Genomic DNA, 72,089 nt, shown 5'->3' with positions numbered 1-72,089 from the left:
AAATGACACATTGTTTGGACACACGCTTTCATCCCTGAGTCTGGCAGCAGCTCAGCCTAGCACCATGAGACTGTACACAATACCTCACATATTTTCTGTACTCCAGGACTTTCAGACCAGTACGGGTCAATAGTTCATCCTAGTAGGTATAAACACATGCTGACACTACTTCCAGAGGTGTAGTGCAGCAGCCACTGCACATGACTTCACAGCATAAGACACACAATTTGGGCTCACGCTTTAATACCCGACTCCCGCACCAGCTCACCTTAGCAGCATCAGACTCTAGGCAATACCTCACTTAATTTGCGTAGCCCAGCACTTTCACACCGCTATGGGAGAATACTTCGCTTCACACCCCGTCTATAGCACACCCTAAACACCCCACAGAGGTACAGTGCTCCTACCCTCCTCTTTCTCACTTTTTTCACCCTTTTTTCCCCTTACTCGCTTCGACTGAATCACAAAATGGTGGCCAACACTTCCTAGTTGCAACCGCTCGCAGTACTCACAACCAATAAGCAGCAAGCTCGTGCTCGTAATGCCTCAGCCAATCAGATGGCAGAATTCCCAAATTTCAATATCTGTAAATTTCGATATTTTTCAAAAACTACTGAACAGATTTACACCAAATAAACAAAAGTGTGCTTTCTAGACCAAGACCATTCTCCCTGCCAAATTTGGGGTAATTCCTTCGACCCGTTCGACCTGTAGCCTTGTCTCAAATTTCCTATGGAAATTAACATGGAGAAAACACGTTTTGGGACCCCATTTTTTCTTGCCCCCCCCTTGATGAATCACCCCTAAACTTCCCACATAGGAGCTGATAAGAACAAAGAACTAGTTTGGAAAATTTAATGAAGATTCATCAAACAAGGCTAAAGTTATAAGCAAAACAAAAAGTGCTCTTCCTATCGAAGAAATGCCCGCTGAACGCCGCACGCCTGCACAGAATTCCAGTGCCTGCCGTGGTAGCGGTAACCACAATTAATCTAAAAACAGTTCAATCCCACAGGAATGAGGCGGCACACCGTCCTGGTGTTATGGGTGTTTTTTAATCGCTCACCAACAACAACTAGGCCTGGGCCAAAAATCCGTTCCGTTCGCGGAAATTGCGATATTTTGGCATTTTCGCGTTCCGCGGAAAGCGCGAAAATGTCAAAATTTCAGCATTCCGCAGCTTAGCGATAATTTTTTTCTTGCTCGCGCTGTAAAACAATACATTCTCGCGTGCGCGCGATCGCCTTACCTGAATCCCTGCGTTCTCCGACAAGTTTTCTTGACCCGGTCGCGTTCTCCACGAGATGTTGAATTTTGGTAGCCATTTTGCGCTGTCTCGCGAGAGTTCGCGGCCGCATTCAAGTCATTTTTCACGCGATCACGTCATTTGTCGCGCGATCACGTCTTTCTTCTCGCGATCATGCTCCGCGCGAGTATGAGAAGATTGAGACCTCGAACATGTCATTCTACATCGCGAGCCAGAGAATGAGGACGCGGGCACATGAAATCGAACGCGAACAGGAGAAAGAGACCACGAACACGTCATATCCAACGCGACAGGGACAAAGAAGAGAACGCGATCATATCGTTTTTGACACGCCGGCGGAAGTAATGTGAAGCTGGAGAACTCAACAACGTAAAATTTACAATTTGGAGAGGAATATCGGCTCTAGCAGCATGAAACCATCTGCAAATACTGATTTTGGATGAAAAGAACTCCTTACATTCACATTTGGCTTTCCTTTTTTGTGCAAGGAGTCATTTTTTTTTTACAAGGTGGAGAGAGGGAGGAAGTGACACAGATTCTCCAACTTCCTGTTCCTGTCCAGCAGGCTCCTCCCAGTGCTTTGTCCATCTCCTGCTCATTCTGCCTTTGGATTTGGAGCTGGAAAGATCACTCTTTTTGTCTGCTGCATCATTGCAATTGGATTTCAGGATTTTTGGAATAGGATATTTTACAAGTAAGTGGTTGTTGTGTTTGATTGTGGGCATTGCAGTTGTTGTGTAACTACAATTTATTTTTGATAATTAATTATCATCATTCCTTTTTTTTTTTTAATTTTTTTTTAATTTTGTGGGTTGTAGTAGTAGGCCCGAGCTAGCCATGGGCATGGCCTCATGGGTGTGTGTGTGCATGACGAAGCAACTGTTCCTTTTGTTTTTTGAATATATTTCATTTTCAATCACATTTAGGGCATGGATGGCATTGGATTGAGTTGGGGAAGTGTGTTTTTTGGGGTGGCCTTGCTGATGTTGTTGGGCCTGGACATGTGGCTGGTGGCCATTTTGAGGCCTAGGCCTGCAAGCTTGCCTGGCCTTGTCTGCCAACAGGCCTGCTTTCATCCACTGCTACCAGAGCAGGTAGCCACAGCTTTAGTAATCTACTGTTTTCTGTTTGCTCTGTTGAATTTAGACATCATTTAGGGCATGGATGGCATTGGATTGAGTTGGGGAAGTGTGTTTTTTGGGGTGGCCTTGCTGATGTTGTTGGGCCTGGACATGTGGCTGGTGGCCATTTTGAGGCCTAGGCCTGCAAGCTTGCCTGGCCTTGTCTGCCAACAGGCCTGCTTTCATCCACTGCTACCAGAGCAGGTAGCCACAGCTTTAGTAATCTACTGTTTTCTGTGTGCTCTGTTGAATTTAGGCATCATTTTGGGCATGGATGGCATTGGATTGAGTTGGGGAAGTGTGTTTTTTGGGGTGGCCTTGCTGATGTTGTTGGGCCTGGCCATGTGGCTGGTGGCCATTTTGAGGCCTAGGCCTGCAAGCTTGCCTGGCCTTGTCTGCCAACAGGCCTGCTTTCATCCACTGCTACCAGAGCAGGTAGCCACAGCTTTAGTAATCTACTGTTTTCTGTTTGCTCTGTTGAATTTAGACATCATTTAGGGCATGGATGGCATTGGATTGAGTTGGGGAAGTGTGTTTTTTGGGGTGGCCTTGCTGATGTTGTTGGGGCTCGCCATGTGGCTGGTGGCCATTTTGAGGCCTAGGCCTGCAAGCTTGCCTGGCCTTGTCTGCCAACAGGCCTGCTTTCATCCACTGCTACCAGAGCAGGTAGCCACAGCTTTAGTAATCTACTGTTTTCTGTGTGCTCTGTTGAATTTAGGCATCATTTTGGGCATGGATGGCATTGGATTGAGTTGGGGAAGTGTGTTTTTTGGGGTGGCCTTGCTGATGTTGTTGGGCCTGGCCATGTGGCTGGTGGCCATTTTGAGGCCTAGGCCTGCAAGCTTGCCTGGCCTTGTCTGCCAACAGGCCTGCTTTCATCCACTGCTACCAGAGCAGGTAGCCACAGCTTTAGTAATCTACTGTTTTCTGTTTGCTCTGTTGAATTTAGACATCATTTAGGGCATGGATGGCATTGGATTGAGTTGGGGAAGTGTGTTTTTTGGGGTGGCCTTGCTGATGTTGTTGGGCCTGGCCATGTGGCTGGTGGCCATTTTGAGGCCTAGGCCTGCAAGCTTGCCTGGCCTTGTCTGCCAACAGGCCTGCTTTCATCCACTGCTACCAGAGCAGGTAGCCACAGCTTTAGTAATCTACTGTTTTCTGTTTGCTCTGTTGAATTTAGACATCATTTAGGGCATGGATGGCATTGGATTGAGTTGGGGAAGTGTGTTTTTTGGGGTGGCCTTGCTGATGTTGTTGGGCCTGGACATGTGGCTGGTGGCCATTTTGAGGCCTAGGCCTGCAAGCTTGCCTGGCCTTGTCTGCCAACAGGCCTGCTTTCATCCACTGCTACCAGAGCAGGTAGCCACAGCTTTAGTAATCTACTGTTTTCTGTTTGCTCTGTTGAATTTAGACATCATTTAGGGCATGGATGGCATTGGATTGAGTTGGGGAAGTGTGTTTTTTGGGGTGGCCTTGCTGATGTTGTTGGGCCTGGCCATGTGGCTGGTGGCCATTTTGAGGCCTAGGCCTGCAAGCTTGCCTGGCCTTGTCTGCCAACAGGCCTGCTTTCATCCACTGCTACCAGAGCAGGTAGCCACAGCTTTAGTAATCTACTGTTTTCTGTTTGCTCTGTTGAATTTAGACATCATTTAGGGCATGGATGGCATTGGATTGAGTTGGGGAAGTGTGTTTTTTGGGGTGGCCTTGCTGATGTTGTTGGGCCTGGACATGTGGCTGGTGGCCATTTTGAGGCCTAGGCCTGCAAGCTTGCCTGGCCTTGTCTGCCAACAAGCCTGCTTTCATCCACTGCTACCAGAGCAGGTAGCCACAGCTTTAGTAATCTACTGTTTTCTGTTTGCTCTGTTGAATTTAGACATCATTTAGGGCATGGATGGCATTGGATTGAGTTGGGGAAGTGTGTTTTTTGGGGTGGCCTTGCTGATGTTGTTGGGCCTGGCCATGTGGCTGGTGGCCATTTTGAGGCCTAGGCCTGCAAGCTTGCCTGGCCTTGTCTGCCAACAGGCCTGCTTTCATCCACTGCTACCAGAGCAGGTAGCCACAGCTTTAGTAATCTACTGTTTTCTGTGTGCTCTGTTGAATTTAGGCATCATTTTGGGCATGGATGGCATTGGATTGAGTTGGGGAAGTGTGTTTTTTGGGGTGGCCTTGCTGATGTTGTTGGGCCTGGCCATGTGGCTGGTGGCCATTTTGAGGCCTAGGCCTGCAAGCTTGCCTGGCCTTGTCTGCCAGCAGGCCTGCTTTCATCCACTGCTACCAGAGCAGGTAGCCACAGCTTTAGTAATCTACTGTTTTCTGTGTGCTCTGTTGAATTTAGGCATCATTTTGGGCATGGATGGCATTGGATTGAGTTGGGGAAGTGTGTTTTTTGGGGTGGCCTTGCTGATGTTGTTGGGCCTGGCCATGTGGCTGGTGGCCATTTTGAGGCCTAGGCCTGCAAGCTTGCCTGGCCTTGTCTGCCAGCAGGCCTGCTTTCATCCACTGCTACCAGAGCAGGTAGCCACAGCTTTATTGATCAAGTGTTTTCTATGTGATCTGTTGAATTTTTACACATCACCTTCCTGAGAGTGTAGTGTGTCTGTCCACAGTACTAGTAGCATAACATAGCTCTAGTTAAAAAAAAATCATAAATGGCTAGACTATCTTTTGTTTGCACTAGTACAGTACTAAGTAACTGAACCACAAAAACAAATGCAACATTTCACTGATGTTCTTCTCCTGTCTTCTTTGCTTTTAGGTGCACAAAAGACAGAGTAGGAGGTGTCATCGGCATCACCTGGCTACCCGTTGTACTGCCAGCCAGACAGAAGTCCTGCTGCGCATCACGCCCACGTGTGACCAGAACTTGTTGTGCATCTGCCTCCTGCCTGACGTCTGAATAAGATGGCCCCAAAGAAAGGTACCAGGTCCAGTACCAAGAAAGTTGCTGGTGAGAAGAAGGAACAGAAAAAGGAAGTGCCATTAACCACGACTGGTGGTGTGCCGGCCAAGGTTTTTTTTGGCACCAAAGCGTTGTCCGGGAACCAAGCTGGGAGCAGCACAGCGGTCCAGCAACCCCACCAACCTAGGCCCAAGGGCTTTACTGTCGCAGAGGTAGCCAGTCTACTAACGGGCAGCGATGTTGAAGAAATGTCATTACCGCAAAGTAATACACAATCAAGTTCAACGCAGGCGCAAACTCAGCAGATCAGTGTGCAGCCGCCGCAACAAGAACAGCAGCAGCAGCCGCCGCAACAAGAACAGCAGCAGCAGCCCCCACAACAAGAACAGCAGCAGCAGCCGCCGCAACAAGAACAGCAGCAGCAGCCGCCGCAACAAGAACAGCAGCAGCAGCCGCCGCAACCAGAACAGCAGCAGCAGCCGCCGCAACCAGAACAGCAGCAGCAGCCGCCGCAACCAGAACAGCAGCAGCCGCCGCAACCAGAACAGCAGCAGCCGCCGCAACCAGAACAGAAGCAGCCGCCACAACAGCCCACCATAGTAGTTGTTGCTCCTGATGTAGGGGCATTTCAGGAAATCGAGCTTCCTGCAGACAAAGCGGAGCGAAGTCAAACCACTGTTTCAGAACATCTATTGTCTTCCAGACCACCAGCAAGGAAAAGGAGGCTTAGTCCATCATCTTCTTCTTCAAGCCCCGCTTCTGATGATCGTGATGACACTTGGGTCCCACCAGCTCGGTCTGAGAGTGAAGTACGCCACAAGACATTGCTTCTGAAAAGGAAGGTCCCAGAAAAACTTAGAGTTATGGAGGTAGATGTAGAAGAGGGGGGTGATGATGTTGATGAAGACGAGCCAGTCATCACGCACATTACTCCCGCCCCAAAGGGATTGGAGACCGACATTCTAACCCTATCCAGAAAGGCTGCTACTGAGCGGGATGTAGCACGGATCTCACCAACACAGGTTACACCACCACTACCTCCAGCTGACATATTTTCCAAGGCCCGGCAGGGACCTACATCCAGCTCAACCACCTCAGTAGGAAGTGGTAGTAAAAGTCACAGTGTAGGTGGACAGGGTCACATATTTTCAAGCACCCCCTCAAGTTCATCTGGTGTTGAAAGTGGCACATCCAGCAGTGCCAGAAAGTTCTCCTCCCCAGTTTGGGACTTCTTTTCTGTTAGCGCCAAGGAGGAGAACGTTGCTATATGCGCAATTTGTCGGCAAGGTGTTCGGCGTGGTAAGCTTGATACAAACTATGGTACCGGAGGACAAGCAAGTCATCTCAGAATACACCACACTATTGTGTGGGAGGATCACCTACTTAAGATAAAAGAAAGTAGGAAAACTAAACCCTTTGAAGTTGGTCAGGAATCAGGGAGCGATATTATTGTGGTGGCAGGTGAAGAACAGGGAGGCATTTCTAGCCCTGTCTCCAGTAGTGCAGTCACTGCAGTGGTAACGCCCACATCCTCCTCAGTAACATCAGAGTGGCACCGCAGTAAGAGCCATACTCAGAGTGTGGGTGAGACACCAAGGCGACCGGCGAGTACCTCAATGAGACAATCTGTGTCGTTGAGCCTTAGTGGGTTAATGGCACCACTAAGGAAAGTAAGCCAGCCTACCATTGACAGCATGTTTAGGTTGGAGGGGCAGTTCCAACGCAACCACCCAACGGCACGATTGTACAATGCGAAGCTGGCTAAAATGTTAGCGCTGGACCTTCTTCCTTTTTCATTTGTGGAAGGGGTGGGTTTCCTTGAATTTGTGTCTGCCATCTGCCCGAAATGGAAAGTTCCAAGCCGGTCCTATTTCGCAAGAATTGCTGTTCCGGCACTACATCATGATGTGCTGGAATTGGTTGGACAAGCTTTGCAGAAGAGTGCTGTGCACAATATCCACCTGACAACAGACATGTGGACCAGTTGCCAAGCCACAGATTACATGTGTATCACTGCACACTGGATCTCTTTTGTGGGGGTTAAAGATCAACTATCTGCACGAGGTGTTGTTGACACAGCTGCGATTTTTGAAGGTACTCGGAAACATGCAACTGTAGCCATGTTCGCCATGGAGAAATCTCATACGGCTGAAAACATTTTAGAAGAGTTTCGCACCAAGGTTTTGGAATGGCTGCAGCCCAGAGGGCTTGGTATTGGTTTTGTTGCCACAGACAATGGCAGTAATGTACTTAAGGCCATGGAACTTGGTTCCTATTTCAGGGTTCCGTGTTTGGCACACTGCATAAACATTATAGTGCAAGACTTTCTGAAAAAAGAACCCATAGTAAGCAATTTACTGTCCATCTGCCGAAGAATATGCACTCATTTCAGCCATTCTTTTAAAGCTCGGAAGCAGCTGAGGATCCTCCAACGTGAGCGTAGGGTGCCAGTCAAGGCACTCATCCAGGAGGTGGCAACACGTTGGAACTCAACGTATTACATGCTTGATCGTCTGTACGAACAGCACAGGTCACTCAATGATTATGTCTGGTACAGAAGCAGTGATGCTAGTGTTAAAGGCATGACCCTTCAGAGGGAGCAATGGACCCTAATTCAATGCCTGACTGAGATGCTGTCTCCTTTTGAGGTCTTCACACGTGAAGTCAGCAAGGAGGACTGTACAATGGGCCAAGCTATCCCATTGTTGCAAATGCTAGAGCATGAGCTGAATAATGTGTCTGAATCCTACAAAGGTGTAGAGGACAGAAGGCAAGCCCATGACTTGGTGGAGAGCTTATCCAGGCGCTTATCAGAAAATGTAAGGATACAAAATAAAATTTTGTCACAAGAACATTACATTTGTGCCACAATTCTGGATCCACTTGCAAAATTAGGACTATTCCGTTCTTTTTCCGACACTGATGTTGCCCGCTACAAAAGTTGTATAGCTGAAGCAGCCATCAAGTTTGAAAACGAAGGGCTGCTAATTAAAAGCCCGCCACATCAACCCACAACAAATACTGATAATGAAGCAGGCCATGCAGAATCAAGTGCAACTTCGTCGGCTGAGGGCAGTGCGGTTGGCTCACAATCGCATAACTCACCATCACCATTGACTACAAAAACAATAACTGGATCATTCGGACGAGTACAATCATTATCAGATTGGTATGTAAAGATGGGCCTTAAGCACAGTGCTGATGCACAGAAAAAACAGCACAAAAGCTTACCAGCAGCAACCCTGAACATTGAGCGGATGGTCCAGGCCTATCTGGACGACCCAACAGAGGTGTACGTTGATCAAAACCCAGTGCAGTATTGGCATAGGAAAAGGTCTGAATGGCCACAGCTCAGCAGGCTGGCGATAAGCTATCTGGCTTGCCCTGTCGCAAGTGTCTCTTCTGAACGTGTTTTCAGTGCTGCAGGTTCCATTGTAACCTTGAGAAGGACCAGTCTATCTCCCAAAAACGTGGAGAGGTTAACAATGATCAAAATGAATCAGCACTTCATACCACCGAATTACACAATGCATGAATCAACAGAGGAAGATGAGGACAGCGGCTCAGGTGACGGAAGTATTGTGTCAGATGATTACCTACTACTGGAAGATCCCCCAGAGTTTGAGGACGAGCTATACTTCCCTGACAATTAGGCTCGCACTTACTGTCTTCCTCCCTTTTTTCCCCCTTTGTTTGTGTCTGTTGTTCCGGTTATAAACTTGTGAATCGCAACCAATGCATTATCACCGTCTTCTAATCTTCTAATTTAAGATACAAGTTTCAGGTGTCTGCCATTTGACACTACAGTCCTCAGAATCCAGCTCCTCCGCTCAATCATACTGCATCTCCTGGTCAATTCCATTTCCCTCATGAATGATGATTGGATGATGGTAACAACAAATTCAAACTTTCCTCGTCCTTCCAAAACAAGTGGACCATGAATCTGATGACTTCTATAGCTATCCTCCTTCAGAGCCGAGAGAGACTGGCCATTAACTGAAAATAAGATGCAACAGGTAATGATTGATGCCATGCATTGTCCGCAGAAAAGCAGACTGAGTGATGTAGATTGTGTTGTGTGTGTTGCGCATGAATGAATTGATGTAATTGTGCACTGCCACTAATCAACATTCTACAGAACACACTAATTTTCCTCTTCTGGCAAACAAGAAATGTGTACTTCTCCTGCATCTTGGTGATACATTGCTTTTAATTCAATACAGGAAGGGGACTCACTCAATCTGCGCAATGCAAATGACTGTGACTTAACAGCACCGTCCATCATGATGATGGCGAAAGAGACGGCCTGCAGCGTTAACGAGATGAGATGCAACAGGTAATGATTGATGCCATGCATTGGCCGCAGAATAGCAGACTGAATGATGTAGATTTTGTGGTGTGTTGCGCATGAATTGATGTAATTGTGCACTGCCACTAATCAACTTTCTACAGAACACACTAGTAATTACTAATTTTCCCCTTCTGGCAAACAAGAAATGTGTACTTCTCTCCTGCATCTTGGTGATACATTGCTTTTAATTCAATACAGGGAGGGGACTCACTCAATCTGCGCAATGCAAATGACTGTGACTTAACAGCACCGTCCGTCATGATGATGGCGAAAGAGACGGCCCGTTAACTTAAGATGAGAAGGAACAGGTAATAAATGATGATAATTAATGGCATGCATTGGACACCTGACTCTGAGCTATTGGTCTTTGTGTTTGCGTTGTTTGTTGTGCACAAAGTGATGTCAAAGTGTACTAGTGGTAATCTATCTTTCTGTACACAATAAAGAATGACTCAAGTCAGTAATATTTATATTTCTACTCTTGTTGTGTTATAAAAATTACACTTGTACTGCAGGCCGATCTTCAGTCAGTAGAAGTATCAGAGCTGATGATGAAGTCAGGAGGATGTTTCATGAGTGGCATAAAACGGAAAAGCCTAAAGGTAAACACGTGAACAACAACCACAGCACACCCAAATGTCTGTGTAGAAGTTGAATAGAGTGTAGCGGTGGGATGACTGCAGTGCATTGATTTTACTAACTTTAACTGTAAAATGCTATGTCTGGAATGGATAATGTGCTTTGCGTTTGTCCAACTCTTTGAGAGAAAAAAAAAAGGACTCTAAAGTGTTAACGTAGGATGTGCTAATGGTAAGCACTGTGGGCCTGATCTCTCCTGTTACTGTTGAAGGTCTATGCTGGAAACAGACTACAGTAGAGATGATGCCTATGCATACATGCCACCTCGGAAAGTGTTCTTGTTGCACTACACCATCACTTGTGCATTTGTTTTCACTTTCTTTCTGAATATCCCCTTTGGTTTTCAATCTAAAATTACAGGCCGGGCCTTGTCCAAAACTTTGTAAAACATTACAATGCATATTAATTACCTTACCAATCAATCACCTTTTTATTCCAGCCGGGCAGTGGCGAGTGGTGAGGCGACACACCCAAGATTGATGGACGAGAGGAGCAAGAGGAATGCCGAGATGCAAAAAAACAGTCCACATTTTTGATCAGGATAAGACAGTAACAGTATCCACTTTTCACTTCTTTTAAATAATTTGATTAATATCTTGTATACATTCTTTACAACTGTGTGTTCTTGGAGTTGTTATTATCAATCATCATTACGTTTGCTCTGTGTTTACGATTCTTCACTACCAATATTTAAAATTTCTATTTGCTATCTGTTAAAGTATTAAGGCCGGAACAGAACAAGAAATAGAAGTGTATGTAATCCGGGTCTCATCATGCATGCATTTCCTTTTTTATACCTTAACATATGGAATGGATATGGTATGGTAGTCTTCAATGATTGTCGTTTGTTTGTCTATGTATGCATACTGTTTTTCTATGTCAAACCTTTCCCAAAATCCCCCTTCCCATCCAATCAACGGACCCTAACCCTCTTCCCCCGGGCTGTGTGACTTATTGTCGAGGTGTAACTAAATTAAATGTACACCAATACTTAATCACACACTTGCTGGGGCGGATGTGGTGAAAGCAACACTACTTCAATTTCAATGCAGAGCGATGATCTTCTTCTGCTTGCCCACCCATGAGTAGGATATTTCACAGGTTATTTTATTTAACAAAGGAACATATACCTCAGCATGAATTGCCGGCATTGATTGGATTTGTTTGTTGTCATTCCTCATATACAGCACTAACTGTTAGACTGTAGGCATAGCCAAGTCGACAAAACTATAGTTTGTAACTCTGTCTAGTAGGCTATCCTCATAATAACCAGCATTCAGTTTTTTTGTCAAATATTTGAGCATATAATTGTTGCTCGGTAAATTCTGTGATGTACTTCATTCAACTACTCCTCTAACAGTCTCTCAAAGGCGATTGACTATCTCCTTTTCTTTTTTTGGAAATGCTGCCACCCTGCCAGTGTATACTACTACTACTATACTACCACCACCACCCCAATCATGGCATGTATGAAAAAGGAAACCATCTTCACCATGCAGCCAGTGCTGTGCCACAGTTGGACATAAACATCAAGCACCGGTAAGAGAGAAGTTTGGGGGAGGCAGAATCAATAATGGACATGTTGTCAATGATGTCAGTTTCAAACACCACTCCAAGGAATGCATAGTAGGACCAGTCAATGAGTGAGGTGTGTCGCATCTATCTGTTTGTGTCTTATACAGTCAGCAAATTATTGAAATCAAACACACGCTATGGGCGGCCATGCACCAGCAAAGAAACAGTGTGATGTAAAACAGTTACCCCACCTACAAAACATTAACAACATTGCATGTAACATAGAAAAATATATTTAATTGACCCTAACAAATAAACTAAACCCACAAAAGCTAACCCACCCACCTCCCTAACCCCAACGACTGTCCATAGAAATAGAGAACGCCCAAACGAGTGAAGAACGAACAGGAATTAAAAAAGGGGCAGTGACAGGGACTAACTGGTGGGGCGGGACTGGAGGAGGACACGAATCTGGTCCTCTAAATGGGCGACGCGGCGTCTAAGGCCGCGGCAGTTGCAGCCACAGTGGGGGGGGCACCGGAGATGGCACGGTGGCGGCGGGCAGCCGCCCGGCGGTGGCGCCGTACCGCTAGAGGGCGGTGGCTGGGGCCCGGGGCAATGGAGGAGCCTTCAGTAGCTGCAGCAGCCTCCTCCTCCTCCTCGGCTAGGACCACCAGCCGCCGGTATTCCTGCTGGATTGCCTCCAGCTTCCGGCGCCGTGCCTTGGCAGACAACTCCTTACGGTTGACTTTCTGAGTTGCTGTGTATCAAAAAGAAAAAAACAAGACAATTGTAAAATATAGTCTTAATAAAACAGTAGGACAAGGTAATTATGTATACACATAGTGGCATGGTAGAGTAGCACTATAAAATAAAGCACAGTAGTACATAACATTTTAAATGTCGCCCGTCCTTCTTCCTTCCACCTGTCTTACACTTTTTAGTTGAACAGTGCACCAGGTGCTCTTCTCCATAAAACTTTCAAAGCGGAGTTGAAATCAGATAGATGAGGACATTGGTTACTCAATACTCCGGCTCCTAGTCCTATACCAATTAAAGGGAATTCTAGTCTTCTAGTTCACTCTTCAAACGTTTCCAAGAACTCATACTTACTTACGACATCGGATAGCGGGCGGACTTTGTCCGCCCGCCATCCGACTGCTAAAAAGGGTGGGGGTCCCGTGGGGACAATTAATTAAGATGATGCGCCCGGCACAGTGGCGGGCGCACCCTGTTATTTTAAATTTAAATTCTGGTTGGCTTTGCTGAAAGCAATGCTAAAATGTTGTGCTGCTTTTCCAAGCACAACATGACGGGCCTCGCACGGAGCCTGTCACGTTTTGCTTTGAAAGTCGGGGGGGTACCATAGCATCGGTAGGTACCCTCCATGGGGGCCCCCAAGCATACTCTGCAATGTGTGCATGCCTTTCCGTGGCGGACGGTAATGCCGCCACGCAAAGGCATTCCAAAATGCAGATTATATGGCTGCCGGTGTGGTGAGAGAGACACCACCGCCATATTGAACCCTTTTACGCCTAGACATGTCTGAATATTTTCTACAGGGATGGCGGGAGGTTTGCCCCTGCTGTGACGGCAGTGAATTCCAGCCAGCCCGGCGGGGGCAATACGCCCACCATCCTAATGGGGCCCTAATTCACAACTGTACAGTATACATATACATACAGTACACCTTTGCAGTGAGTGTGCTGTCAAGTACAACAATAGTTAAAGATTATGAATCTAACTTACCACCGCCTGCCACTGGTGCTGCCACTCCCCCTCCGTTGCTATCTGCAACTGCCGCATCCTCGCCCTCTGCGTCGCCTTCGCTGGCCCCAGCAATGGTGGTCGGTAGTGCGCCTAGAAAACATTACACATTTATTAGGCAACATATACACCTCCCCCCTATTGATCAGTAGCAAGGTTGAAAAATGAGTTAATACTAACATAAATCACTAGTACAAATCAGGTAGTAGTAGAGTAGACACTAAGTTATATGATCATTGTAGCATTTGCTTGATTAGCCCTAGCCATGCACATGTGACGTTACCTTTACCTTGCAGCTTCTTAAGACACCTTTGAGCCCACATGACCTGCCTCACACTGCTACTGTCTAGTCTACGCGCTGCGTACAGGCGGTCAACAAACATTAACAAGCCACTTTTTTAGGAAGAACTGGTGTACTACTGTTACTGTTAGTCCATATTGCTTATCCATAGATGCTACACTTTTTGGCACGGCTGAGAAATGCTTGCAAGTTGCAATATACTAACGCACACCATTTCTTTTTTCGCATTACAGACGCAAGATTTGCTTCTACGAACCAGAGCTTCTGAACGATGCACCAACTACCAGTACTAGGTTCTTCTGAGGTGAGGGGTCCCTTCACTCACATCTTCATTTATAAATGTATATAAACTAAATTGCTATGGGATGGTGGTGCTGCCTTCCACCACTTCAGTTATCATGATTTAATTCCCAACTGTATAAGTGTAACAATGTATATTGTTTTAATGTTATTGATTTGCCGGTTGGTGCTGCTAAGAAAACAGTGTACAGACCTTCTCAAATTGAAATAAAAATTTTAAACTTACATAGACTTTGTGGTATTTGGTGTGGAGTGGACTAACTTACACGAGTGAGCAAATTAAAGTAAGGGTGTGCATGTGAATTGCTTCCACGACAGAGGTTGTGGGTGTTAATGTTCTGGGTTGTCTACTTGTTGGTTATCTTGGGGGGAGTGTTCCGAGACCTAATAGGTATGACAAGACAGTACTATAGTCAAGCAGTGGAATTGTGGTGGGTGCGGAATTTCTGATTGAGGTGTGCAAGGAAGGTCCAACCTACCATCACCAACATCCTATTTTCTGGTGCAAATGTATGTGCAAGATCCCTACAACAGTTGTATGTCCTATAGGGTATCATATCAAAATATTAAGAAATCTGGTAGGGCTGTTGCTGTGAATTTTCAAAGCCTAAACATCAACAAGAGTAAAAAGTAGTACAAGACAACGACCCAACGGATTGTACGAGCTACTGGTGAATATGAGTTTTATATTACAACCTTTCACAAAGAGTGGCACTGGCCAACTGGGCAAGACTAGCTACTACAGTACAGACAGACAGACTGATAGTATGTAGTAGTACTCAGTCATCATAGCGGAGGCAGGGATAAGCTTTTTGAAACCGTACAGATCGAAGGATAATTGGTGGTAAAAAAATAGCATTTGGAAACACACTATAGTTCGGGAGAAATGGGGCAGTAAAAGTTATGGAATAAGAAATATTATTAAAAACAAGAAGACTTACTGGGGCCAGCAGAGGAGCCCTCAGCGGTGTCCTCCTGTTGGTGTTCCTGTCCCGCCGACTGCCCAGTCCCTGCCCGTCTGCCCCTGGGTGCTGATGAACAGGAAAGATATAAGAAAGAGACAAACATTGATGGATGGTGTCAACTTAAGCAAATACAATATTTTTCAACAACGGTCAAAAAACACATATGTAAACAATTGCAATAACTACATTGACCGATCTCATCTGGTCAACATGTAATATCGGGGGATTCGCAGTTCGACTACTTAAGTTACTATTTATCAACAGTAATCCATTCTTCCATTCTGATTCCAGAAAACTAAGTTACAAGTAAGCCTAAGTATTAGTACAACGTACCACCCAACCTAGCCCACCTATTCCAGGCATGCCAATTGTACATTAAGTATGCATTTCCACTGTATTCCTCAACAATGTGTATGATCCAATCATGGAGGACACATGAACATGACTACATTTTTTGTATACACCAAATTTTGGTTTGATTGATGCTGATCTGCTACTGCTAAGTAACTGCAAAGCCTACCTCCACTCATTGAACAAACTAGAAAGGTTCTAAAGACTGGCGTACTAGCAGCACATGACGTAACTGAGTGAGGGGGGCATCACGCATACCACTAACCAATTAGAAGCTCATACAAAGTACCTAAACCTATGTATCAATCCGCCCCTATCTATTAGTGACAGGACAAAGTAAGGAGTGGACGTGAGTCACTGCAGCATTACGTAACTTAATTTCTCTAAAATAAACTCGTAAAGAATCACGCTAAGCAAGCGCAAACGCAAAGCTGCAAACAAGTAAGATTAGTAGTAGCGCAGAAGAGCACCTGTGTCATAATCACAGAAGACTTTTAAACGTTATTAACCTGGAATGTATTGCAAGCAGCAACATTCTAGCTGGTTGGAAGGAAAAAAAGATATTCGCAATAAATAACATAGAGCAGAAGAACAGACACAAAGTTGTAATAATTAAATAGGTACTCACCAAGCCCCGGGACCTCCACTCCTAGCAGGTCCAGCAGGTCCTGCTCACGGTCCAGGATGTCGGACCACCGGTGCGTCAGCTGTGCCTGGGTGCGCCGGACCCCAGAGATGCGCGACACTGCCCGGCGCACCTTCCCCCACCGCTGCCGACGCTCCCGGAGGCCGTACCCGGACCCAGGCCTGCCACCTGCTGCCAGGGTTGAGGGGAGGTGGCGCTGCACAAAGAAAATTAGTGCAGCCAACTCCGCCTCCCCAAATAAGGCCCGTGCATGCACCCCTTGTGGGCGCCGCCTTCCGCAAGGAAGGCGGTCGCGGCTCTGGCTGCGCCGGCGAACAGCCCTGCCCTTGGACATGGTTCTGGGGACGGGGCGGGAAAGAAAAGGTAAAATAAATAAAGGAGTAAAGGAAATAAATAGCGGGCAATACAAAGAGAAAAAGTAGCTAAAAAACAAAAAAAAAGTACACAAAAACCAAAAATATAGAGGCAGGAAAATAGTTAGAGAAATAATAAGTAATAAAGATCCAAAAAAAGTGGCTATAAACAAAGGATTGAAAAGATTTAGGGAGGATTGAAAATCAGGCCCCAGAACCATGCAATAGAGTGGAAAACAAGATGGCCGCGCCCGTTGCGACCACGTGCGCAAGTTCGCGCGATATTTTCTCCCTGAGCAAGCAAAAAGCAGCGCGATCAAGTAAAAGCGATCGCGAACAGGAAATATCGACCGCGAACATGCATTGCGCGCCCCGGAACAGGAAGTAAACACCGCCAGAGGGCGGGACAAGTGAAAACAAGATGGCCGCGCCCGTGAGCGACCGCATGGGTAAGTTGGCGACCCGCGAACACGCAAAAAATACCGCGAACAGGCGGCAAAAAAACTTCCGCATCTTCGCGATATTTCCGGCGTGTTTGCGGAGATTTTCTGCATTCTCGCGATAATTTGCGGAAGTTAATTCCGCAAATTCCGCCCACCCCTAACAACAACGCGTTTCAGCCGTAAAACGGCCTTTGTCAAGTTGTAAAAGCGTTACCGAGCAGACATTTTTAAACAGTAAACGTCATAATGGACATAAACAAGTTACTTCGCATGTACCGTACAATGATCCATTGCGAAAAATAATTAGAATGTATATTTTTCAATTTCATTCAGGCTGCACCGTTAATGTCATGGATATTGGCCTCATAATTGCGATATGAGACATACTGTTTTTCATAACAATTTTACGCATTGATTTGTACTATGGCCTATTTCTATTTCCATGACTTGACACGTAACTATGTGGATAGTGTCAATCATGCGGCTATGGGTTCAGAATGAATTTAATTATTTTTCTGTTGATTATTTTTCCCTTTTTGTCTTTATTACAAAATAATGACAAATGAAATTGAAAAATGTACATTCTAATTATTTTTCGCAATGGATCATTGTACGGTACATGCGAAGTAAAATTTACAACGCACCAGGCGGTCCATGTGCACAGTGGTGCACGGAGGGGGCGTGGCCTGATGTGACGTGTACAAACGTGCCCTGTGGTCAGTAAAATACCAGAATCATTTGAGCATTCCCTAGATACAAGCACCGGTAGACAATAATATTTTTTTCAAATCTTGAATTTTCAGTGATATGACCACATATTTTATATTAAAAAATAGAGCTTTGGACAATACGATTTCACACTGATAGGCAGTATCTCTCTCCATGTGTATCCATACCTGGCGTGTTCCAAAATGTGGTGCTTAGTTTTGCTCCATGTTAAAGAACAGTAGATGTTTCAGCACCCAGGCTAATGTGCTGCATAGCTAAACACATATAAGGTCCCACAGGCAAGACTGATTGCATTGCAAATGGTTGTTATTGAGATGTCATCAGAGATGTCAGCGACCATGTTATGAGTAATGTAATATGTGAGGTCATAAGTAGTGCATTGCAGGGGCACGAGTTATAGTTCTCTCAGCCAATTATAACTACAGGATTTGTTAAATATATATACCAAGGTGTATTGGTAAATCAGTGGGTGTATCAGTCTCTGTATGGATAATTTAGTGCGTGCGTGCGCGGAGAACAAGCCCAGGCCCCAAATCCAGCTTTGTGATTGGTCAGGGGAGACTGATTGCTGTTCGGCCCGAGTCCCACAGAGCATAGGGAACATGGTGATAAGGTAAGTGTTTTTTTTAAACGTTCCCCTTCCTCCTCCTCCCTGCCCCCCACCCCCATCTGTGCTGGCCACCACTGATTTTCGTAAAGAACACTGCTGGGCCTGAACGTTGTGGTCATCCATTCTGCAAGACGCAAAGTGTCAGACATTAGTATGCAGTGATGTTAGAGCTAGACACAGTGGTATTGAGCTTTGCATTCTCTTTGCTTTGTTAAACCCTTGTAGTCTTTAATTATCACTGGTTTATTTCTGCTAGACCGAGTCGGACAATGAAAACTCTACATTAACGATACGGTAAAAAATAAGCTAGCAAATCGCATGCATTTGTTCCTGATTTTGGCACCTCTTTCAATAAGCAAGTATTAAGCCAATGCCTTACTTTGCTTTTTAGGCAGAAATTTCATTGCAGTCTGCTAGCGAATGATATCTGAATCTAAGCATGGCTGTTTACATGAAACTGTTTGCGTAATTATAAAGCTGCCCATTAGAAGAACAAAATGCAATTACCGCTTAGATATAGGTTGCCCATTTCAAATGATATTTTAGTAGGCAACTATTTTCTGTAATTATGATCTAATTTATGCATACTGACTCAATGACTGGATGGGAAGACACATGTGAGTGACCAAATCTGCTTCCAACAGTGCACAACGTGCGTATGCTAAATGAATTCTCATATTGTGCTAACTCAAGTTAGCATGAATGTTATACCACTGCTGCTGCAATTATTTGATGATTACTTGGGAATTATAACACTGATTATTTCTTCCATTATAATTGCTTTATTTTTTTTTTAACTAAGAATCATACTTTACTCAGTTGTAGCTTGATAGCCTCCTGCATTTAACCGGAAACCTGGGGCTGCTTAAGTATCCCAGCTGGAAAACACAAATGTTTTTTTTTACAAACCAATCACGGCTTAAAACTGTAAAATAAAATTGTATGGGCACTCCTTCTCAAGCTCATGTGCCTAAGGATATTAAAGTGAGAACGATTATAAACTGGCCAGTCTTTAACGTGCATAATAATTTGGTGAATCGTCTGAAAAATACCTTCCTTTTCATAACTATTTATAAATAGGGGTGAGTTATGATTTATTCTATTTGTACCATATTAAAATATTCTTCTATGAAACCTCAAACACAAGTTTAATTATTGAAAACCCTAAAACACATTTAAAGTGAAGTCCCGGTTAGAAAAGAAAAGTGGAACAACTCTGTAATTAGACAGTTATGGTTACCTGCACAAACTTTAACATCCACCCACACCATAAAAAACATAACTCATCCACCAACTGCACTGCTGTTGTATGACCTCACACATGGAATTTGAATGACATTGAAGAGGTCAGTGGTGAAATTACATTACACACTTTATCATCAAAATTATAGATTAAATCACTACATATACAGAACAAGCAATTGTAAGTACATACAATACATCTAAAACTGAATGTGCAAGAGAAAATCAATAGAACGATCTGCTGGCCTGCTCACATCCCTGTTTTCACTCAAACAGCTACCCCATATTTTATCAAATTTCTTGGTGCTCCATTTCGCATTGCCTATAACTGTTCACTCTTTCTAACTTGATTCACTAGGCCCTGAGAGATCATCCAGCCTGAGTATCTGCAAGAGATGCTGGGTGGATGGACTTTTGCCTGTCTTCAGCTTACTAATGGAACATAAGGGCTCCTCATATTTATAGGGAAGGAGCTCACTGGTTCCTGGCAGGTTAGACATTACTAATGTGGTGTGGTGTATTGCACTACCTACACTAGTGTGGCCTACTAAACTCTCTTGAGTTGTAGAAAGGGTGTGCTATCCCTTAACACACAACTCTAAGTTCAGTAGAACTTACTGTAGCTAAACTTGATATTTTATATATCTTAGGTACCTTTAGTGGTTTTCAGTTGATCAATTCAATTTGAGATTATCTGGTGAAACAATAGCAAGCTGGAATCCCACATGCTGCACACCGATGTGAGAAGGTGGCCTGATATATGCTGTCCACTAGTTCTAGTGGGCACCTTGTATCAGTCCAAACAACCCCTTTGGTGAATGGTTAAAGACAACCTTTATTGAAAGCTATCCTAGTGGTAGCTATGGAGGACAGCCTTCAGGCTAAGTGTTGAAGGAATGTAAAGCGGCTTGTTTTACCAGTCTATAATCTATTGAATGGTCAAATGAAAGGACAACCACACCAGGTATATCTTAAAAATATATGTATTTAAGATAGAACACACCCCTCTAGTCTCTTTACTGGAGTTCGAAGTACTTAGTTCACAAGTTAGCAATCATAAGTAATAGCACAAACACACGTTTGGGCCCTAGGGGCGCAAAAAACCATATACCAAAAAAGTGGTATAAGAACCACGACTGGGATAGACACAAGGCCTAGAGCATGTAGAATCGCTGGGACCCCAAGGAACCATCCAAGGTAGTGACACAGGGGACCCACAGGGCCTGTATGCAGTGTGTAAACACAACCGCGGTTTCCCAGTGACCACGGGCAGGATGGACCAATGCCCACAGATGTCGGGTGCTTCAGGTGAGTAGATGGGTGTCTTGACTCTTCAGCCACGAGGTCCAGGAGGGGTTGACGAACTCCAGGAGCTGGATTCGAGCTGTCCCACAAAGTCTGTTGAGTGCTGCTGTGTCGGCGACCAGAATGGACCCAACAAGCCTTGCCAACGGCAAGTCACTGGAATTCAGAGAAAGGACTGCGGTGCAAACCAGCAAGGTCTGAGGGTCTCACCCTGCAAGGGTAAGTCAGGGCATATCTGGAGCAACCAGGAAAACTCAAGTAGAAGAGGAATTGCCTTCGTGGGGACCTACTAGTCAATGGGCTAGCGATCGCGAAGGAGCCTCGAGCGGTCGCACTTGAAACTGGCCCACGGGTCACTCGTGAAGTGGAGGCCAGCAATCTTTGGTGCAGAAGGTGCTCAAGGCTGGTGCTACTCAAAGCCCAAAGCACAACTTCAAGGAAGACCAGGAAGATAGTGTTGCGGCAAAAGTTCACGGTGTCCATGAGTCGCGGTTCCACGTCACCCACAATAGCCATGGGCCTCAGCTTTGCTGTGGACTCAAGGTAGCCTTGGGGAAGTCTGAAAATCTACCTCTGGTGATGCAAAGACTTCGGCATCTGGTGGGAGTTTCAGCGATGCAGACCGGTCAGTTGCATCTTTGGTGCCTGCCAAGCAGGGGAGTCACTCCTTGACCCCAAGGGAGATTTCTTCAGTCTTCTAGTCAGGATAGAACATTGAAGGTCCAGGATATATGTTGCAGAGTTTCGTCCAGGGTAATCTAAAGTCGCAAGGACTGGGTTCCCATACTTATACTAAGTTTGGGGGTTGGACATTCTCTAGGGACCCACCTATGGGAGAGTTTGGAAAGAGGGGTGGTTACACCCATTTCCTTTGCCCAGTTTCGCGCCAGAGCAGGGGCAGGTAGCCCCTGCAACCGGTTTGAAATGGACTATGTACAGGGACACAAAGTGTGCCCCCAGTGCAGGTATTCAAAGCACCAGAGAGTGCTCCCGCCCAGCCCCAATACACATCTGCCTGTCTGGAGAGGTGGTTACACCTCCCTTCGACAGGAAACCTATTGTCCAGGCCTCCCCTGCCGGAGTTTCGGTCAGCAGCAGGAGGCCAGACCCGTGTCTGTGGCAGAGGCATCCATTTTGTGATGCCAGGGCTCTGGAAAGTCCTACCGGGTTAGACCAGTGTGAACATGTCTCTCCCTCTAGAAGGGTGTAATGCTACCCCCGCCGCCAGAACTGGTGGGGGGGTAATATTCCAAAGCGTTTGATGCCAAACACGACATGTTTTGATGCAGCCATTCCAATGTTAGCATTTACCGCGAGGTTATAATGCACTTAAGAGTATATGGTATGGCTGTATCACAGAACAGCCATAAGGAAGTATTTCCGAAAGCTGCAGAGGGGCTCAGCTCATGCTTGGGCACCCACTCACTCAAAACCAAGCACTCTGCCTTCAGGATTGTCAAGGCCTAGGGATCGGAGAGCAGGCCTTAGATTGAGAAAAGCGTTGCGTCAAACAGCAGTCGCCTTGGCATAGTCCTGAGCGAAGAACAAAGTTGCGCCAGACCAAGTAATACGTTGAGCCGATTTGACTGCAGAAAGCACCAACAACAGGCCTGTATATTCCAGAAAGTATATGATTACTTCTCTCGGTCTCTGTGAGGGTGACATATTGGAAGATGGGTGACCTAACCTGTGAGCTCTTTGGATGTTGAGCGATGTGCCTTCTGCCAAATGAAGCACCTTGGGAAGAAAAGAGGTAAAGAAGGTGAGGGGATCGGACCCTTCAACTCCCTCCGCCAAACCATAAATGCGTAGATTATTTCTCCTACTTCGATTTTCAAGGTCCTCTATCTGCTTCTGGGGCGTCGATACTTGAGATTGAAGCTGGGAGACATTTGCACATGTATCACTAAAGGTGGAAATACTTTGTTCAACAGCAGTGACTCTAGTGTTGAGTTGAGACCAGTTGTCCGTAAGGACTTGAAGCTTAGAGTTAGTTTCCTCCATAAAGGGCCGGAGGGCTCTTATCTCTTCCAATAGCATCTCCATGGAAACCGGAGAGGCTGATTTAGGAGGAGATGAGGGATTGTGCTTTAGGCGCTTGGTGATTGTCTTCCCGGATGGAGTGGGTAAGGGATCCATGTCGGCCTCCAAGGAACTTGGTGTTGGCACTTGAGAGTCTTCCAGCTTGGAAAAGGCGGTAAATATCCTGGAATTTTTAATAAAAATGTGTTTCTGTTGCGATTTAGTTGATAACGCACCCTTCGTTCTTCCCATAGAGATGCTAGCGTAGCCGCCAAACAAACATAGGCACAAAAGTCAAGAGAATGAAGAGGATTGTGTGAAGAGCCGCCAAAGGCGTAGAAACGACACTCAAGTCATGTTGAAAGTATCCAACGAGGCTTAAGCAGGGCAGCAAAACATCAAAAAAGATGATCAAAGGCAATGAAAAGAGTTAACATGGCCCATACAATGGAGATTGGTGCATCATATGGATGGGGAAAATGATAAAAAGTTCACTTCTTTGATATAATTGTGCCAGAAAGGTATGAGGATGTGCGCAAAATGGCTGCCAAAAAACAACTTTTAGTCAGAGAGGCTGAGTAGAATCCACTAGTTCTCAAATGCCTCAGAACAACTGCTTGAGGATGGCTGCAAATGAATAATGCCCCAAAAAACATGTAAGTAAGTGTGAGCAGCAAATGGGCAATAGCGCGCTCAATTCAAAGGAAATTGCCGGCTGCGAGCGTCACAAAATGGCGGCGGCTACTTCGCGGTAGCGATTAGGGAACTCACTTGGAAAATAATGGCATTTCCTCCCAGTGTGAAAGAGCGCTATTGAGCGCACAGCAGCCAGCGCGTCTTCCGACGTCCAGTGTGGGTTACAATTTCGCCCAACAAAATCTCGGAACGCGGAAACTCTCGGTCCCGCCGGAGCGCCTCAGCCGGTCGCCACCATCCACCGTGGGCGCCAAACCACGCCCCCCTTCAGGCTAAGTCTTGAAGGAATGTAAAACGGCTTGTTTTACCAGTCTTTGATCTCTTGAATGATCAAATGAAGGAACAACCACACCAGGTATATATTAAAAATATATGTATTTAAGATAGAACACCCCCCTCTAGTCTCTTTATGAGACTGGAGTTCGAAGTACTTAGTTCACAAGTTAGCAATCATCAGTAATAGCACAAATACACGTTTGGGCCCTAGGGGCGTAACAAACCAAATACAAAAAAAGTGGTATAAGAACCACAACTGGGATAGACACAAGGCCTAGAGCCTGTAGAATCGCTGGGACCCCAAGGAACCACCCAAGGTAGTGACACAGGGGACCCATGGGGACTGTATGGAGTGTGTAAACACAACTGCGGGTTCCCGTTAGCTTCTATGTGCAATGTCACGGTTGGAAATTTAAAGATTAGAATCGAGTCAGGACCTAACCCTGTTGGACTTAGGAAGTTCTAGGGCTAGCACCCACTGGAGCACCGGAGTACTCGAGTTACCTCACCCAGGGAAGCCGGGTGCATAGGTGTCTTTTGGTGTCGGGTGCGTCGTTGATTTCAATGGAAGTGGCAAAGAACTGCTGCTGCCGTGAAGAGGAGCCTGTATCTAGGATGGAAGGAACCTGAGAGCAGAGGGGACAGAGTCTGGGTCACTAGCCAGTGACCACGGGCAGGATGGACCAATGCCCACAGATGTCGGGTGCTTCAGGTGAGTTGATGAGTGTCTTGACTCTTCAGCCACGAGGTCCAGGAGGTGTCGACGAAGTCCACGAGCCGGATTCGAGTTGTCCCACGAAGTCTGTCGAGTGCTGCGGTGTCGGCGACCAGAATGGACCCAACAAGCCTTGGAAACGGCAAGTTACAGGAATTCAGAGAAAGGACTGCGGTGCAGACCAGCAAGGTCTGAGGGACTCACCCAGTGAGGTAAGTCAGGGCACGTATGGAGCAACCAGGAAAGCCCAAGTAGAAGAGGAGTTGCCTTCGTGGGGACCTACTAGCCAATGGGCCATCGATCACCTTGAGTGGTCGCACTTGAAACTGGCCCACGGGTCACTCGTGGAGTGGAGGCAAGCAATCTTCGGTGCAGGAGGTGCTCAAGGCTGGGTCTACTCAGAGTCCAAAGCACAGCTTCGAGGAAGCCCAGGAAGATAGTGTTGCTGCAAAAGTTCACCGTGTCCAGGGGTCATGGTTCCACATCACCCACGATAGACACGGGCCTCAGCTTTGTTGTGGACTCAGGGTAGCCACGAGGAAGTCTGGAAATCCACCTCTGGTGATGCAAAGACTTCGGCATCCGGCGGGAGCTTCAGTGATGCAGACTGGTCAGTTGCTTTTTTGGTGCCTGCCAAGCAGGGGAGTCACTCCTTGACCCCAAGGGAGAATTTTTACGTCTTCTAGTCAGGATAGAACATCAAAGGTCCAGTATATGTTGCAGAGCTTCATCCAGGGTAATCTAAAGTTGCAAGGACTGGGTTCCCATACTTATACTGAGTTTGGGGGTTGGACATACTCTAGGGACCCACCTATGGGAGGGTTTGGAAAGAGGGTTGGTTACACCAATTCATTTGTCCAGTTTCGCACCAGAGCAGGGGCAGGTAGCCCCTGCAACCGTTTTGAACTGGACTATGCACAGGGACAGCAAGTGTGACCCAGTGCAGGACTTCAAAGCACCAGAGAGTGCTCCCGCCCAGTCCCAATACATATCTGCCTGTCTGGGGAGGTGGTTACACCTCCCTTCGACAGGAAACCTATTGTCCAGGCCTCCCCTGCTGGGGTTTCGGTCAGCAGCAGGAGGCCAGAACCGTGACTGTGGCAGAGGCATCCAATTTGGGATGCCAGGGCTCAGGAAAGTCCTACCGGGTTAGACCAGTGTGAACATGTCTCTCCCTCTAGAAGGGTGGAATGCAACACCCGCCACCAGAACTGGCGGGGGGGTAGTATTCCAAAGCGTTTGACACCAAGCACGACATTCATTCCAAAGTTAGCATTTACCACGAGGCTATAATGCACTTAAGAGTATATGGTATGGCTGTATCACAGAACAGCCATAAAGAAGTATTTCCGAAAGCTGCACAGGGGCTCAGCTCATACTTGGGCACCCTCTCACACAAAACCAAGCACTCTGCCTTCAGGATTGTCAATAAGCCTGGGCGTTGAAGTAAGCTCCGTTCGTGCTGCTTGCGAAATTTAGGCAACTTCGCGATTCGCGTAGAGCGTGAAGTTGCAGATTGCTACGCAATCTAGCGCGTAGCGTAGTAGTTTTGCTTCCTCACGCGCTCAATATTCATTCTGGCGCGCGCGGTAACGTCTTACCGTGATTCTGCGATGGCCAACTTGCTTTTCTGTCCGTTCGCGTGCACCACGAGATTTGTAATATGGCTTCCCAAGCCCGCGAGAGTGTACGAACGCGAACACGTCATTCGGGCGCACGAGCTGACTTCCGGCGGCTGTCTTGGTAAGATCGCAATCCCAAACATGCAAAAACTACAATCTGGCGAAGAATATCTCTCGAGCTTCATAAAACCTTCTCTAAAATGATCATTTTGCTCAGAAAAACTCCTTAGATTGTGATTTTGCTGTAGGCTTTTGTGTAAGGAGTCCTTTAATTTTTTTAACTATTTTTTTCAAGAGGAAGGTAGTGCCCCTGAGTCTCCAACTTCCTGTTCCTGTCCAGCAGGCTCCTTCAAGTGCTTTGTCCATGTGCTGTTCACTTTCATTTGGATTTGGAGCTGGAAGGATCACTTTTTGTGTCTGTCTGCTGCATCATACCATTGGATTGGATTTATTTGAGGACTTTTTGATTTGAGATTTAATTTACTATAAGTAAGTTGGAGAATTGGTGTGTTTGTTTCATTGGGGCTTGTTTGTACCTACATTTTTCTGGGATTTTCATTGCTTAAAAAAATTATTGTTGTGGGTGGCCTGTACTTTCAATAGGGGCTGAGTTGTTTTTCTCTGTAATTTCAGCCAGTAGGGTACCCATGGGTCCATATTTCGTGGTGTCTGTTGAATTTCAACATCATGTAGGGCATGGATGGCATAGGATTGAAATGCTAAATGTGGCTGTGGTGTATTTCACTGTTTGTGTGTGGTTGTGTGTGTGAAATACCTTTGTTGGATGTGTGTGCTTGATGTGTAACTTCTTTCCAATCCTTTCGTAGCCCTGTTGATTTTCATTTTTGTATTAAAGCTGTGTTGTTCAGCAGGCCTCCTTTGTCCGGTCATATATAGGCCTGCTTCAGTTCATTGTTTTCCATGGCCTGTTGTGATTGTGAGCGGCCATGTGGCTTGTGGCAATTTTGTGGTGGTAGTTTAGTAGTGTGTGCTTCTTTTTCCATAAAGGCCTGCATTTCTTTTCTTTGTTCCCCTTTGCTTATGCTTGCTGTTGTTGTGTCCTGGCCATGTGAGTGGCGGCCATTTTGTGAAGGATGGCATTGTGCTTTTGCCATAGTCTTACATTGTCTGTCTTCCATTTCTTGTTGTTGTGGGTGTGTAGCGGCCATTTTGTGGAGCCATCCAAGCAGTGTGCTTGCTTTTGCCATACTGTACCAAGCTTGTGGCCTAGTCTGCCAGTAGGCCCAGAGGTAGTCATCCTTAAATCTTTGGTGCATTATTTAAATTTACAGTTTGTGTTGTCTGTTGAATTTTTTTTACACCATGGATGGCTTTGGATTGAATTGCAAAAGGTGTTTGTTGGGGTGGAATGGCAGTTTTTGGGTGTGTGTTAAATAAATAGGGCTTTTCAGCCAGTAGGTAACCCTAGGGATTCAGCTCGCGTACTTTCGGAAACTCTGCACAGCGCGACAACGCGGACTTACAGTTTTTGTCATTTTCGCGCTCTCAATATGCGTGTTCGCACACGCTATAAAACCTTTTTGTACAGTTCGCGATCCCGAACACACAGCATTTGAAATCTGGCAAACAATATCTCGCGAGCAGCATAAATCCTTCTCGAAATCGCTGATTTTGTGCATTTTGCTAAAAAAACTTACTGTTCCTGTCCTTTGTAATCACTTTTTTGTTATTATTGTGGTGGGTGGCCTGAGCATGTGTGTGGCGGCCATTTTGTGAAGGCAGGCATTGTGCTTTTGCCATAGGCTTACATTGTCTGTCTTCCATTTCTTGTTGTTGTGGGTGTGAATCGGCCATTTTGTGGAGCCATCCAAGCAGTGTACTTGCTTTTGCCATTCTGTTCCAAGCTTGTGGCCTAGTCTGCCAGTAGGCCCAGAGGTAGTCATCCTCAAATCTTTTGTGCATTATTTAAATTTACAGACTGTGTTGTCTGTTGAATTTTTTTTACACCATGGATAGTTTTGGATTGAATTGCAAAAGGTGTTTTTTGGGGTGGAATAGCAGTTATTGGGTTTGTGTTAAATAAATAGGACTTTTCAGCCAGTAGGTAACCCTAAAGATTCAGCTGGCGTACTTTCGGTAACTCTGCACAGCACGACAATGCGGACTTACAGTTTTTGTCATTTTCGCGCTCTCAATATGCGTGTTCGTGCACGCGATAAAGCCTTTTTGTACAGTTCGCAATCCCGAACACGCAGCATTTGCAATCTGGCAAACAATATCTCGCGAGCAACATAAATCCTTCTCGAAAACGCTGATTTTGTGCATTTTGCTAAAAAAACTCCTCAGGTTGTCATTCTGCTGTCATTTTGGAGCACGGAGTCACTTTTATATTTTGAAAAATATTTTTAGGAGAGGAAGTAAGTTCCACAAAGACTACAACTTACTGTTCCTGTCCTTTGTAATCACTTTTTTGTTATTATTGTGGTGCGTGGCCTGAGCATGTGTGTGGCGGCCATTTTGCGAAGGCAGGCATTGTGCTTTTGCCATAGGCTTACATTGTCTGTCTTCCATTTCTTGTTGTTGTGGGTGTGTAGCGGCCATTTTGTGGAGCCATCCAAGCAGTGTGCTTGCTTTTGCCATTCTGTTCCAAGCTTGTGGCCTAGTCTGCCAGTAGGCCCAGAGGTAGTCATCCTCAAATCTTTTGTGCATTATTTAAATTTACAGACTGTGTTGTCTGTTGAATTTTTTTTACACCATGGATAGCTTTGGATTGAATTGCAAAAGGTGTTTTTTGGGGTGGAATAGCAGTTTTTGGGTGTGTGTTAAATAAATAGGACTTTTCAGCCAGTAGGTAACCCTAAAGATTCAGCTGGCGTACTTTCGGTAACTCTGCACAGCGCGACAATGCGGACTTACAGTTTTTGTCATTTTCGCGCTCTCAATATGCGTGTTTGTGCACGCGATAAAGCCTTTTTGTACAGTTCGCGATCCCGAACACGCAGCATTTGCAATCTGGCAAACAATATCTCACGAGCAACTTAAATCCTTCTCGAAAATGCTGATTTTGTGCATTTTGCTAAAAAACTCCTCAGGTTGTCCTTCTGCTGTAGTTTTGGAGCACGGTGTCACTTTTATTTTATTTTTTAAATATTTAGGAGATGAAGTAAGTTCCACACAGACTACAATTTCCTGTTCCTGTCCTTTGTAATCACTTTTTTTGTTATTATCGTGGTGGGTGGCCTGAGCATGTGTGGCGGCCATTTTGTGGAGGCAGGCATTGTGCTTTTGCAATAGGCCTGCATTGTCTGTCTTGTATTCCTGCCCTTTTCTTGTTTTTGTGAGTGGCCTGGCCATGTGGTGGCGGCCATTTTGTGGTACCAGCCACTGTGCTTTTTCCATAGGCCTCCAAGCTTGTGGCCTAGTCGTACAGTAGGCCCAGGGATACTACTCATCAATCATCACGGGTGCATGGAAGTTAAACAACTGTTTTTGTGTTGTGCGTTAAATTTCAACATCATGTACAGCTTTGGATTGAATTGTAAAATGTTGGCTTTACTTTTTTCGGGGGTATATTTCACTTTTAGTGTATTGTAAATAAAGGCCTTTAGTTTTTATGTGTAAATGTTTGTTGTTGTTGCTCCCTGATGCTGCATCCATCCCATAAGATGCACACATTTTTATTTAGGGCAAACAGGCTACACTACATTTATGTTTTTGTTATTTGCTATTCTTCTTCCTGAGTGTACACAGTACAAGTACACCAGGAGCCCTGGCCTTGTCAGTCTCATAAATGGCTATACTGTTGTTGTTCACTGACTTCATAAAATGTAATAATTGTGACCACCCACTAGACACTAAGAAGTTCTATATTATATTATTGATCTTTTGACTGATGTTCTTCTGGCTTTTTTGCTTTTAGGTGCAGAAAAGACGGAGGAGGTGTGTCATCATCATCGACCGTTGTGGTGCCAGACCGACGTCCTGCTGCTGTACACGACGTGACATGTGAGTGACCTGACCAGGCATCTCTGCAACTTGTGCAACTGAGTGCTGTTCTGACATCTGAAGAAGATGCCCCCAAAGAAAGCAGGTAGCAGGTCCTCCGGTACCAAGAAAGTTGCCATGGAGAAGAAGGAACAGAAGAAGAAGGAAGTGTCACTTAAGTCTGGTGTGCCTCCCAAAACTTTTTTGAGACACCAAAAATGACGCCTGCAGCAGCGGTGTCCAGGGGCCAAGCTGGGGGCAGCACCTCCGCATCAGTGGGCCCAACCCACCAACCCAGGCCCAAGCAGATGAGTGTGGAAGAGCTAGCCAGCCTTATGGAGGAAAGCAGTGATGCTGAGCCTGAACTATACTTATCGCTATCTCAAAGTAGTACACAATCAACGCAGGAGGGAACACAGCAGATAAGTGATCAACAGCCGTAACCACCACCCTCAATAGTAGCTGTAGTTCATCCCGAAGTAGGGGCAGTTCAGGAAATTGAGCCTCATGCAGAGGAAGAAGAGGAAGCCACTCCTTCAGAAGTTCCATTGTCTTCCAAATCCCCAGCAAGGAAAAGGAGGGTTAGTAAATCTAGTTCTTCACCAAGCCCCCCTTCTGATGATCTAGATGCCACTTGGAAGCCACAAACTGAGTCTGAGAGGGAAACATGTCACAAGAGCAGGCATGGGAAAAGGAAGGTTCCAGAAAGCCTTACACTTATGGAGGTTGATGTAGAAGAGCAGGATGATGATGATGATGATGAGCCAGTCATCACAAACATCACTCCCGGGCCTGAGGAGATGGAGACCAACATTTTTACACTATCCAAAATGGCTGCGAGGGATGTAGCACGCATATCTCCAACACAGGTAACACCAACACGACCTCCAGCTTCCATATTTACATTAGCAAAGGGCTGGCAGCGTCCTACATCCAGCAAAAGCACCACATTAGCAGAAGTAGGTAGTGGTACTGCACAGAGTCAAATTCAACACACCCCCTCCAGTTCATCCGGCATTGGAAGTGGCACCTCCAGCAGGAGACAAAAGTTAAGCTCCCCAGTGTGGGACTTCTTTACTGTTAGCGGAAAGGAGGAGAACATTGCTATATGCTCCTTTTGTCATACCTCTGTTAGTCGTGGTAAGCTTGGTACAAACTATGGTACCGGAGGCAAAATGACCCATCTGAAAAAACACCACACAATCCAGTGGGAGGAGCACCTTAGTCGCATAAAAACTGGAACCATTGCTGTTGGGGATAAACGAGTAGAAAGCCCGCTCACGGTGGAACAGGAAGAAGAGGGAGACATTCTCTGTGGTAGTGGTACACAAAGTAGCCCTGTCCCCAGCACTGCAGTGGTAACGCCCACATCCTCAGCCACATCTCAGAAGCACAAGAGTAAGAGTCAGCCAGAGATACCAAGGAGTACTGCTTTAAAAAAAAGTGCGACGTTGAGCACAGGAAGGAATACCATGCAGCCTACCATTCTTAGCATGTTTACTAAGCCAGAGGGGCAGTACGAACGCAACCACCCAATAGCACGGTTGTACAACGCGAAGCTGGCTAAAATGTTAGCACTGGACCTTCTCCCTTCTTCTTTTGTTGAAGGGGTGGGTTTTCTTGAATTTGTGACCACCATCTGCCCAAAATGGAAAGTTCCCAGCCGCTACTATTTCGCAAGAGTTGCTGTTCCAGCACTACATCACGACGTGCTGGAATTGCTGGGAAAAGCCTTAAAACAGAGTGCTGTTCAGAGTATCCACGTGACAACAGACATGTGGACCAGTTGCCAAGTCACTGATTACATGTGCATCACTGCACACTGGGTCTCTTTTTCGGGTGTTAAAGATAAGATATCTGACGGTGTTGTTGACACCGCAGAGATTTTTAAAGACACCCGCAAACATGCAACTGCAGCCATGTTTGCTATGGATAAATCTCATACTGCTGCAAACATTTTGGATGAGTTTAACAGCAAGGTGTTTGAGTGGCTGCGACCAAGAGGGCTTACCATTGGTTTTGTTGCCACGGACAATGGCAGTAATGTAGTTAGGGCCATGACAGATGGTGGCTATTTCAGGGTCCCATGTTTGGCACACTGCATTAACATTGTTGTTCAAGACTGTCTGAAAAATGAAAGCAAAGTCAGCAGCTTACTGACCACCTGCAGAAGAATATGCACACATTTCAACCATTCTTTTAAAGCCCGGAAGCAGCTGAGGGTCATTCAACGTGAGCATAAAATGCCAGTCAAAGCACTCCTCAAGGAGGTGCCAACACGTTGGAACTCAACTTATTACATGCTTGAGCGTCTGTTTGAGCAGTACATACTACTCAATGCTTATGTCAGTAAAAGGTCAGGAGATCCTACTGTGAAAGGCATGACCATTGAGATGGCCCAATGGGACCTCGTTAAATGCCTGACAGAGATGCTACTTCCTTTTGAGGTCTTCACACGTGAAGTTAGCAGGGAGGACTGTACTATGGGCCAAGCTATCCCTTTGTTGTACATGCTAGAGCAAGAGCTGAAAGAGGTTTCAGAAATGTACGCAGGTGTGGATGACAAAGTAGACGCATATTATTTAGCGGACACCTTAGCCGCTCGCTTATCTAATAATACAAGGATTCAAAATAACATTGTGTTACATTAACATTACATTACTGCCTCAATTTTGGATCCACGTTACAAATTATTGCTGAGCAGTAATGAAGTAATTCCTTTTTCAGAAGTGGATGTTGCCAAGTACAAAACTTTGATAGCTGAGGAAGCCACTGACTTTGAAAACGAACGGATCTTAATTAGAGGCCCGCCACCCCAGGGCAGAAAAAGTACTGCAGGGCACCCAGAGTCAAGTTCTACTTCAGAGGCCGAGAGCAGTGCGTTTGCCTCCCAGCAGTCAACAACACTGCCAGCAATAACATCAACAGCACCAACAGGATCATCAGCCACATTTAAAAAAGCGTCAGGTGATTGGTTTCTACGGAAAGGGTTTTGTACGTCCATGACTGATGCAAAGGCAAAAGAGGCCAAGCAAATCGGAGCACCCCTGAACATTGAGCGGATGGTTCAGGCCTATTTACAGGTATTCATGGAGCAAAGAAGAAGAAGCAAATGGCCAGTGCTCAGCAGGCTGTGAAAAGGACCAGTCTCTAGCCCAAAAGCGTGGAGAGGTTAACCATGATCAAAATGAATAAACACTATACCACCGGAGTACAAAATACATGAATCACAGCAGGAAGAGGAGAGCGACTTCGATGACATAAGTAGTGGGTTCTTACATGACGTATTTCTGTCCGAACCACCAAAGTTTGAGGACGAGCTCCTCTTCCATGACAACTAGGCTTTCAAATTGTTCTCCCTTCCTTTATTTGTGTGTGACTGTGTATCTGTTTTTCTGGTTCAAAATCTAATCACAACAAATCCATCAACAGTCTCCTCTTTTTATTTCCCTACTGGAGTTGCACGTCTGTGCATAACCGTCCAATCCACTCCTCAGGGTCCTGCTCCATCACCTTACTCTCCCTAAATACATTTCAAGCAAGCAAGACATTGGATGGAGATGGAGAATAGTACAATACATGTTGCCTCTAACAGTCCCTCCATAAGAAGTGAATTGTGACTATATTCCGTTTTGTTTCCAAGCCGAAAGAAACTCATCACTGACTGTCAGAAGGCTAGGCAGGCATCAGATCTGACAACCAAAGAGAACAGCCAGACAGGTAATTAGTGATTATTGTGAATGATGGCATGCATTGTGTTGTATGCTTGCTGACTACAAATGAATGTGCATGAAGTCGAACTATATTAGTTTATCGACAAAGTAAAAGTGACTCAGGTCAGGTGACAGTCAATGTTTCCTTGTTGTTTAATAACCAAATTGTACTCCTACCACTGCAGGTGCCGCCCAATATCCGTTGCAATGTTGTAATATGGAATATATTATAAACTTAATCAGTCACTACAGACTGAGTTGGTGTTGGAGAACAGGTACCACATGGTCATCATGATGATGCTGAGCATACTATCTTTGCACACAGTCAGTCAGTTGGATCGGAGATAATTGATGGAATAACTGCGTTTCATGGACTGCCTTAAAAGGTAAACAGTTTCAACAAGAACCACAGCAGACCTAGGCTACATGTCTGTGTAGTGGTATGGACTGGAGTAGAGTGTAGTGGTATGAGTAACAGTGGTGCATTGATTTAGTCACTTCATTTGGAAAATGCTAGGTTGCTGCAGTGCATATGCCATTTGTCTGGCTCGGTCAAAATGTAAGGTAAGGGGTAGGGTGCCTGGCCTGTGCCGCGGTTGTCCTGTTCTGTAGCTGTGCTGGCTCCTGAGTCCTGTTCCGTTGTTGTTGTAGCTTAATGCTGTAGAGTAGACACTATGTATCCTATCCAAGCTGCCTCAGTCTGAAAGTGTTGGGTCAAGAGTCTTGTCTTCTCTTCTTGCACTCCACTGTAATTGAGTTTATTTTTTTTAATTCAGTTATTTTCAATACCCCTTTTGTTTTTCCATCTACACTTAAAGGCCGGCCTTTAACCTGTGCTATAATGGGAGAAACAACTCACACTTACCTTACCAATCCGCATCAGGCAGGCAGTGGTACCCAAGATTGATGTGCGGAGTGTCCATGGAAGGGAGGACCAAGAGGAATGACGAGAATGATGCAACTCCACATTTGGACCAGGATAATACAGTAACTTTAGTATCATTCATCATTCGTCTTTAAATTTATTTGATTCCATTTTTCTCTTCAATCATTACGTGTTGTGGTTTGTTTGCTAATTGATCCCTACAACTATTTTTTCATTTCCATTGCTAGCTTGAAAAAAAAAAGTAAGCCCGGTACAGCATGTAATTTGGTTCGGTCTGAGCTCTGAGCTCTGAGGGCGGGAGACAGGCAAGGCAAATTTCATATTAATAATTTCTGCCCTGTACTGTATAATTGTGTAGTAGTAGTTAGTAAGTACAACTCATTATCATTAATCATCAAGTTCTCTTCCTCAGCATGCATGCATTTCCTTTTTTCTCACTTTATACTTTGATTTCTTTGATAATGGATCATGGTCGTCTTACAAGATTGTGTTTTACTTTTGTTGTGTCCATGCATACTGTCTGTTTTCCTTTCTCAAACCTTTCCCAAAACCCCACTTCCCATCCATTCATCAATCCCTATCCCTGTGATTACCTTAAATGTGCACCAACAATTGATCACACGCTTGCTGGGACAGATGTGGTGAAAGTAACACTAATTGAATTTCAACTAAGGCAGGGCAAGGATCTTCTTCTGCTTGCCCACCCATGCTGTAGTTTACTTTGTTCTACTACTCCTTCCACAGTCTCTCAGTCAAGTGACTTTCTCTTTCTTTTTTCAAATGCTATTGCCAGTGTCTACTACTACCACCTCAATAATGGCATCTTCTCTGTTCATTTGGGAAACCAACCATGCAGCCATCAGCGTGCCGAACTTCATCATCATCAATCACAGATAAGATACGTTTGGTGGGAGGTATAATGGACTAGGAGAGACTGACAGTACTATTATGACAATTAAAAATGACTCAGTGAGGGGTACTGCATCTATCGGTTTGTGTGTTACAAAATCGGCAGATCTTTTAAATCAAACACTGGCTGTGGGCATGCAGCAGCAAGGAAACAAAGTAACAAACCATGTAACTTAGATTGAATTCGGAAAACAGTAACCCACCACAAAACATTAACATCGTATGTTTAAGTAAATAAATAATATAACATTTAATAGACCCTAACAAAAATAAACTATCCCACTCTGACTTAACCCACCCCCCTCCCTAACCGCAACCAATGTCCACAACGAAAGTCCAAGTCCCAATGTCCAAAAGTGAATCACCAATGACCAAAAACCCACCCACCAACAAAAGGTGTTTATCCACCACGATTTGTACTCGCTCTCTAGGTTCTCCTCCATGCGGGCCATCCAGCGGAGCAGCTGGCGGCGAAATGCCCTGCAGCTACATGCAGGGTGGGGGACAGCAGTGGTTGAGATGGAGGCGCGGCGGCGGGCGGCTGCCGGACCACAGGGCCGTAAAACTGGTGGCAGGGCCTGACTGGGGTCCTGGGCATTGGATGAGGCTGCAGCTGCAGCCGCCTCCTCCTCCTCCTCCACCTGAGCCACCAGCCGGCGATATTCTTCACAAATGGCCTCCAGTTTACGGTGCCGGGCCCTGGCGGCCAACTGCTTCCTAAATGGTTTGGGTGTGGATGTGGAAGGAGTATCTATATCAAGAAAGAAAAAGAACATGTTGTAGCCAATACTCTTAGCAAAACAGACACTAAAATCATTCAACACATAGTGTCACAGTATCACTAGCAAGCACAGTACATAACATTTGTGATTTGGTGGTAAGTATCTATACTCCTACTTCCTTGGACTCTAACATTTGTGGGAGTTTCCGACATTATACTCGTACTATGTACTCCGGTACACCAGTCGTGTTGTTCTTATCTCTAGATTAGCGCAATTACATAACCTTGTTGTAGCCGGCCCGGCATGCCAACTCAGGCAGCTGAGCTTGCACCCAAGAGAAACAGATATGAGTCACATGATGCAGACTCTCATTAGTTTTATTTACTACTACTGTCTGCAGGTGGGGAAGCTAATATTTTTGTATTATGCCTTACGGCCGGTGGCACTGGCCATACTCTGTATGTTACATGAGGGCAAATGATCAATTTCACTTACACCCTGCCCTGGGTACTACAAAAAGGCTGATTATTTATCTGATCCAATGATCATTGCTTATATTTATTTATAGATGGTAATACGAGCGACATCAGGTCAGTAGCGGTCGGTGGTGGGAGTGCTGCCGGGCGGTGACGTGGGAAGGTGCAGGGTGGGGATAGTAAACTATGGATTACGGACAATCACAGGTAATTAAACAATACATACAAAAAAATTAAACAATTCATTGCACGCACTGCGTCGCATTTGGTGGTGCAGTGCGCACAATGAAAATCATTTTATTTATTTTTATGTTGATTGCCTGTATTTGGCCATTAAACATAGTTTACTTGCCAGTGCCACCCACCCTGCCCCTCCCCATGTCACCGCCCGCCAGCACTCCCACCACCAACCGCTACTGCATAGGGTACTTTGCTTTCATTGATTGTGTAACCATAACCAACAGATAGGCCACCCTTTGCAGGCTGGCTGACCCAATCGAAAATACATTAATAGGTAGGGAGTGGTCCCGGGAGTCGGAGGAAGGGGCTTCCGCTTGATAATATAGATATACATATATATATATATCTATATATGGATAGATAGATATATATATATATGTATGACGTGCTTGCAAACTACTGCGAGTCAACTGTATTCTGATAATACTACCTATATTCCCCTACGCTTTGCTACTGTGGCGCAGTTTCTTTTACATTTTCTTCAAAGTAAGACTCTCCAGTGACACTTTCCACCTATGCTGTCTATTGATGATAGTACATCTAGGCATACATCCAATAAAGTAAACGTTTGTCCTTCTTTTTTATATATCTCATAACAAACCTTAGTTGGTTTCACCAACAACCACCCATGCTTCCGCTCCTTCCTTGCTTGCCTTGGCTTTGAGTTTGAACCAAACACCGCTGCTTCTTGCTATCTAGTACTATCCACCCAAACTGTGTCGCCCACCCAGGCAGGCATTCTCTTTCGCCTTCCAACCATCCTTCAACAACCCATGCATCTGATCTGATTACTATCAGCCACCTATGCATGCTTCCAACATATCCTTCTCTGCCAGTCAGTCATATTATTTATCTCGCCCGTCCTTCCACCCTTTTTTCCCTCTTTGTTCATCCATCAAGGTCATCTGATCTGAGTTTGTCTTCTCCATAAAACCTTCAGAGCTGATTTTGGAGTCAAATAGAAGAGGCCATTGGTTACTCAACTCACGCTGCTAATGCTAAGTAAAGGGTGTCTTCTTCAAACGTTGTATAATGTTCACCACAACTTAATAAGTCGCACAATACAGTAAAGTAGTGAACACACTTCCATCTAGTAGTAATGTCAAGAAGTAATGAATATAACTTACCACCGCCAGCCACTGCTGCTGGCTCCCCCCCTGCCATCGGAGGAAGTTCATTTACGCGCTAATCCTGAGACAAATTTCTCCTTGAATGCTGATCCTTTTGACCATCGCGGGCTTTTTTAGGCACCTATCCTAACCACAGCGCTTGATTGGTGGAATAAACTGTTTACCATATCTCCTGATGAGATTACGCTTATGAGCAGCCTTTATTCTGCAAATAGATTACCTTTTACACTGGTTTACGTTGATATATGGCAGGCTCTTCGATCGTCCTTGGAGTATACTACATATACTGTGGAACTGTTGTAGTTTGATCTTCTGAAAAGAACACGACCCTGAGGTGTGTTTGTCCCACACTACCTATTTATCTTCGCCCTGATGAAGGTGTAGCCCCGGCTGGTGCTTGACACTGAAACGCGCGTTGGCGCTTCTTAGATCACTGGGTAGCTGAAACGTCACTACCCACATGCTGTGGATGTCAACCATCAAACTGCTATTTAATCATCCTATGGCAGCCCCACGATCCTAATGTGTTTTTATTTAGCTGAACCTAATTTATATATTATATGTTGTTGTTAAAATGATGCTGTCAATGTGGAATGTGTGTTAGTATGATTGCGTTTTTTGAATGAGATGTGTGGGACTGAGCTATTTTCCTTTTGTGAATCTTGAAATGTTCTTTTATCAATTCAAGGAAATAAGTTTGATCACACTAAACAAATCAATCAAGTTGAGTTGATTCAAAGACATTGCTGTTTATTTGAAGTTTGTCCTGGTCTGCCCACGCTGTGTGGTTTCTTATCCGCGGACCCTTTACAGGGCCTTCTTGAATGACCTTGGCAGGTAGCTTTTCTTATTGGTTTCTCCTGCAGGTGCCGCCAGTTCTCCTGCCCCCTCCGGAATGGCCGCATCGCCGCTGGCCCCGCCTGCACTGGTGGTTGGTAGTGTGCCTATAAAAAAACATCAGACATTTTTAGATGCCTGGAAACCTCCCCCTATTTTATTAGTGTTCACTTGGAACATTGAAAAAAAAGTTAATACAACATACATCAGCAATAGAGTAGTAAGTACAGTCAGTAGACAGATACTAGTAGGTAGATATGGTTCCTAGGGTCATCTAGTCCTACTCTACTCTTTTGAAAGTTAGCCTGAGCCATGTGTAACCCTTTTAGATTCATCATGTCGACTACTACTCTTTTGTGGCATATTTAATTATACCTGGCAGCTTATTGACATGTGCAGTAGACGCCTTTGAGGCCACATGACTGTTGCGTACAAGTGAAGAGGTCAAAAAACAAGCCACTTTGTTATTGAGTTTGGTAAGTTTATATTGTTTATATTGTTTAACCATCACATACATGTTACACTTTTTGCCATGACTGCAAAATGCTTGCATTCACCAGTATACTATCTAACGGCTAACGCGCAGCATTTTTCTCATATAATAGGCGGAAGATTCCCTTCTACAAACCAGAGATTTACAGAGCTTATGATGCATGATGTAACCAGTATTTCTACGTTCTACGTTTCTACGGTGAGGGGTCTTCCAGAATTGAAAAGATCTTGTCTCTTGTTCTTGTTGTCATGCACTTGTAAATATTTACTGTTTTAATCTTATGAATTTTTCTTGCTGGCCTATTGACGATGGCTGTAGTAAATTAAATTTCATATAACGACGTACAGAACTTGTTTCAAATAAACCTTTTGAACGTACACATAGACTCTGTGGTATTTGGTGTGGTGGGGTGGACTTACACAAGTGAGTGAGCAAAATGGTGTTATGTTCTGGGTTGTCTGTCTCAGTCATCATCAACATTGTGTATCTTCTTCGTGGGGGGGAGTCGGGAGTGGGACCCTAATATGACACACTATAGCTAGTCGGTCAGGGGATCGTGGGTTCTTCGGACTGAGGTGTGATCAGTAAGGTCCAACCTCCCATCACCAACATCCTATTTTGTCGTGCATAGTTCTGTATGTGGCTCTGCAGAATCACTACAAAAATAGTAGTATCATGTACTATCCGATCCAAAATCCAAAATACAAGTCAAATATCTGGGTGGCCATTTTGTTTGTGGTAATTGTCAAAGCCTCAACATTGAGAAGACTAGAAGAGGACAACCCAAAGGACAGGACACAGTGGCTAGAGCTATTGGTCAATCAGAGTTTTATTATTTCAAAGAAAACCTTCCATAAGGAGTGGGCAACTGTGCAAGCTTTGCTACAGACAGAATAATAGTAGTAGTAGTAGTAGTACAGAGAGTCATAGCAGAGGCAGTTAGCAGGCACTTAGTTAGAGGCAGGGATACACAGAATTTGGAAACAGATAGTCAAGGTCAAAGAAGCTTTTGTAAAAAATAGAATTAGAAAGTCGAACCATAATTTATAGTTCGGACAAAAAAGATCCAGTAAAAGTTAGGGAAATATAACTGTCAATATAACCACTGGAGGATTTACTGTGGCCAGCAGCAGGAGCCTCGGTAGAGGAGCGGTCCTGTGGTTCCCCCACCGACTCCGACCCCGTCTTCTTGCCCCTGGGTGGTGCTGATGATCATGTAAAATATAATAAAGAAAGAGACAAACATTAAGGAGTGCTGTGAAACAAATAATATAAATCATTTGGACAAATAAGTCGAACAACATTTTAGGAAACAACAATTGCAATAAAATTGACCTATCTAATCAGATGGATCGACTACTGGCGGCTTCCTGGATCGTCCACGTATTTATGAACACTCCAGTGTTCCATAATCATTCTGATTACAAATACTAACGAAGCCTAATAAGTACCACCCGACCTACACCACCTATTCCAGGCGGGCCAATTGTTCAAGTCTGCATTTCCATTTTTTTCAGCCATCAAATGCATAGATGAGATGGAGGACACATGCATAAATGTGTGCATACATACAACAAATAGTGGGTTGGTTGCATGATTCTGATCTAGTTCTGCTACTGACTGACCATGCTAAGCCTACCACTCACTAAACAAAGTACAAAAGGTTCTACGGAGGACTAGGGTAAGCAGCACTCAGTGACAGAGGAGGCGTCACGCAGACTGCATAAAACAATTATTAACTAATACTAACAAACTAAACCTAGTATCCAATATCCATCCACCACTATTTCACAGTAGGACAATGGAAGGACTAGAGTATCTCTAGCAAATCGCGTTACCTAACTTCAGTTCTCTAAAATAAACTCTTACATAATCAGCACAAGCTAGCGCAAACTAAGTTGCAAACAAGTAAGAGTACCACCGAGCACCTGGGTCCTACAATCACAGAAGATTTTGCTTTTTGGAACGTAATTTACCAGCAATGCGTAGCACGCAGCAGTAATCTTGTTATTTGTCAAATACACAATAAGTTACTCACCAAGCCCAATGACCTTGACACCTAGCAGGTCCAACAGGTCCTGCTCCCGGTCCAGGATGTCGGATCACCGGTGGGCCAGCTGATTATGGGTGCGCCGGAACCCAGAGTATCGGAACACTGCCCGGCGCACCTTCGCCCACCGACGGTGACGCTCCTGGGTAGTGTACCCGGAGCCAGGCCTGCCGCCTGCTGCCAAGGTCAAGGGGAGGTGATGCTGAATGAAAAAAACAAGGGCGGCCACCTCCCCCTCCCCAAAAAGTTGGCGGGCCTGTACCCCTTCAGGACGCATTCTGTCACAAGGCAGGTGGCCCTTGTCTGCTCCTGCAGGTCCCTTGCCCTTCGCATTAGGTGTGCCCTTAGCCATGGTTCTTGGGGGGGTGGGAGGCGGAAAAGAAAAGTTAGAAGGGAAAAAAAAGTTAAGGGGAAGAAAAAAGAAAGAACTTTATAAAAGTAAAAAAACACAGTAAAAGTAGAAATAAAATTCAAAATATAAACTTAGGGAAAGAGAGAGATAGATGATAAATAAAAAATGTCAGAATTTTTTTTTAAATACAAAGGATTACAAAGATTAAGGGAGGATAGAAAAGTAGGCCCAGAACCATAGCATAGAGTGAAAAACAAGATGGACGCGCCTATTGGCGACCGCATGGGTAAGATCGCGAGATATTATCCCCCGAGCATGCAAACAGCTCCCCGAACGCGCTCCCGAACAAGAAAAAGCCATCGCGAACGGGCGCCCCAAGCAACTACGCAAGCTCGCGAAGCTACGCGGAGCTCGCGTAGTGCAAGTACATCTTCGCGTAGCTTCGCAAAGCGCGACTATGCGAACTACACCCAGGGTTAATTGTCAAGGCCTGCCATATGAGTGGCTTATAGGTTTATATGTGTCTGTATATCTAGGTGGATATAGGTAGCCTATACCACTGTAAGGTGTGCAAGCACACCCTTACCCAGGCTGCAGTAGCAGACCTGTGGTGCCATTTTGGAGTGCTTCCCAGGGGTGGCATCTTACATGCTTCAGCCCCTGGTAGGCCTCTGAGGCGGATATGGGTAGCAAAGCTGTGGGGCTCATGACGCAATACAACAGCATAGTAAGGCATGAGTTGGAAGACCTCAAGAGCAACCAGTGTTCGAATGGTTGCATAGTACTCCGGGCAAATGGATGGATGCATTACCTAGTGACACATTTGGATGTAGTGTTACAGCAAAAAAATTATGAACGGAATGCTGACAATGCAAACATTCTCCCCCAGTCAAAAGATCTGAGTTAAATCCATCGCTCTTTTGCCCACTACGCCACCCCAGTTTGAACCCAGCCATATGCAAATCAGTCTTGACCCTGTGCCCCATTGGAACAGTCCAGACCGAACAGCAATGCCAGGTCCTCCTTGGACCGGAAACAAGCATCCTGGGACCGGTTTCAAGGTATGTCACCCTTATTCAGCCAGGCTAGCTTGAATCCAGTGGCACAGTGAGCAAGGGACCCACATCTGGGCCTACCCATCCCCCTTAGGGCGAAAAGTGTTACAGCAAAGAAATGATGGACGGAATGCTGACAATGCAAACATTCTCCCCCAGTCAAAAGATCTGGGTTAAATCCATCGTTCTTTTGCTCACTATGCTACCCCAGCTTGGACCTCGCCATATGCAAATCAGTCTTGACCCTGTGCCCCATGGGAACAGTCCAGACCGAACTGCCAGGCCAGGTCCTCCCTTTTAGCCCTCATCAGCCATGATAGCCGGACTCCCGTGGCATGGAGAGCACGGGACCCACGTCTGGGCATACCCGTCCCACTCGGGGGTGACAAATGTTAAAAGAACAATTGATGGACAGAATGCAGAACAATGTCATACATTCACCCCAGTACAGAGATCTGGGCCTAAATCCATCGTTTTTTTGCTCACCATGCCATTCCAGTTTCAAACCCAGCCAAATGCAAATCAGTCTTGACCCTGTGCCCAATGGGAACAGTCCAGCAGAAACTGCCGAGCCAGGTCCTACCTGGACTGGAAACAAGCATTCTAGGACAGGTTTCAGGCTTTCATCCCTCATCAGCCAGGATAGCCTGACTCCAGTGGCATGGAGAGCACGGGACCCACGCCTGGGCATACCCGTCCCACTCGGGGGTGACAAATGCAGAAAGAACAATTGATGGACAGAATGCATGCCAAGTCCTAGAGAATGGGCCAGATTGCAGCACCGCATAAACGAGAATCACATCCAAGTGGGCAGACAGAGAACGAGGTTTGATACTCACTCTTTGAACTCTTTGAATTAAAGAGGTGATTATGGGCGAGCCAAGAAAGTAGTCCAGTCTGGCACAGGTTTTTTTGTGCAAAGGAGTCAAATGTCTAATCTCAGGATTGTGGATTGGCAGATCTCAAAATGCCTACTAGGACTACATCCTTCACCAACCCCGCTCCTTCAGGGGAAAGAGTTCCTGATTGGCCATGGCGCTGCGCCTCTCTGTCCATCTCCCAACCCATTTTCGGAGAAAAGGCTCCTGCCCCTCATTAGGGGAGTATAGGGTACCCACAGTGATGGTATTATAACCCACCATTAGTGAATATGCTGGCAGCCTACCCTTTATTTCATCCTGGTTGGGAACCACTTTCCTCCAAAAATTGAGAGAGATCAACATCGCCACCACATGCTGCTTTATTAGGGAGGGATGAGAAGTACTGATGGGTGAAGGCCTTAGAACAGAGCCTGTGCTCATCTTAGTGAGGAAATGTGTCTCCTCCAAAAAGCATAAGTGTGCCTCAGAATGTTCTAGATAGGAGAAGAGAGAGTTCCTCTTGAAAGAGTGATTGAGGCTTTGATCTTGAGGGTGGGAACCACTAATTGGTCAGACATTAGACATCACAGTGTATGCAGCTAAAAGGGCCCCCACATCCTCACAATCACCCTGTGGAGTAAACAGGCAAGGGTGTGTAAGAGAGTATTGGGCAGTAATGACAGTGAAAAGGGCTCCTGAAAGCAGTACCCAGGTCTATGAAAAGGGAATAATAAACTGCCCTATCGGCTAGAAACTACAGTAAAAGAAAAACAATATACATTTTAGTAGAGTCCATGTAGTTCAGTCCCATGGTATGTTCACAAAAAACAGGGTGTCAATTGCCATGCCCCCCGCCAGAACCCCTCTTTGGTAAAAAGTATGCAAGTTTGTATGTTGATGCTGATCCTGTTGGGTCTCTGGCCAGTGAAACCAAGACAGCGTGCTGCTCTTTAGCTGTGGTTTCTCTGTGTCAGGTCGAAGTTCGGTAGTGGAAGATCTTGTGCCCCTTCAGCCATGGGTCCTCTGCTTGTCCCATTCATGGCCCCCACATTGAGAACGTTCTGGTGAGCCGAGCACCTTTCCAAAGAACAAAGCTGATGTAGTTTCCCTTTGAGGTGGAAGGGGTGCCTCATGAGCATGAGTATGGCACCCCCGCCGCACGAATGTCGGCAGTGATTGGGCAGAAGGCTTTACTTTTCTGAAGGATTGTAGCTGTGCCCTGAAACTTAATCAGGTGTTTGTCCCTCATCTTTTTGAGGATGCATTCCTTCAGCGGGAGGTCATGGACACACTCCAGTATGTCAGGTGTAGCGATGGTAGATGGTCATCTGGGACCAACTCTATGCATGCTGTCCAGCTTGATGTCTAGGTCCAGGGGAGCCTCTAAGATCAATCGGAAGAGTTCTGTTATGGAGGAGGTGATGTCTGATCCCTCTTCTCCGAAGGGTACACCCATGATGTGGCTGTTGTTTCTGTGTGACCTATTCTCTAGGTCTACAGCATGAGCCTGTAAGTCTAGATGTTGATCTCTGAGGTGAAGGATTTTCTGTTGTTCTATTTCTTCCTCCCTTCCCATTTCATGATCACCCAGGGTCAAAACCCTGTCCCCCAGACCATCTATGTCATGTCGGACATCCTTCACTTCACTGGCGGACTCTGGAGATCCTCACACAGAGAAGTGAACAGCGCACCTAGGTAGGGGCAAGTGATCGGTGCCTCCGGGCCACCGGCATTTAGTTTCTACTCTGTGTTCATGGTTGGGGTGGTGTCTCCAACCTAGCCCCTGGGCGTCTTGAGTAGCATGTCCTTGAGGGTGTGATCTCCCTTCCCCTCCCGGTGAGCATACCAAGAGGTAGTTAGGGGGGCTAAGGACCAGTCCAAGCATAAAGGCACTGGAGACAGAAGCAGATCCCACAGAGTGGACCGGCCAGCAACCATCGGAAAGGGGGAGAAGGGACCCCATAATGGTGCAGAACAACAGCCACCCACTAGGGCCCCCTAGAGTGGCAGCGAGAGAGAGTGGCACTGATCTGGATATCCTTTGCCAGGCCCCAGCAATGCACAGTGGCAAGTGCCCAATCCACTGGTCCCCACTAGCCGGGGGCAGGCCCGGGGGTCCTCTAGGAGGCCCACCACCAGAAGAGGCCAGTGTGCCTGCTGCTATAGGGCACCCAATCAGCCAGTGTTTGGGCACAGTCCAAGCAGTTGATGCAGATATCCAAGGTCTCCACCACACCCAAGGCCCTTGAAGAGCAGGAAAGCAGGTAGGGTGTCAAGCAACAGAATGTGGACAGCCCCCTAAAGATATGCACCAAGCCACCGGGGACCCAACATGTTGATAATCAGCCCCAGATATTCATGTTCCCAGGGGTGGGATAGGGAGATTCCTGAAGAATCCTGTGCTGGCCAATACTGTAGGCCAGAAAGAGAGAAAAAGCCAGTGCTGCCTGGTCCTACAGGACCTCCCCATCTGCAGCAGTATTGTAGCCAGGGCCAATGCAGGGACGGGAAAGGGTACCACTCAACTGCCCTGCAGCATAGTTCCCCTTCCAAGTCCCAGAAATAGGGCCTCAGTAATGGGGGCACACACCAGGTGAAACAGGCAAGCCCATGGCAGTCAGGCTCCCCCCGGGTCGTACTCACCACCTCAGTGCTGCTCTACCCTGTCTCCAGGTCTAAGGGCTGCTGCCACCACTTGGAGAAAACTCCAATCTAGGGCCAGCCAGGCAGACACCAGCACCCGGCTCCGGCTGCGAACGTTGTCCCTTCTGGGTAGGCCCAGCACTCTACTCCCTTGTACCACTCCATCCAGCGTGTCTGCCGTGGCCCATATCACACCAGCCAGATCCAGGTGGAGATACCGCCAACATCAGACGGCTCCGGGGCAGCCCATCACTGGGTCACACGTGCCACAAAACAGCCCAGGCTAGGCAACACAGGCCAGCATTCCCAAATCACGCCTAGTGATCTGGTGGCAGTGGAGAGCATGAGGCACACCCTGAAGAGCACAACTCATAACTCATCCATTAGGGAACCCCAGTAAAGCGGCAGTCCATCACCTGGTAATGTTTCAAAATTCCCTCTTGGGAAAAGAAGACAGTAGCGAAAAATGTGAAGTGCTCATTATGTGAGGAGACCCTGTCCAGGGGTACATCAAAAAATACTGCTGTATGTTGACTCATCTGAAAATATACCATAACAAGCCCTTGATCAGAGTCCAGAAAGAACACACTGAAGAAGATGCATCAATTTCAGGTGGAACACCGATTACACCAGGGGAGCCCACGCCTGCAGAAGTTGAGCATCATCTGCATCTCCCAGAGAAGTCCCCAGAGCTCCCAAGATACATAAGGCATATTTTGGTTGAACTATAACAAAGTGCTAGCGGTGGGGGAACAATCAGTTGCTGCAATTCTAGAGGCAGCTAAGAGCCACAAGTGTTATTTTTTCCCCCATGAAATTTCACTTGTCACACTAGTTTTGAGTTTTTTTGGTTTTCCCGTCACCATTTCATTTTGAAACCTCCAAAAATACAAAGGGCCTGATTCCAATGTCGTTTGGAAGGCCTCTGAATCGGATTTGGCTTTTCCAGATCAGATTCGAAGCCCTTGTTTCCGACTGAATCATAGAAAGGTCAGAACGACCAAGTATGATGCGAAGATCGCGCACGCGTCGACCTAATCATTTCCGGTACCCAAACCTGTCCGTACGATTCGTTCGTAGCCGAATCGTGCAGCGCAATGTAGCCAAATTCTGACCGAGCAAGAACGATGCACAATTCGGACAGCTGCTGCACCTCTGTCTCAGTGAGATGAAACAGCTGTTGGAATCGTACTTCACCCAGGGCTCTCTGAATCTGACATGGGGGTTTGCCCATTGGTCCCCGTGATCCAGGCATGCACCGTGTGGTGCCCACCACAGTTTGTATGCTTTTCCCCACCTACCCTTTTTTGGTATGGGAGCCAGTGTACACATCTGTATACAGGCTCCCATGCAGTTCAATGGGAGTCCGAGGGAACATAAGCATACAGCTGCTTCATACTTGTTCGGACTCCCGGTGCACGTTTCACTCGGAAAGCCCTCCGGATCCAAGTTGTACAGAGGGCTTTGCTAGCGAGATTGGAATCGGGCCCAAAATGTTAAAAAACATTTAAAAAGTTCAGAAAAAAGCAAAGGTTCTTGTTAGAATTACTTTTCTTGGTTTAAAAAAGATAAACTGTATGAGTGTGTATCTATAAGAAGGAGTATGAATGGCTGAGTTTCTGTTTTAGCGAGTAAGTGGGTGCATGAGTGAGCAAGTGGATGCGTAAGTGAGTGGGTATGTGGGTAAATGAGTGTGACAGTGGGTACATGGGTTTGTGAATGATTTGAGTTTGTATGAGTATGTGAGTGGGTGCATCGGGGGCTGTATTGCTGAGCGACTGCTTTTGTGAGAAGGTGTATGGATTTGTGAAAAATGCATGAGTGGCTGCTTGGGTGAGTGAGTGGATGCATGAATATTTGTATGATTGAGTGAGTGTGTGTACAAATAGCTATATGGAAGAGTGAATGTCTGTGTAGGCGACTGTATGGGTGTGCGAATGGGCAAATTAGTGGTTGTATGAGCAACTGACAGTGTGTGTTAGTGACTGTATGGGTGAGTGAGTCGATCAGTCAGTGACTGTATGGGTGAGTGAGTCAGTGGGTATGGCAAACTGTATGGTTGTGTGAATGCATATGTTAGTAGCTGTATAGGCGACTAAGTGGGTGTATGAGTGAGTGGGTGTGTGAATGGTTGCATAAGTATGTAAGTGGCTGTGTTAGTCGCTGCATGGGTGAGTGACTGGGAGTATTAGTGACAGTATGGCTGAGTGAATTGGTGTTTCAGTAAAATTATGGGTGAGTGAGTTGGTGCATCAGTTACTCTATGGGTGAGTGAATGAGTGGCTGTTTGGTAGGCTGCATGGTTGAGTATGTGTGTTAGTAGCTGTATGGGTGAATTAGTGGGTGTATCTGTCACTGTATACATTTATGACTGGGTTAGGTATGTTAGTGGATGTATAGGTGAGTGATTGGCTGTGATAGTACTTGTATTAGTAGATAAGTGGCTGTACTAGTATTTGTATAGGTGACTGAGTAGCTGTGTTAGTGACTGTATGGCTGAGTGAGTGAGTGAGTGAGTGGGTGTGGGATAGGCTATATGGTTGAGTGAGTGTGTGTTGTAGTAGCTATATGGGTGTGTGACTGGGGTGTTTCATTGACTGGATAGGAATGTAACTGGGTGAGTATGTAGCTGTATAGATAAGTGAGAATCTGTATTACTAACTGTTTGGGTGAGTGAGGGGCTGTGTTAGTGTCTGTATGATTGAGTGGGTCTGAATGAAGTGTGTCGGTGAGTGAGTAGGTGTGTCACCGGTTATAGAGGTTTGTAAGATGATATCAGAGTACCTGTATGAGTGAGTTAGTAGGTATGTTAGCTGCATGGATGAGTAAGTGTTTAAGTAGCTGCATCAGTGAGTGAGTGAGTGCATGTGTTACTAGTTGTATGGGTGAGTGAGTGGGTATGTCAGTGACTATTGGTATGTCAGTGGCTGTATAGGTGAGTGAGTGGCTGTGTTAGTAGCTGTGTGGGTGGATAAGTAGGTGTGTTAGAGTCTGTATGTCTGAGTGAGTGGGTCTGTCATTAACTATATGGGTGAGTAAGAGGGTGTGTCAGAGGCTGTATAAGACAGTGAGTGGGTGTATGAATGCCTGTATGGGCAAATAAGCACATGTGGCAGTTTATGTGTTGGTAACTGACTTGGTGCATTATTGAGTGTGTCATAAGTGCATATGTGAGTGGCTGAATGGATGGGTGACTAGGCACATGAGTGGCGTGGTAAAAGAAGTGGTTAAGGCTTGCAACCTATTTTCCTGCGTTGTTCCATCGTACAACCCTTCAGTACATCATCTAAATAAGTGCATCAGTCCCTCTCAGGTTGTGTCACTAGATTTGAAAGTAACTAAGGACATCATTATGATGTCGGCGGACACAACCGTAGCAGACTGTAACTGTCGGATCATAGGTCAGCGGTTCCAACCATACAGTTTCGATGTGACTGCTCTACGGGCAGTTGGGAACATCCATTTTTCAGTGGCAGCTTGTGTGACAGACAGAAAAGGACCTCAGTGTAAGCTGCCTTTGTGAAATGGATGTTTTAAACATCCCTGAACCGTGTGGCTGGCACAGTGCAGGGATGTGCCCCCCAGGCCTCATAGCGGATAGAACAGAGGGATGGTGATCCTGCAAGGGGCCCTTAAAGTCACTCTACAACAGTTTTTCCATGTCAGAAAGGCCGACATGGAAAGGCTGTCAGAAAGTGACTTCAAAATTCCGATAGTGAAGCTGAAGCTGGCTCCGTCATAATGAAATTATGAGGGTTTTGATGCTCCAACAGACTCTCTCAGCCCATTGGAAGCAGAGAATAGGGTCCCTCCACCCGATGCCTCAGCCCGCCATATCATTTTGTGGTAGGCGGATTGCAAGAGCAGATGCCAGGTGGACCGCAACCGATGGTTGGTTAGATGCGGTCCGCCCGACATCGTAATCAGGCCCTATGTCACAATGCCTATACAAGTGGCTGTATACATTATTTACTTGCACAAATATAAATGTGTATGCAACTGTCTATGTTACTGATGCATACATAAATGCTGTATGGGTATTTCACTGAATATTTATATGCCTAAGAAGTTAGGTGGAAGTCCCTCGGACCCTGTCTAAAATATATATCATGCAAAAACAAAGGCTGCAGCAACCTATGGGGTGGGAGTCTGGGGATGGCTCAGATTGAGAAACTTCGAATAACAGGAGACCGCTTCTTTAAATCTAGGGTGACGCTCCCCCAGGCCTTCTCTAACTACATTCTACATAGTGAATTACGGTTGCCCTATATAATAGACTCAATTAGATTGGCACCAATTTTGTTATGGATCTCTATTTGACGCAGGGACACTGTTAATTTAATGCAGCGCATAATTGGAGACTTCCTAAAGCTGGAGCATTATAACAAGATTAGCTGGCTGGGATACGTAAAAGCAGGACTGAGTGGAATAGGACAGCAAAAACTATTTTGGGAACCAGCATCCTGTAGGAGGGTCTCCAAACAAAAGACAATTGAGGCATTTATGCAGAGGGCCAAATGTGTCCATAGAGAAAAGAACTAGCAAAAAAGCATCTCTTGCATATGACCTTATCCCCCAAAGAACAGGGAAAGGTTTCTTATATCTATCTAGCATTACGATCACTCAACATAGATACACCCTCCTGCGCTTTTGCTTGAATGTTATCCCTCTGATGCTAGGGTTCCCAGAGAAACAATTTAAACACTCAGCTTTGACCCCGTGTCCATGTGATAACCAGTTGCCCCAGTCAGATCTACACATTATACTGTTTTGTAAGTTATATCACACAGAAAGAGACACTTTTATCCTCCCAATTTTAAGGCGCCACGATTTTTCTCAATGTAGGGTGGCATTGTACTTTTTAAAGACTCTTTCTGATCACTTTGTTTGTTTTTCTCTGGCCATCTTCCTTTGGGCTTGCATAAGAAAGATAAATGCCCTGGTAGGTTCAAGACTTTAACTTATTATTGTAACCATGAAATTGATGTATCTAAATGAAGTGTTCGCCGCCCAATAACAATCAAAGTTTTTTGTGAAGATTTTAAAAGTTTTATCTGATTTCTAACATTGACTGGATTGTATATATTATGTGCTGTGATGAAATTGTGCTTTCATGATGTGTGTTACAGAGATTGATAAAGATTTTGACTGACTGACAAGCCTCTGTCTTTCTCTTACAGGCAAGGTAAGTAACTTTGCTTTTGTAAATACATATATAACTTGCACCATGGGTGAAATACTGCATATTTAAGTATATCTAGGGGTCTCAAACTACACATATAAGTCAGTAAGACTTTAAAGTGCACATCTAACTTTCTAAGCACACACCACCCTGCCATATGACTTACCTACAGCCTACCTTAGGGGTACCTAGAACATACATTTAAAGCTGTACATAGTGAAACAAGATTAAAGCACAGCAAGGAGTTTTAATGCTAACTTGGTCATGCAGTAAAATAACACACACAGACTCTACAGTTCCTGGGCAACACATGATTAAAGGACTTTATATACATCTACCCTCAAACCCAGATGGATACTCACATACTCACTCACACACCCATAGAGACACTCACACATGTTTATAAACCCACAAAAACACTCAAACACCCACTCATTGATTGACTCATGCACTCACAAAACTAAATCTATCATACACGCTTTAAATTAATCTATACACATACCTTTAAATTCATTGTTTTAAGCTACACTGTAATTCACATACACTAAATTAAGTTGTTTGATTAGTTCTTTTTTTGCTCTCAGTTACACTGTTGGCTCAGTATGAATGTAAAAACTAAGCATAAAAATGGTACACAACTCTCAATCATAGCAACAATTAATGGCTACCTTTACAACTTTGCTCTCAGTAATTCTGGGGAAGATAGCAACTCAAATCATTCATTTCATATTTTACTTTTGTTAACCGACTTTTAAATGGAAAGTGTTTCTTATCCCTTTCTTGCACTCAAGTAAACTATCCTAATGTGGTAGACTTTTTGTGCAATATTCGCAAATTCATTGCAACATTACACTGGGGGACTGGCTGCACATCGCAGTGACTTGATATCGCGAGTATGGCACGTAGGAAACAAACTGACGTGTTGTACATAGCTTCCAATCTTTATTTCCAGCCCCCGTTATATAAAATAGCAGCCACAATTTTCCACACAGGTCGCAGCGAGACAATCACGTCATTTCTGTTGGCGCGTGTATTAGCAAAATGGTGTGAGCTATTTGCTGCTTAGTTGCAACCCTAGATAAACAAATTTCAAATTCCTTTGATGACTCAAAAGCCCTATGGGAATTAACATGGAAAATACACTTTTTCGACCCCCACCTTTTTCTCAGCCCCTCTATGACAGATCACCTTGAAACTTTCTATGCATAACTAGAATCAAGGCACACTTTTTTGGGAAACCTTTGTGAAGATTTGTCTAACGTGCCAAAGATATAGCCAAGCCAAAAAAACAAAAAACAAGTATATATTCACTGAAAAAACCATAGGTTTCAGGGGTGTTATAGTTAGCTGGACTTTTCACTTGTACAAAACCATTGAAATTCCCCCGTTATAGTTAGTTCAGCTAACTATAACTCGGGCGCCCGCAATGCACTGCTGATGACGTCACATATTACATCACTCATGACATGGTCAGTGACATCACTCATGACATCACTGATGACATCTCAAATGACATCACTGATGACATCACTGATGACATCATCCAGTGAATGTGTGTTTTTCTGAAAATTAAATATGTTTTATATATGTATATCTCAAGGTCGATGGAAGAATAAATGGGTATATAAGTGTCTAAATGGATGATTTGTTTTTGAAAAATTGATTGTGTAACTGACTGATTAAGTGTATCATAGTGAATACATGGCTTAGTGAGTAATGTTTAAATATGTAAATATCTGTATCAGTCTCTCACTTTGTGTATAAGTGGCTGCATGGGTTGGTGAGTAGCTACATGGGTGTCTATATAGGTTATTAGTTGGTTTTTTGAGTATCAGTCTGAGTGTCTGCATGGTTCGGTGGGGGGTATTACGTAGTGCATAGGTGCATGAATGAGTGACTCACTGTTTGTATGTGTTGAACACAGCATGTGTGCAGGACTGTATGGGTGGATGAGTGTGTGTATGGGTGTGTTAGTGAGTGAATGACTGTCTCAATAGTGTCTTTATGAGTAACTACATATGTTTTAAACTAGTATATGTGACTATTGGTGTATATATGTGAGTATATGTGAGAGTGAGAGATTGAAAGAGTTCCTGTATGAATAAGTATGTGTTTCTATAAGTGATTGTTTAAAAGACTAAGTATGTGTAAGTTTCCGTAGAAGTAAGTATGGTGGTGTGTGTATAACTGTATATGCAAGTAAATGTATGTTTGATTCTTTATTAGCATGAGTGACTATGTGTGTGAGTAACTCTATGGATGAGTGGCATTGTGTAACAGGATGTATAGGTGTATGAGTACATATGATGAGTGAGTACATGTATGAGTGACTGTATAGGACTGTTGGTGAATGAGTGGATGTGTATGTGGATCTTAGAATTACTGAAGAGGTTGTTGTAACTGGTATTGGTATGTCCATTGTTTTGAAAATTTTAGTCTCTATTTTTGAATGTGTGTATCAAAGGTTATATTAGGGTGAGAGGAGGTCTGCCACTCTATCACAAGGATGATGTCATCAGTGATGTCATCAGTGATGTCATTTGAGATGTCATCAGTGATGTCATGAGTGATGTCACTGACCATGTCATGAGTGATGTAATATGTGACGTCATCAGCAGTGCATTGCGGGCGCCCGAGTTATAGTTAGCTGAACTAACTATAACGGGGGAATTTCAATGGTTTTGTACAAGTGAAAAGTCCAGCTAACTATAACACCCCTGAAACCTATGGTTTTTTCAGTGAATTTCTGAGGTTTTTTAAATGCTAATTCCTAACTATAACGTGCCTGAAACCTATGGTTTTTTCTGTGAATTTCAAAGGTTTTTTAAATGCTAATTTCTAACTATGCCTACAGAGATAGGACATGTGAAGAAAGAAGAAAAAATGCACAGAAAGAAACAAAAGAAGTGCAGAAAGAAGCAACAGAAGTCCTCAAATACGAAGATAAGTGCAGGAAGAAGGATAACGTGCAGAAAGAACAAAAAGAAGAGCAGAAAGAAGCCTTGTTGCAAAATCATCCTGTACCCTCAACTTTTTCAGACGGATACTGGTGGTAACTGAGCCTGACTAACCAGTCCTAGAGCCAGTGCTATGTTAAAAGACACTTAGAATACAGTGAAAACACCTACATACACTAGGGAACATTATGCGTTGGGGTCCCCCTGTGATTAGCATGACCTCCTCTGTAAGCCCCTAGTATATAAGAGGGCATGGGGATTAAAACTACCTCTTAAAACAGGCCACAGGGCGTTTTTGCACACGTTAACTCAGGCCCCGTCCCCTCCCTTCACCACTGTGTAAACACGCCCTGTGTCCATTTTTAGTTGGGAGATTAAGTTCATTTGAATCCTGAGGGTCCCTGGGGTCCAACTAGCCCACTAGGTACCTCCAGTAAGTGCCACAGAGCTGCGTTGCAGAGAGGTGTAAAAAGTGGCACGGCCTGGACCACCTCTCTGCAATGCAGCTCAGTGGCGCTTACTGGAAGCACTTGGTGGGCTAGTTAGCCCCCAGGGGCCCTCAGTATTGAAGGGAAATTTTATCCCCAATTTAAAACGTGCCATAGTGCGTGTTTGCACACGTCACCTCAGGCCCCGTCCCCTCCCTTCACCACTGTGTAAACGCGCCCTGTGGCTGTTCTAAGTTGAGAGATTAAGTCCCCTTGAATCCTAAGGATCCCTAGGGTCAAACTAGACCACTAGGTACCTCCAGTAAGCGCCACAGAGCTGCGTTGCAGAGAGGTGTAAAAAGGGGCTTGGCCTCAGAACACCTGGCTGCAGCGCAGCTCCCTGGCGCATACTGGAGATACCTGTTGGGGGCGCGTTTGCAGAGTGCTGCACGGAGGGGGCATGGCCTCCTGCACGATGCCAGTCTTTTATTTATTTTAGTTTTTTAAGAAGGGGGGCTGTTTGGTTCCCCTTCTTATTCTAATTTATTGGCCCTGATGACCCCATCCCCCAGGGCCAGTCTCCTAATTATATTTTTTTGACCCCAATCCCCAGGGCCGGCCACTGTTTTTTATTATTTTTAAAAAATATATATTTATAGACACACCTAGGACATGCTGGACAAACCGTACGTACCTATCACCATGACGATTTGCGTGATATTCATTAAAAGGCGACTATGCATGCAATGAATCCACGTGGAATGTATTTACACCACTAGTGAAGCTCTGACATGTCTGATGCCCTACCGTGCCTAATCCCGGTAGACACCCTTGTCGTTTATTTATACAAACTTGGGTAGCTATTGACGGGCACATTTAATACACATGCACACCAAGCCATTCAAAGGGGATTCGACAAAAATTCGACCAAAACTATGCAAGAAACCCCCCTCACGGTTAATAAAACACACATCCACTGCCGGATGTGTAATACTTTTTATTTTACTCTCTGGAAAGGGGACGAACATCACTTGAGAGTCACAGCGCGCTCCTGACAGAGCCCAATGCTGTGTTACACCCACCATTGCCTGCCGTGTGCCACACACCTCTGTGTTGTATTCCACTAGCTAGTGCATATGCTATGACACTCTCTAGCCCATGTGCACTGTAACACCACCCCGTGAATATGTCATGCCACACTTGTCTTCGCACGGGTTATATTGCCCCATCTAACGTGCCTTTCTCGATGCCTATGTTATAACGCACAGTGCTATGCCATACATATTACAATCTGGGATCCATATCTTTGTCACAGTGCATATGCAACCTTACACTCCCCAGCACATATTTTATATTACAACTTTAGAGACTAGTTAGGTTACACAACACTGCCCTGTGCATATTACACTCCAAGGCGCATATCGCATAGCACGCGCTAGTGCCTGTGCTATCTCGCGCTCTCCAATGAATCTGTCATTGCGCACAATGTATTGCATATTATATTTCACGCCCGGTTCATCTTATATCACACTTTTTGGTGCATAGTTTATACCATACACTATATCTAGTTTTCATTTTCAATCGTGCTCTCAGGACTATGTTCTATATAACACTGTGTTCACCTACACTTTTCACGGGCATTACATTTTGCGATAGGGGGTGGAGGGTCAGGGGGTGTTTCTGCCAAGTGAGCCCGGAGTCACAGTCACAAACGTCCTCTTCTTCCTGAATAAAAGTGAGATTATGCTGCATACTTGTTCATATTTTAAGTAGTTCGCACAGACACAATGTTTTAAAAACAATAAAGTTCCTAATACCCGCCTTCTCTGAACAGTTAGCTTGCTGCCCCATCCCCTTCCTCCCTATCCTCTGTTGTGTGAATCCATGGACTAGCCTCCTCCCTCCTGCCATGCATGATCTGATGTGCTGCCACTGCCCTCAGTATGATGCACCAGTCCACTCCTCCTGCCCTCCATTGCCCAATTCTATGCCCCATCATTGACCTCCTGCTTAAACTCTGTGCTTAGCTTGCTGCCCCTATTCTCCTTCCCCCTGCCCTCCGATGTCTTTGTGCATGCCCCTGCTCCATCCTTTTTGCCCACCATGTCCCATGGACCTGCCACTCCTATCTACTCTGAGTGTTCTGTTGAGCTGCCACTCCCCTCCCACCTGCCTAGCATTGTCAGATGACTGTAACCTGTCCCTGTCACCTCCACCCTGCCTGTCCACATGCCATGCCCCTATCCTCTTCCTCCTGTCCTACATGGTCCATTGTACTGCCACACCCTTCTGCCCTCCCTGGTCTGTTGTGCTGCAGCTGCTCCTCCTGCCTGCCCCGTGTGGTCTGTTGTGAGGTCCCTTCCCCTGAACTTTCTTGTCTGTGCACAGGTCCTGACCCTCCCTTCTATCCTCCATCGTCCTTTGTGCATGCCCCTCCACCCTCCTTCTTGCCCATCATAGCCATTGTGCTGCCACTAACCCTCCCACTTGCCATGCATGGTCTTCTGTGCTGCCATGGCCCCTCCCACCTTCCCTGTGTGGTCAGTTAGCTGCCCCTGACCCCCTCCCACCTTCCCTCCATGGTCTGTGTGTATGCCATCACAGTCTCACTGTTGCTCTTCATGGTGTGTCTTGCTTCTAGTGCCCATCCTGCCTGACCTCCATGGCTATCTTGCTGCTCCTGCCCTGCCCCCTTGCCCCCAGCCCTACTCCCTCCCTCCTGGCTTGTCTGTTCCATTGTAATGCCCCTGATCCGTCCCTCCTGCCCTTTATGGTCTGTTATGCTGCAGCTTTCTCTCCTGTCTGTCCATTATGGTCAGCTAGCTACCATTGCCTCTTGCCCCTCTGTTCTCTGTTGTCCATGTGCATGGTCCTGTCCCCTCCCTCTTGCTTTCTATGGATTGTTGTGCTGCACTCCCGTGTGGTGTATTGTGCTGCTGCAAACCCTGATGCCTGCCCTGCAGGGTCAGTTTGGTGCACCTCTCCATGTCCCTCCTGTCCTCTGTTATCCAAGTCCATGTCCCTATCCCATTTCCTTCCATGATCCAATGTACCATACTTGCGAACATTTTGAACTTGGTAAGAGGGAGATTTTGAAAAAAAACTGGGGTATTGATTTTCCCCTTTGAGTTACATTGAAAAAGAGGATATTGTAGACAGGAGACAGATCAAATAAAGCCCATTTGAGCTTAAAAACATTGGACGTTTCCTGGCTGAATCGGGTCTGTTGGCATGTATGGTTGTACTACCATTGCCTCTTCCTTCTGCCCACAATGGTCTATTACATTGCCACAGGCTTGAAGGAGGGTAGATTTTGTATCACAGGGGGCCCCTGGCCCGTTCTGTCCACACCTGAAGTATGAGACCCTTGTCCTTGCCCTGCCAGCTGCATTTGTAGGCCATATTAAATTGACCAGCGGGTCCTGTGTTGCTATATAATTATCCTGAGACATCCTTACCACTCAGCCAGTATAAAACCCCTGTGTAGGCCCTTCTGTTCAATATGTAGGCCTCTTTGTTAAATTGACCATAGCTCTGCAATTTTAGTGTATAGCAGTCTGAAGGCAGGTCTGCGAGGCCTTCTGCTCCAAACCAGTAGCCCCCACCCTACCCGAGTGCTCCGTGCTCGGTATCAAAGTTCAACATCCCCCTGAAGCTGTCGACATACAGTAGGCTGCATCCTGGACTGGTACTTGCTTCCTGGGCAGGTTTCCCGCTTTTAAGGAAGTGGCAACCGCAGAGCGTCAAGTTAGGAGAACTGAGGAGATTTTATACATGAATATATTGAATTCCCGTACAATACCCATTATTTTCTGCTTGCTCTATGGAACTTACGATAAGCGATTGGCCTGAGAGACTGACCTTTTCACCCAGTCCATTGTCAGCATTAAGTGGGTAAATGACGAAATGTCTGGTAAAATCTGCAGACGAAGCTTTTGGGTAGCATACGTAGGTAGATGTAGCGTGCAAAGGAGCCCACAAAATGATATAAAAAGGGAGCACCCACAGATATCGACGGACTACCTCGCCGTCTGTATGTAGGTTAACAGGCAGTGCAGGTTTTCCCCAAGAGCTGGGAGCTCTTGTCTTCCTTTGCTTAAAATGTCTTGCTCTGCTTTGCTTGAAGTATCTTATTCTATTTTACCTATATGAAATGTCATGTTATGTTTAACCATTGTTCTCTTTACTTTTGCATTTAAAAGATTTTGTATTGTAATTGCAGGAATGCTTGCTCTAAGAGTAAACGTGAGTGTTCCTAGGTAACATTTTCCTTGGTGTAACTTGTTTCTCATGATGCATTTATAGATGTGTTTTCTCTCTCTCTCTGTCAGTACATTAATTGAGATACAGAGAATATCATGACAGCTGTATGATTATCTGGATTCTGTATTTTGTACTTTATGTCTCTATTCTGCGGTTTCTTTGAAGTTGCATCTTCTCATTAAACTGCCATTGTATTCTGCCTCCAATTCCATGTCTCATATGTCTGTTTTCTTCATTTTTGGAGCAAGCGTTCCTAGGCACCCCGGCTCAAATTAAGGTGCCCCTTTTGTCCCTGACTCACTCTCCTGCTCAGTTCTGTGGTGGCTCCCGGGGATCTGGGGACCGCCCCTAGCTTCCTTGACCCGTAATAGATCTTGCCTCCAACAGCCTCTCTTGCAAGTCCTGTATTGTTGGTTTGTTGCCCCTGCCCCCCTTTCCACTGCCCTCCATAGTCTGTTGTGCTTCCACGGCCCTTCCTGCCTGCTCAGTGTGGTTAAATTGTTGCCTTTGCACCCTCCTACCTGCCTTCAATTTTCAGAGTCCGTGCCCCTGGCCTCTGCCTCTCAACAGTATCCTAATGAACAACTAGATTGCTAACATTCTATATTTATTACAAAAGTGTGGAACGCCTGACATCATCTTGATGTAATCAAAACTGTAATACCTAGAGCATTTCCTTTAGAAATTACATATATGAGAGGGTCTTATTGGCATCAAAATTATGGTTAGTGCTCTAAAAGGCTAAAATAAGGACATATTTTCTGAGTTTTCAAATAGCGACAAAGCACTTTTAAATTATTTGTTATCTTTGTTTTTTTATCCAGTTGACCACTTGATTAAATGTTGCACTTAGGGGAGATGATGTGGTGTTACTTCCAGAACTGCAGACTTTGCAACTGGGGAACCAGGTTGAAGTTTCTGCTTCAGCTCGACATTCTGTGATTCTGGTCAAATCACTTAGTCTCCCCATGTCTACAACCAAAATGAATGTGTTCTTGTGTGATGTAACCAATGCTCATGTAAAGCACTCCAATACCTGACAAGTCTGCACTATATAACACTGCAAAAACACAAAATAATAAGTGTTTTGCACACTTCTGTCATTGGGCTATATTTGGGCTACATCTGGGTGATTTTGGGCTACATTTGGGCTCTTTTGTCTCCGGTGGCCATCTTGGGAGATTTATTTGTTATGAAGTTTCCTAATTTCCTCATGTACTGCAGTCTCCTCAGTAGGAAATGCTTTCAGTTTTTTACTTTGATTCCATCATGAAGGTATTCAGATATGTCACACATTTGCCATAAATTCTGAATGTTAGCACTCTAGTTGCTCATTAGATCATTGTAGTAAAACTACTGCACCATGGAAGTCTGCTCCTGGTATTAAAAGTGCATGTTTCAGTCTGCATGTCAGAATTTTTTTAATGAAATAGAAGAGGATTTGAGAAGTCACTCAAAATGTGCCCTCATTTTCTTTCTTCAGCATTAATCATAATTTCTATGGCAAAATGAACCTCCTCATTGTGTTCCTTTTTAAATTAAATGTTTTAAGTGTTACCAGTTTATTCCAATCAAGATGGCTTCAGGTGTACCATACTTTTGTCATAATGAAGACAGTAAGCGCTCTAGTTGTTTTTAAGAACATTCTGGGACATTCTGTCATTGGGCTATACTTGGGCTACATCTGGGTGATATTTAGGCTACATTTGGGCTCTTTTGTCTCTGGTGGCCATCTTGGGAGACTTATTTGTTATGAAGTTTCCTAATTTCCTCATTTACTGCAGTCTCCTCAGTAGGAAATACTTTCAGTTTTTTACTTTGATTCCATCAAGAAGGCATTCAGATGTGTCACACATTTGCCATAAATTCAGAATGTTAGCACTCTTTGCTCATTAGATCACTGTAGTAAAGCTACTGCTCACCAGGGAAAACTGCTGCTGGTATTGAAAGTGCATGTTTCAGTCTGCATGTCAGAATTTTTTAATGAAATAGAAGAGGATTTGAGAAGTCACTCAAAATGTGCCCTAATTTTTCTTTCTGCAGCACTAATCATACTTTTTATTGAAAAATGAACCCCCTCATTTTGTTCCTTTTTAAATTAAATGTTTTAAGAGTTACCACTTTAATCCAAGCAAGATGGCTTCAGGTGTGCCATACGTTTATCATAAGTAGGACTGTTAGCGCTCTAGTAGTTCTTTGGAACACTCTGGGAAGCTGCAGTAGAACACAAAGGAATCAACTGACAGTCTCTGCCCTTGTTGGATGTACATGTTTTACTGAGAATGTCAGACTTCATTCTCACATGACTGAGAAAGATAATGTGAATTTACAGAAAATAAGCTCTCAGTTTAGCCTATAGATCACCTTCCAAACCTCTGTGGTAAAAGCATGAGAAAATATTTTTCTCTCAATCATGATATCCCAGCAGAAGGCTTTTTCACATGGTGAAATCACCTTAGAACATACCACAATTCCTAAAATGAGTATGGTACCATCAACAAATGATTTATAATGTAACTAAAGTCTTAAAACCTTCTATTAACTGCAATGCTTTTTAATGAGGTGCTATCATGTATATTGGTCCCAAGATGGCTGCCAACACTTCTTGGATGAAGTGCTGACAGCCAATCAGATCTCAGGATGAGATGTGTGGTTAGGCTCCGCCCACATATATATATGCTTTTAAATGCTATTTTCTCAGGATCTACTGAACAGATTTACACCAAACCTACAAAAGGCACTTCCTTGACCTGAGGACTACCTCTCTGCCAAATTTCAAGTAATTCTGTTCAGCCGTTCGGGCTGTAGCTGTGTCTAAAGGTCCTATGGAAAAATGCATGGGAAAAACGCGTTTTGGGACCCCCCTTTTATCTCAGCCCCCGCTTGACGAATCCCCCCGAGACTTTCAGGGTAGGAGCGGAGCGTAGCGCCCCACCTATTTTGAAAAATTCGCGAGGATTCGTCAACCGGCGCCAAAGTTATTCAAAATAGAATGTTGCGGATTTCCTATGGAAACGTGGTCCTAACTATAACTATCTACTGGCGACCGCCAGTAGATAATATATATATATATATATATATATATATATATATATATATATATATATATATATATATTCACTGAAAAAACCATAGGTTTCACACATGTTATAGTTAGTGGAAATTTTACTGATAAAAAACCAATGAAATTGCCCCGTTATAGTTAGCGCAGGCAACTATAACTCACGCGACCACAATCCTCTGCTGATGCTAATACTGTATTTAGACACTTATTTGCCCATGTCTTCTTCCATACATTTTTAGCTATACATATATTACAAATATTTTTTTTTCATAAAGACACATGTCATCAGCAGAGGATTGCGGTCGCGTGAGTTATAGTTGCCTGCGCTAACTATAACGGGGCAATTTCATTGGTTTTTTATCAGTAAAATTTCCACTAACTATAACATGTGTGAAACCTATGGTTTTTTCAGTGAATTTGCAAGGTTTTTTAAATGCTAATTCCTAACTATAACGTGTGTGAAACCTATGGTTTTTTCAGTGAATTAGTACGGTTTTTTAAATGCTAAGTTTTTTTCCCTTATAATAAGCCCTGTACATTTGGTGGCCTACGGCCACCAAAAGCACAGGGGGTGGGGTAAGTGTGGATAGTGTTTTTTTCCATTGTAATAAGCCCAGCACATTTGGTGGACTTCGGCCACCAAAAGCACAGGGGGTGGGGTAAGTGTGGATAGTGTTTTTTTTATTTTTATTTTTTTACCGTACGCTTACCGTAAGCGTACGGTAAGCGTACCCCGCGAAATTGCCGAAAAAAAAATAAATCCGTTTTTGCACTTGGGGGATGTTTGGGGACTCCCTCAACATGACTATGTGGGAGGGAGTTGTCAAAACAGCCCCTTTACATGTTTTTGGGCTTCCGATTTTAAAAATCTCTCTCAGTGCGAGAGACAAAATGGCGGCCGCCGCTTCCTGGTTTCGGCCGATTCGAATGTTTACTAAGATCTAAGAGCCAATCAGAATCGCGCTCGCGCACGCCACCGTACGCTTACCGTAAGCGTACGGTAAGCGTACCGTAAGCTGGCTCAGATATATATATTGATTTAAAGGCTATTTTCTCAGAATCTACTGAACAGATTTACACCAAACCTACAAAAGGCACTTCCTTGACCTAGGGACTACCTCTCTGCCAAATTTTGAGTAATTCTGTTCAGCCCTTCGGGCTGTAGCTCGTTCTAAAGGTCCTATGGAAAAATGCATGGGAAAAACGCGTTTTGGGACCCCCCTTTTATCTCAGCCCCCGCTTGACGAATCCCCCCGAGACTTTCAGGGTAGGAGCGGAGCGTAGCGCCCCACCTATTTTGAGAAATTCGCGAGGATTCGTCGACCGGCGCCAAAGTTATTCAAAATAGAATGTTGAGGTTTTCCTATGGAAACGTGGTCCTAACTATAACTACCTACTGGCTATCGCCAGTAGGTAATATATATATATATATATATATATATATATATATATACATATATCAGGGGAATTGTAGAGGGCGTTTCCATAGTCCAGTCTGCTGGTTATGAGTGTGTGGGTGAAGGTCTTCCTTGATTCGGTGGGGATCCATTTGAAGGTCTTTCGGAGGATGCGCAGGGTGTTGAAGCAGCTGGAGGCGACAGAGTTGACCTGTTTGGTCATGGAGAGGGAGGGGTCGAGATGATGCTGAGGTTTACGGCGTGGTCCGTAGGGGTGGGAGGGCTGCTAGGGAGGTTGATCACCTGGTGTTGTCCCATGTGGAAGGGGAGGGTCCGAGAACAAGGACTTCTGTCTTCTCTCAGTTGAGCTTCAGGCAGCTGCTGCTCATCCATGATGCAACATCCTTCATTCCTTCCAGGAAGTTGAGTCTGGTGGTGGTGGGGTCCTTGGTGAGGGAGAGGATGAGCTGGGTGTCATTGGCGTAGGATATTATGCTTAGTCTGTGCTTTTTGATGATGGCGGCGAGGGGGGCCATGTAGATGTTGAAGAGCGTGGGGCTGTGCATTGATCCTTGGGGCACTCCACAGTTAGTTTCTGTGGGTTTGGAGAGGAAGGGTGGCAGTCTGATTCTTTGGGTTCTGCCGGTGAGGAAGGAACAGATTCATTTGAGGGCGGTTCCCTGCATGCCGGCAACAAGGAGTCTGGTGCCGAGTGTGCGGTGAGAGACGGTGTTGAATGCTGCAGAGAGGTCCAGGATTAGGGCTGCGGAATGTCCTTGGTTGAGGAGGGTGGGGATGTCATCTGTGGTGGTGAGGAGAGCAGTTTCGGTGCTGTGATTGCTTCAGAATCCGGATTGGGAGGGGTTGAGGATGGAGTTTTCTTTGATGAATTTCATTAGTTGGGTATTGACGGTGACTTTGGCCGCAAAAGCGAGGATGGAGATGGGGCCATAGTTCTTGAGGTCCGTGGGGTCTGCTGTTGGCTTCTTAAGCAGGGGTCTGACTTCTGCTCATTTCCAGTTGCTGGGAAAGGTTCCAGTCTTGAGGGTGGTGTTGATGGTGCCTCGTAGTTCTGGAGCGATGGAGGTTCTGTTGTAGATGTGTGGTGGGAAAGGATCCATGGGGGCCCTTGAGTGGATGCCTTTCATGGTTAAGGTGGTGTCTTCGGTGGTAGCTAGGGTCCAGGAGGAGACTGTAGGCAGGCTGTCGTTGCTGGAGGGGGAGGTGGTTTTGGCATCCGAAGTCTGGTCGTTGAACTTCTTGTAGAGGCTCTTGATTTTCAGATGGAAGTAGGATCTGAGCTTGTCGTATAGGTCCTAGGAGGGGGTGATGTCTGTGGTCTTGCTGGGGGGCTTGGTAAATTCCTGGATGACGCTGCTGAAGAGTTCCTTGTAGTTGCTGGAGTTGGCAGTGATCTTGTTCCAGATGAAGGTCCGTTTGGAGGATCTGATGTGCTGGTGGTATTCTGTCATGGTGTTCTTGTAGGTGGTGCAATTGTTTTGCTGTTCCTCCAGATCTTCTCAAGATGTCTGCAGGTGTGTCTGGATTCTTGGAGGCCGGTGGTGAACCAGTTGGCCTTCCTGGGAGGCTGTTTGTTGGAGTTCCATAGGGGGGTGAGTTTGTCTGTGCAGTTGGAGATCCATCTGTGGAGTTCTTTGGCTGCGAGGTTGGTGTCAGTTGAGGTGGTGGGGGCATCGCAGTTGAGGGTGTAGTGGAGCTGCTCCTCTGTGATTTAGCTCCAGTTCCTTCACGGATGGCGTGTTGCAGGTTTGGGGGTGGAAGGTGTGTTGACACTGAAGAGTACACAGTGGTGGTCTGTCCAGAGGGGTTGCTTGGTGTGGGTGAATCGGATGGTGTCACCACCTGAGAAGATGGAATGTACGTTCTTATCCCGCAGTCTTTTTGCCCGCAGGGAATCACAACGCGGTCGTTACAACGACCGCGTTGTGATTCCACATACCATTACTCCGCAAGTCGGAACAACGACTTGCAGAGGGGGGGCGCTGGATGTTGGAATAGTATAATTTACTATTCCAATTCCAGTCTGTGCGGACAATAGGGAAAGTGTTGGATTTTAAATCCAACACTCCCCCTTATGCAAGTCATTATTCTGACTTGCGGAGTAATGGTATGCGGAATCACAACGCGGTCGTTGTAAATACCGCGTTGTGATTCCCTATGAGGAAAATGATTTGTGATAAACGTTGCTTACCGAGAAGATGGGGTCGAGGGTGTGTCCTGCTTTGTGGGTGGGTGTGGTGACAAGCTGTTTCAGGCCAATGTTGGTGAGGTTGTCCAGAAGGGTGGTGGAGTTGGGATTGCTGGGGTTGTCGAGGTTGAAGTTCAGGTCTCCGATGAGTATGTAGTCCATAGAGGCATTGGTGTGGGGTGTGATGAGGTCAGTGATTGTCGTGGAGAATGCGGCGTGAGGTCCAGGAGGTCTGTAAGGGAGAGTGCTGCAGAGAGTGGTTATGGGGCTGGTCTGTATCTGGAAGTGGAGGTGTTCTGTGGTGGAGAGGGAGTCATTCGTGGCGGAGATGGAGAGTTAGAGGGAGCTTTTGTGTGTGATGGCAATTCCTCCTCCTGGGAAGTTGGGGCAGTCTTTCCTCTGGATCTTGTATCCATCTGGGATGACAGTGGCGATGTCTGCGCGGAGTCTGAATTGGTCCAGGTTTCTGTAAAGAAGGCGATGTCTGGTGAGAGGCTGTTGAGGAGGTTCCAGATCTCGACGGCGTGTCTGTGCAGGGAGCGTATGTTGAGGAGGATGCACCTCAGGGTTTCAGAGGGTTGGTGTTCAGTGCGGAGGCGGTGTCCTGGGGATGTTGATGGTGTTGAAGTTCTGGCAGCAGTGGCGGCAGGAGAACTGTCCGTGGGTGGTGCTTGGCGTGGACAGCTGGCAGTTGTTGTTCCTCCTGGGTTGAGTGCGAGGAGGATAGCTGCTTCGCAGCGGTTGATGATTGGAGATCCAGGGTTTCTGGTGCTGGTTGTTGTCGGGTCGTGGACGGGTACAGATGGGTTTGTCTTTGGCGCGCCTTCGGCACGACAGCAGCACGGCAGTGCATGGGCAGCCACTAAATAGGGGAGAGAGAGGGGGAGGGAAAGGCCAGCGGGAATGGCTGAGGGAGGGGCTGCGGGGGCAGCAGCGGCAGGGAAAAGGATGACGGAGTGGGCACGGGGAAAGGCAGCAGGCACAGAGGGGCATGAGAAAAAAAGGTAGAAGTCAAGGAATACAAAGCACAATACAGGGGCACAAGAACAAGGCACAAAATAGTTACAAATATGGGGCAAGAGACGGGGCTGAGAACCAAGGGCACAGCCCTGAGAGGAGAGTGGACTTAAACCCTGCTAGTCAGGGCAGCATCACCACAACAGAAGCGGCACACCAGCTGAGCTGCGGGGGTGAGAGCAGGTCCTTGACCAGGGGGTCAGAGGTCTATTTACTGAAAAAAACAAAGGTTACAGGGACTTTATGGTTAGGCTAACAATTCACTCTTACAAAATCATCGAAATTCAACAGTCATAGTTACCTGAGCTAACTGTAACTCACACCTCCGCAATGCACTGCTTATGACCTCACATATTACCACTCATGACATGGTCAGTGATAACACTGATGACATCTAAAATGACATCACTGATGACATCTAAAAGGAAATTCTCAAATGACATCACTGATGTAACATCCCTGTAATCAATGCTTTTTTCATTGAATTTCTAAGGTTTTTTAAATACTATTTCCCAACTAAAACATCCTTGTAAACTTTGTTTTTTCTGTGAATTTCTAAGTTTTTTTAAATGCTAATTTCTAACTATAACATCCCTGTAACCTTTAGTTTTTCAAGTGAATTTAAACCACCACCACATTCAAAACATATAACTGCAAAATGGATTATTACCAACACATTACTACCTAAATGACTCTATATTAGCATGTATAACTTCCTTAATATCTCGATAACACAGTGTACAAATCTTTGATTGGAATGTGTGACTGCATACATCACTGTATCAGTAAGTCTCTCATTCACTGTATAAGTATTTGAGTGGATTTAAACGGAAAGTTCCATGCTTACGCTGCATTCGAATTTCGTGCTGATTTTAATACTGAATTCGAAGGCAAGTACTAAGAACTTTAAGTGACATTGGCTGTGATTTTGCACCGTGACCCTGAAATGCAGTGTAAGCATCGAACTTTCTATTTAAATTGATGTACTCTACACACAGTGTCAAGAAACAGGCATTCAATGAAAAATATGAAGCTGCAGGAATGAAGCATGATGGGTATTGTGGTACGAAATGACTACAATATGTGAATTTTGTATCCATAGTGATGGTTTGAATGAAATTACGGAAATACTACATCTTGTGATGAACTAAATCTGCAAATGAATGGACTAATACTTACCATCACTAAATGAAACGCCAAATAAAACTCTGATTCAAAAGATGTACTGCTGCTTTACAGGAATTGTCCCTTTTCTATGTTGATAACCATGTTTAAAAGTCAAACGAATCCGGCTGATTAACATTTGCATTTGACAAAGACTCATGTTGAGTTGAAACGCGTTATGCTTGTTTTTGCCTCGTAATAAAAGATTGATGCAGCACGTTGGTGTGGCCCTTCTCACGTTACCTAACAGTACGTGTTTTCTTTTGGGGTATATATATATACATATATATATTCACTGAAAAAACCATAGGTTTCACACACGTTATACTTAGCTGGACATTTCTCTCATAAAAAACCAATGAAATTCCCCCGTTATAGTTAGTACAGCTAACTATAACTTGCGCGACCGCAATCCACGGCTGATGACGTCACATATTACATCACTCATGACATGGTCAGTGACATCACTCATGACATCACTGATGACATCTCAAATTACATCACTGACGATGTCACTGATGATGTCATCCAGTGAACGTTTAATTTGCAAAAAATTTTATAAATATAGAGAAAGGCCTGTTAAAGAATGAGTGGGTGTACAAGTGTGTAAAGGGATGATTTTCTGTGTTGTGTAACTGACTCAACAAGTGAGTCCTTTAACTACATCTTACTTCAGACTAGTGCATAAACTGTGTAAATGTTTTGTATGTGTCTGTGTGTTGGTGTATAAGTCGTGGCATGGTTTTGTGAATAGCTATATAAGTGTCTATATGGGTTATTGATTGCTTGTCTCAGTATCTGTATGAGTTCCTACGTGTTTGTGTGGGTAAAGTGTGTGTGAGTGTGCATAGATGAGTGAGTGTGTGATTCTATGACTGGATGTTATTAAAAGTGCATCTCTGAAGGACTGCATGGTTGAGTGAGTGTATGTATGGCTGTGTTATGGTTTGAATGTATATCTCAGTGGTACATTTGTGACTAACTAAATATGTAAAAGGCATAATATATGTGTGTAAGAGTATATAAGTGGTTAGATGTGAGTGTGTGATTGTGACAGTGACTGTATGGATGAATGTGTGCTTGTGTCAATGATTCTAATTGAGCAGAAGAATATGATACTATTTTTGTGAGTGAGTGAACTTGAGTGTGTATAACTGCATTAATGAGTAAATGGCAGTGTGATTATTTGTTTGAATGACTAGGTGTGAGAGTACCTCTATGGATGATTGTTAGTGTGTGAGTGTCGATATAGATATATGTATAAATTCATATGATACTTTTTTATGGACTGAATGTAACTATGAGTGACTGTACAGGTGAGTGTGTGGAGGTGAATGAAGATCTAAAAGTTTTTTTTTTGGGTATGCAGTTATTAGTATTGCATTATTTATGGATTTGAGAATGGAACTGTGTAATTTTCAGTTGGTATATCAATGGTTTTATAAGGGTGTGAGAAGATGTAGTAATTTATCACATTGATGTCTTCAACAGTGACATCGTCAGTGATGTCATTTGAGATGTCATCAGTGATGTCATGAGTGATGTCACTGACCATGTCATGAATGATGTAATATGTGACGTCATCAGCAGTGGATTGCGGTCGCGCAAGTTATAGTTAGCTGTACTAACTATAACGGGGGAATTTCATTGGTTTTTTTATGAGAGAAATGTCCAGCTAACTATAACGTGTGTGAAACCTATGGTTTTTTCAGTGAATTTGCAAGGTTTTTTAAATGCTAATTCCTAACTATAACGTGTGTGAAACCTATGGTTTTTTCTGTGAATTTGTACGGTTTTTTAAATGCTAATTTTTGAATTATTAAATTATATATATTTTTTTTTTATAAAAAAAAAAATTCCTATGTATTCTTTTATATATTATCTGTATCCTTTTATTTGTTTTTGCTCTTTGTTTTTAACTTTCAATTAGGATAAACTTGAACAGTTTATTTAATTTTTGCAATTAATTTTTCTCCACTTTTTTTTTTTAATATAAATTCTTGGGGTGCGCGCTCAGTACGTTTTCGTAAGTTTTTTATGAATACCGTCGTATGTTATTTACGTACGCATACATACGTTGTAGTGCGCGCTGGGAGCGCGCCCCCAGTACGAATGCGTACGTACGTATGCGTACGTACGCATGCGTGCGTCGTACACGCTCCACGCGGTTCACTTCCGCATACGCTTAAATTACGCGCGTTAACGTTTGCGTATACGCGTGTGCAACGTATGCGCGTTACGTACGCGCATATGACGTATGCACATGCGCTCCTACGCGTTCGCGCATGTGTAATCACTAGGTGCGCGCTCGGAGCTTGCGCAGTGCGCGCACCTCGGGTTATATGCATAATAAAAACACACTTCTAATTGGTTAACATTACTTTCAGTTTCTGATTGTTTCAACACCACACCCAATCCCCTCATGGCAAGTCATGTGATCAAGAATCATCACTTTTGATTGTTTTGAAGTACATTCAGTTCCATATTCTTCCCAAACCACACCTACTCCCCTCATTATTAGTTCTGATTCCTTTGGAGAAGGAGCTATTCTGTTGTTGAGAGACAATGGCTGAACAGCAACCGTCTTCAGACACTGAGCAGGACACTCTTGAGAGGCAGAGGAACAGGAAGCAGAAAGACAGCTTTATATGGCAGTTTTTTACTTTCCCAGAGGGTCAAAAAAAGGTAAATGCACCGAAAGTTACTTGTACATTGTGTCAAAAAGTCTTATCACGTGGGAATGCTAACAAGAAATATTCTTTTAACATACACACAATGACGAGGCATGTTGAGGCAATGCATCCAGTATCTTTTCGTCGAGCTTCTGGAGCAAACCCTCCACCTGCTCAACCGACGACATCTGCAGCAGCTCAGCCGAGCACATCTTCGGCAGCTCAGGCGAGCACTTCTTCTGCAGTGGTGCCTTTGCCTTCTTCCACACCTCTTTTTGGACCACCTTGTTTGGCGAGGTTTTCCACACGCTGCACTGATTGCGGTCGACTTATTTCTGTGGGTGAGACCAGTCTTGATCTCATTCAGAGTAAATTTGATGCGCATGAGTGCAGTAGGCCATAGATGTTTTTTCATTTTTTTCGTTTTTCTCTTCCTGTTTCCCTACATTAACTCAAGGGCTCTTTTAAGAGGCACTTAAAAACTAAACCCCCAAAAATTTTTGGGGGATTTTTTTTTTTGGGGTGCGCGCACCCTGCGCGCACCCTGCGCGCACCCTGCGCGCACCCTAGGATGTTTTTAAAAAAAAAATTTTTTTTAAATTTAATGTACAAAGAGAGGTGAAGAAATGGAAGCATGAAAAGGGAGGATTGAGAAATACAAATATTTTTCACTTATTTTTTTTTAAAAATAACTTATTTGGAAAAAATAAATTTTTAGTATTTTGCAAGGGAACAGAATTTTGTTTTTTAATTTTTCTTTCTAGTTCTGCAAAAAAAGAAAAAAAGTATTAATATTCAATCATACATTTTACATATTTTACAAAGCAATTTTTTGCCCTTTTTTTGCTGTTTTCAGAATTTTTTAATTTTCACTTAAAATAGTGAAAACAATTGTATTCATCATTTAACAGCGGGCAAAAAAAAAAAACAATCTGAAAGATTTTTTTAAAAAAGCCCCAAAACTATCCTCACTAAAATATACCTTGTTAGAAATATTACATATATATTACAAGTACTTTTCTAGATGAATATAAATTTTCTAGATAAACCGTCTTTAAACCTTGTCACAAAAGCACACATGCCAAAATAATTTCTGTCAAAGGAGTCCACAATTGTTTTTATTACTTTTCCTTTAGGCCAAATAGTAATTTCAAAATCCTTTTTAAGTGATATCTTCAATTATAATCCTTTAAAATTACAAAAAATGCTTTCTTCAGATGCAGTTTTTAGTTTTCAAAATTTAGGTTTCAGAAAAATTAAGTAAGAATTGGGTAAATCATAAGGCAAACG

Source organism: Triturus cristatus, chromosome 6 (assembly GCF_964204655.1).
Source record: "Triturus cristatus chromosome 6, aTriCri1.1, whole genome shotgun sequence".
Lineage (NCBI taxonomy): Eukaryota > Metazoa > Chordata > Amphibia > Caudata > Salamandridae > Triturus > Triturus cristatus.
The sequence above is the reverse complement of the archived record's forward strand: the minus strand, read 5'-3'. Positions refer to the sequence as shown.